Below are 71,238 nucleotides of genomic sequence, written 5' to 3' on the forward strand. Positions count from 1 at the left end.
CTTCTCTCCCATAGAAATGGATGTGCTGTCCCTGCTCCCATGTATCTTCCTGGCTTGGGCACCAGCCTCCCAGATCAACCCACTTACTAAGGGACTTTGCTCCTACAATTATTCCTCTCTGTTCTGCATCATCAGTTTTTCACTCTCTAGGGTGAAACTTCTTCCTATCAGCAAACAAATGTGCTGTAATACTTCCCATAAAAAAGAAGGAGGGAAAGAAGGAAGGAAGGAAGGAAGGAAGGAAGGAAGGAAGGAAGGAAGGAAGGAAAAAGAAAAGACAGAAAGCCCCCTAACAACTCCCTTTGCTCTACATTCCTTTTTAGCTGCCACCCAACTTCTTTGATCACATGTTTTCCTTCTTCATCTCCATTCATGATTACACCATGTCACCCTCTGCTCAAAACCCTTCAATGGCTGCCCATCATACATAAGAATCAGATCTAAAGTCATCTTTATCATGATCCTATTGGCCACTCCAAATTTATATTCTTCTGCTCTTCCTTCCACTTAGTAACCAGACTTACAGGACTTCTCATTATTCTTTGAATGCTGAGCTCTGCCTCAGGCCTTTATTATTTAAGATCGATGTAGGTAGATAGGGGTCGCTTGGCTTGTATATGTTTAAATTTTTTCATTCAAACAAATAAAACTTGGCTTGTTTCTTTACCATTGTATCCCTAATGCCTAAAGCAGTGCTTGGCATATAGAATTTGTTAAAGAAAAAAAAAAAAGAGAGAGACAACAGGCTCAAAATGGAGTCACTTGTGCTAAGCTCTATGTCAGCAAACCAAGGCTTTATATCTAATCTAATTGCATTTTCAGCCTCTCCCAGAAATGTGACCTTTAACCAGTCTGGTATTACTTGATCAGTACTAGTGAGGTAATCTTCCTGATGGACCCCCTGACCTTCCCCCAAAGGAAGGTGACCTGGCCTGAAATAATCCACTCTTTTTTTTTTTAAGGTTTTATTTATTTAGTTGAGACAGAGAGAGACAGCGAGCATAAGCACAGAGGAGGGTCAGAGGGAGAGGGAGAAGCAGAGTTCTCGCTGAGCATGGAGCCCACTGTGGGGCTCGATCCCGTCCTGGGATCAGGACCTAAGTCGAAGGCAGACGCGCAGCTGACTGAGCCACCTAGGTGCCCACTCTTTGTTAGAAATTTTCTTTTTCTCCCTCTATATGCCTACAAAAGACTTTCATTTTGTACAGCTCCATGGAGCCCTTTTTCACTCTTCAAATGGGATGCTGCCTGATTCATGAATTGCAAAATAAAGTCAATTAGAGTTTCAAATTTACTCAGTTGTATTTTGCTTTTTAAAAAATTCATAAATACATATTCATTCAACAGTCATTGCGTATTGAATCAGAAGAATAAAGGTACACTTTCACTCAGCTAATGAATCATCGAACTTTACATCAAAAACCAGGGATGTACTGTATGGTGACTAACATAATATAATAAAAAAACATTTAAAAATAAATTAATTAATTAAAAAAAAGAATAAAGGTACACTTTCAAAATAAATTTTAATCATTTACTGCCAATTGCTGAAAATCTAAATTCTAAGTTCCAAAGGAGGATTTTACGAAGAGTACCCCCTTCTGGTCCCCAAATCCAAGAATGTCCTAATTGTGGGGATGTCAAAAACGATAGTGGCTAATTTGGTGATAGCTATGCCTTTAATTAATCTCCTTATGACAAATTTTTAAAAATATAGCTTTATTTCTTCTTTCCTCTTTCTCACCAAACCATGATAATTGACTGTGATCTCCTATATTAGAAATGCATAGCAAAGTTGGGAAGGAAATACAAAACTCTAGGTAAGTGAAAATTTATGGATCCAATCACTTGCAACTTTTGCCAGGCTACAGTTTGGAGATCACTGATACAGAATATAAAATCCCTAAAAGAAAATGTATCTTTTAGGAAATTTCCAATACTACACAATTTATTAGATTAAGAGAGAAAGAGATTCTAATTGAAATTGGATTATATGTAACTGGGTGTAATTAATTTCATTAACCTATTCAGCCAATCTGATCAACTATTTACTGTGCTAGGAATACAATGGTGAGCAAAGACCAGCCTTCGAGGACCTCATGCACTGTGATGATTAATTTTATGTGTCAACTTGACTGGCCACACGGTGTCCAGATTAAATATTATTTCTGGGTGTGTTCCTGAGGGTGTTTCTGGATGAGATTAGCATCTGAATCAGTAAACTCAGTAAAGGTTGCTCTCCCCCATGTGAGTGAGTATCATCCAATCTGTTGCAGGCCCGAATAGGACAAAAGGCAGAGAACAGAGGAATTTGTCCTTGTTTGCCTGTGTTAAATCTGCCTGCTGGAGTTGGGACGTCTCATCTTCACATCTTCTCTAGCCTTTGGATTGGATTTTAACCATTGCCTCCCATGATTCTCAGGCCTTTGGACTCAATGAATTACACTACCAACTTTCCTGAGTCTCCAGTTTGCAGATAGCAGATTGTGGGATTTCTCAGCCTTCATAATTGCATGAGCCAATTTATCATAATATCTCTATCTCTGTTTCTGTCTGTGTCTCTACCTTGACCTCCACCTATATCTATTCAGGCAAAGGTCGGAGATATTGCAGGTTCGGTTCCAGTAAAACAAACATTGCAATAAAGCGAGTCAAATGAATTTTTTGGTTTCTCAGTGCATATGAAAGTCACATTTACACTACATTGCAATCTATTATGTGCAATACCATAGTGTCTAAAAAAAACAACGTACATACCTAAATTATAAAATACTTTATTGCTAAAAAAATGCTAACCATTATCTGAGCTTTCAGCAAGCCATAATCTTTTTTGTTGGTGGAGGGTCTTACCTTGATGTTGATGGTTGTTGAGTGATCAGGGTCGTGGTTGCTGAAGGCCTGGGCGGCTGTGGCAATTTCTTAAAATAAAACAACCATGAAGTTTGCCACATTGATTGACTCATCTTTTCACAAAGGATTTCTCTGTAGCATTTGATGCTCTCTAGCTATGAAAGTCCTAGATGGCATCTTCTTCCAATATAAGGCTGTTTCACCTACAACGAAAATCTGTTCTTTAGTGTGGCTACCTTTATCTGTCTTAGCTAGATCTTCTGGGTAACTTGCTGTGGCTTGTACATCAGCACCTGCCGCTTCACCTTGCACTTTCCTGTTATCGAGATGGCTTTTTCCCTTAAACCTCATTAACCAACCTCTTCTAGCTATAAACTTTTCTTCTGCAGCTTCCTCACCTCTCTCAGCCTTCAAAGAATTGAGGAGAGTGAGGGCCTTGCTCTGGATTAGGCTTTGGTTTGTGGAAATGTTGTGACTGGTTTGATCTATCCAGACCACTAACACTAACAGCAATAAGGCTATTTTGCTTTCTCATCATTTCCGTGTTCACTGGAGTAGCACTTTTCATTTCAAGAACTCTTCTTTGAGTTCACAACTTGGCTAAGTGTTTGGCATAAGAGGCCTATCTTTCAGCCTATCTTGGCTTTTGGCATGTGTTCCTCACTTAAGCTTAACCATTTCTAGCTTTTGATTTAAAGTGAGAGATATGTTTGGAGAGCCTGGGTGGCTCAGTCAGATAGGCATCTGACTCTTGATTTCAGCTCACGTCATGATCTCAGGTCATGAGATTGAGCCCCATGTCAGGCTCCATGCCTAGCATGGAGCCTGCTCAAGATTCTCCCTCTCCCTCTGCCCCTGCCATCCGCTTGCTCTCTCTCTCTCTCTAAAAATTAAAAAAAAAATAAAGTGAGGGATGTGCAACTCTTGCTTTCCCTTGAACACTTAGAGACCATTGTAAGGTTCCTAACTGGCTTTATTTCAATTCTATCGTGTCTCAAGGAATAGGGAGGCCCAAGGAGAGGTAGAGAAAAGAGGGAATGGCTGGTCAGTATAGCAGTCAGAACACACACAACATTTAAGTTTGTCATTTTATATGGGGGCTGTTCATAACACCCCCCCAAAATTACAATAGTAATTAAAGATGATTGATCACAGATCACCATAACAAATAATAATAATGAAAAAATTGGAGTATTATGAGAATTACCAAAATGTGGCACAGAGACACCAAGTGAGCAAATGTTGTTGGAAAAAATGGCACCAGGATTCCCACAAATCTTCAATTTGTCAAAAATGCAGTATCTGTGGAGTGCAATAAAGCAAAGTACAATAAAACTAGGTATGCCTCTATCTCCATCCAACCAACCATCCATCCATTCATCCATCCATCCATCCACCCATCCATTGTTCCCTACTGGTTGTTTCCCTGAAGAACTCTGCATAATACAATGACCTTAGATACAGACACTTTCCATCCATCCATCCATCCATCCATTGTTCCCTACTGGTTGTTTCCCTGAAGAACTCTGCATAATACAATGACCTTAGATACAGACACTTTAGGTGTTTCTCTTTCCTCCTGAAGTCCACAGCTTAGTTACTTGGACTCCCCAACAAAGGATCACTGGACATTTGAGGAAAGCTCTAGCATGAAAGCCATAGACAATAAAAAGCATGAATGATGCAAGGAGCAGAAGAAAACTTCCAAAAAATTACAATTCATATATTCAAAAGGGTGCTTAGAGTGAGAATAGAGGACCCAGCTCTGAGTCCTGGTTTTAGCCCCATTAGGTCATATCAGTCATTGGTTTCAAAACCAAACTCTTCTCAGCAACCCAGACAAAGCTCTTCTCTCCTGTGTTCCCATTTGCAGCTATGGCCATAGCATCTTGCTATCATAACATCATGGTCTTAATCACCCAGGCCTGAGACCTTCATCTTTTCCCCTCCCTTTCCCTTTCTAGCCCTATATCCAATTGGTCACCATGTCCTGTTAGTTCCACCTCTGAAAATTGTCTCACAACTATCTTCTTATCCCATAGCTGTTGCCTTATTCCAGAAATCCTTATCTCTTTCCTGTCCCACTGCAATAGGGACTACCAATTAATCTCCCTGCCTGTGACTTTCCATCCCTTTATTCTGCCCCCAGAATTATAAAATATGGGGTTGATCGTTGTTTATCTCCTGCCCAAAAGCCTCTGATGATTCTCCATTGTATAAAGCTGGGGTCCCTATGGCTGGCTGAGGGAGCATCACAATTACCCCAGGAAATATATATTTGGCACAAAGGAAGTGCTCAATAATTTCTCAGGTAGACCTTCTCCTATGGTACCCTCTGGTGGCAACTTCATGCAATGGCCTATCTTCATTTCACCCACCAAATACTCTCTGAGTTTCTAATTCAGTGGATCTGCTTATTGCTTGAGGAAACTACTAGCTTATAAAATAAAGTCTGAATTCTTGTATAGAAGCTTCAATCCATCTTTCCAGCTTTTCCTCATAACCTCCTCTTTTCCTCACCATCCCTTTTTATGTCCCATTCACTCTTCCCCTTCAGTCACACTGGACCACATTGATGTCTTTACTGATGGTTTCCCTCTGCCTGGAATTTCCCTCCCCTCCACCTCTGCAGGATAAAACTTTCACATTGTTTTAGGCTCATTCAAATATCTGTTCATCTGGAAATCTGTCTGAATTAACCTGACCTCTCTTTTCTCTGTGTTCCCACAGCAATCCATATTTCCTCAGGGAAGCCTTCCCAAATTACATGCTCTCATAGTTCCTGGTGTTTTGTCTTTTATGACACTAATGTACTTAATGGTTATATACTTATTTGTGAGATTTTTTTTAAAGTGTCTTTTTCTCCTACTATCCTGTAAGTGCCTTGAAGGCAAGGGCCATATCTGTTAACCATATACAGTTGGTACTCAATTACTTGTTGACTGGGTGAATTAATGTTTCTGAAATGATCACATATTCTGCTTTATAGCATGTGTAGTTGTATATACATATGGCTTCCCCTGTTAGGTCACAGGCTTTTTAAAGGGATAGATAATATCTCTTATGTCTTTGTACCTCCCTGCATCCATGTAGCTCTGTGCCTTGGATACAGTGGGAGCTTAGATACAACTGCCCCACTAGAACCCCGAGGAACAAAAAATCCGTGAGAGCCAGAACTTTATCTTTCTCCTTGATATATATCCAGTGGCTAGAACAGTAATTCCAAAGTGAAGACACACACACACACGTCTTATATATAGACGCATATATTCCCAGTCTGGTTGGAGAGAGAGAAAGAAGTGAACAATTATAAAACAGTGAGACAAGGATCATGCTAGAGTTATGCAAAGGATGCTCTGTGAGCTCCACTCTGTGGGCAGGCCAGGGTAAGCATCTGGAGAAAGTGATTTCTGAGCTAAGTCTGGAAGGATGAATAAAAGTTAAAGAGGATGATATGCCAAGCAAAGGAAACAGTTTGCACAAAGGCATACAGGTGAGAGTGTGTGACTTAAATTCAATGAGACTGAAGTTCATGGTGACCAAACATTGAGAGGTACAAAGAGAAATGTAGAACATGAAGAGTTTGAGCTCCATGCTCGATAAATGGTCTTGAAAGTGTTGGGCAGTTTTAAGCAGAAGAGTGATTGGATCTGGCAGCAGTGGTAGGATGGAATGGAGTTGGGCAGATCTGGAGGCAGGGAGAGTTAGAAGGCTATTAATGAAAGCAGGGAATAAAGAGGGACTAAAAGAAAGCAAGAGTGGTAGGGGTGCCTAGGTGGCTCAGTTGTCAAGTGTCCCACTCTTGATTTCAGCTCAAGCCACGATCTCAGGGTCGTGAGATCAAGCCTCATGTCAGGCTCCATGCTAAGTTCAGAGTCTACTTGTCCCTCTCCCTCCCCCTGCTTGCTTGTGCTCTCGCTCTAATAAATAAATAAATAATAAAATCTTTAAAAAAAATTCTTTCTCTCCTCCTCCCTCTCTAAAAAAAAATGCAAGAGAGGTAAAAATGGAAAGACACTGGATTCAAGATATATTTATAAAATGTATAAAATTAATGAACAATTGTATGTCTAGAAAACTACTTTTAGAAATAATTGCGTGGATGCTCAAAGATAAATGACATGAAGATGTTTATTACAGCTTGTTTTTGCAATAGGTAAAATTTGGAAACACTATGTGTCCATCAGTGCGGGATTTATTAATTAAATAAGATATAACTAATCAAAACATGCAAACTTAAAAAAAATGATGTATAAAAAATGAAATATTAACTAGAAACAAATTGTAGATACTATGTATATCATATTTTTGTTTAAGTGTATCACATATATGTGTGTTGTGTGTTGGCATATGCATTGAAAGAAATTCTAGAAGGATTTATATAAAGGCTGTCAACCATGTTTGTCTTTGGGGAATAGGATCAGGGGCAATAGGCTTTCCCCTCCCAATTTATAAACTTCTGTTTTAATTATTTTTTAATGGACAACTAATTTTTTTAATGCAATATGTGATTCTGCACAGAAAAAAACAATTTTTTTCTCTTTCTATAAAGGACATTTGTGGGACAATTGGTGAAATTTGAATAAGGTTTCTAGATTAGATAATAGTACCATATCAATGTTAGTTTCTTGATTTTGATAATGGTACTGTGCTTATGGAAGAGAATGTCCTTGTTTATGGGAAATATACACTGAAATATTTAGGAGTAGTGAGGCATTATGCCTGCAAATTATCCTCAAATGGAACACAAAAAAATAATGATAGAGAGAGAATAACAAAGTAAATGTGGTCAATGCTAACATTTGGAGAATCTGGACTAAAGTAAGCAGAAATTCTATGTACTTTTCTGTAAGTCTGAAATTACAAAAATGCTTTTTAAAAAAGGTATAGAACAGGGGCGCCTGGGTGGCTTGGTTGTTAAGCTTCTGCCTGCGGCTCAGGGCGTGATCCCGGTGTTATGGGATCGAGCCCCACATCAGNCTCTGGGATCAAGCCCCACATCAGGCTCCTCCACTAGGAGCCTACTTCTTCCTCTCCCACTCCCCCGCTTGTGTTCCATCTCTCGCTGGCTGTCTCTCTGTCAAATAAATAAATAAAATCTTTTTTAAAAAAAGGTATAAAACAGAATATAAAGTATGCTACTATTTGTGTGTGTGTGTGAAAATGGAATATATACATATATGTAAATATATAAATGATCTACGGGAAGATATACANTTATGGGATCGAGCCCCACATCAGGCTCCTCCACTAGGAGCCTACTTCTTCCTCTCCCACTCCCCCTGCTTGTGTTCCCTCTCTCGCTGGCTGTCTCTCTCTCTGTCAAATAAATAAATAAAATCTTTTTTAAAAAAAGGTATAAAACAGAATATAAAGTATGCTACTATTTGTGTGTGTGTGTGAAAATGGAATATATACATATATGTAAATATATAAATGATCTACGGGAAGATATACAAGAACCAACACTATTAATACCTTTGGAAATGAGGATTTAGTGGCTAGGAACAGGGGTAAAGGAAGACTAATATTTCGTTGTATATCCTTTGATAGCTTTTGAATTTTCACTAAGTAAATAATTTGACTACCAAAAATAAATATAATTTACAGTAATAAAAAACATTTTGTAAAATGGAGAATTTCAAACATACTCAAAAGTAGAGAGGAGGGGTGCCTGGGTGGCTCAGTCGTTAAGGGTTTACCTTTGGCTCAGGGCATGATCCGAGTCCTGGGCTCCAGCCCCTCATCAGGCTTCTCTGCTGGGAGCCTGCTTCTTCCTCTCCCACTCCCCCTGCTTGTGTTCCCTCTCTNGTGATCCGAGTCCTGGGCTCCAGTCCCTCATCAGGCTTCTCTGCTGGGAGCCTGCTTCTTCCTCTCCCACTCCCCCTGCTTGTGTTCCCTCTCTCGCTGTCCCTCTCTATCAAATAAATAAATAAGATCTTTTAAAAAAATGAAAACCTCCCTTAAAAAAAAAAGAAATGTGTGTATACATGAATTAATATACATACATATTACCTAGGGCTGTCCACTGAGCAGACCTAGAAGCACTGACATTACCGTAGGACTAGTCACACCTTGTGCTCAGCTTTTGGTTTCAAAATACCATTCTGCAAAAAAAGCAACCAACGATCCCCAGAGAAATGTCTGATTTTAGAGCTGGGGGCAAGAAAAATACAAAATAAGTCTGGAGCGTCTTGTGATACCAGAAAGAAAAGAAGTTTCAAAGGGTTGGGGGAGTCAACCTGAAAGAGTTCCCCAATAGCCAAATGGAATAACTTGAGCAATAAAATAGTATAGTATTAGGGTAAAATCCAAAGTATAAAATAAATACAGGTGTGTCTATATTGATATAGTTAAATGACAGAAAATACAACTGAATGGTGGAGTAGAAACAAATCTTTACAGAAGAATTCCAAATAATGTACATAGATATTCTCCCTTACAGCAGGTGGGGCTTTAAACACTTCTTCTCCACTTTGAGGGTGTGCTGCACTTGTAATCTTGCTTCCAAGGAATATAGAAAGGGAATAATATTTGAACTTTAAAGGCAGAAATCTGGCAAACGTTACCTTAACAAGTCATCAAGATTAACATCACCGTTTTGTCATGTTGGTATCATGAACCCCCTAATGTAATGTGATGAGAAGGGCACTTGCATCTATGTGGTATTCTTTTTTTTTTTTTTAAGATTTTATTTATTTTAGAGAGAGAGAGCATGCGCACACGCAAGTGGGTGTAGGAGCAGAGGGAGAGGGACAAGCAGACTCTGTACTAAGCATGGAGCCTGATGCAGGGCTTGATCTCATGACCCTGAGATCATGACCTGAGCCAAAATCAAAAACTGGATGCTTAACTGACTAAGCCACGCAGGAGACACTATGTGGTATTCTTTTTAAAACTGTGTCATCACAATGTTGTGCAATCATCACCTCTAGTTCCAGAATTTTTCACCATCTCAAACAAATTCTGTACTCATTAAGCAATAACTCCCCAATTCTCTCCTTCTCCCAGTCCATGCTAACCTTTAATCTACTTTCTCCATGAATTCGACTATTCTAGATATTTCATATAAGTAGAATCATACAATATTTGTCCTTTTTTAAAAAAAGATTTTATTTGGGGTCACCTGAGCGGCTCAATCGGTTAAGCGTCTGCCTTTAGCTCAGGTCATGATCCCAGGATCCTGGGATCGAGCCTCAGGTTGGGCTCCCTGCTCAGGATGGAGTCTGCTTCTCCCTCTCCCCCTGCCCTTTACCCTACTCGTGCGCGCACACACTCTCTCTCTCGAATAAATATCTCTCTCACTCTCTTTCTCGAATAAATTTATTTGAGAGAGTGAGAGAGAGTGCTAGAGAGTGTAAGAGAGAGGGAAGGAGCAGGGGGAGGAGCAGAGGGAGAGGGAGAGGCAGACGCCATGCTGAGCAGGGAGCTCAACCTGGGGCTCGATCCCAGGACCCTGGGATCATGACCTGAGCTGAAGGCAGATGCTTAACTGACTGAGTCACCCAGGCACCCCAATATTTGTCCTTTTATGTCTGGTTCATTTCACTTAGCACGTTTCCAAGTTTTCTTCATGTTGTGGCATGTATCAGAACTTCATTCCTTTTTATGGCTGAATAATATCCCATTATATGGGCATAGCATATTATTTATCCATTCATCTGTCAATGGACACTTATGTTGTTTCTACCTTTTGGCTGTTGTGAATAATGCTGCATTAATATTGTGAACATTGATGTACAACTGTCTGTTTGAGTCCCTGTTTTTGATACTTCAGGGCATATACCTAGGAGTGGAATTGCTGGGTCATAAGGTAAGGCAGTTCTATGTTTAACTTTTTGAGGAATCACCAGACCGTTTTCCAGCAAAGGCATCATTGTATATGCTCACCAGTAACATACCTGGGTTTCAATTTCTCCACATCCTCCCCAACTCTTCTTTTCCTTTAAAAAAAATTGTAGCCATCCTATTAGAAGTGAAATGGTATCTCATTGCGGTTTTGATTTTCATTTCCACGATGAGTAATGATATTGAGCATTTTTTCATGTGTCTATTGGCCATCTGTATCTTTTCTTTGTAGAAATGTCTATTTAAATAATTTGCTCTGGTTTCTTTTAAAGACTTAATTAATTAATTAATTAATTTAGAGTGCAAGCAAGCGGGGAAGGGGGTGAGGGGAGGGGCAGAAGAAGAGGGAAAGAGAATCCCAAGCAGATTTTACACTGAGCCCTGAGCCCGATGTGGGGCTCGATCTCACGACCCTGAGGTCATGACCTGAGCTGAAATCGAGTTGGATGCTTAACCAACTGAGCCACCCAGGTACCCCTGCTCTGTTTTTAAGAGTTGCCTTTTAGTCATTGAGTTGTAGAAGTTCTGTATATATTCTGGATATTAAACCTTTATCAAATATATCATTTGCAAATATTTTCTCCCATTCTGTGGATTGCCTTTTTGCTCTCTTGATAGTGGTCTTTGATACACAGAAGTTTTTAATTTTAATAAAGTACTATTTATCCATTTTTTCTTTTGTTGCTTGTGTTTTTGTCATATTTAGAAAGCATCACGAAATCCAAGGCCATGAAGATTTGTCCTTATATTTTCTTCTAAGAGTTTCATAGTTTTTGCTATAACATTTTGATCTTTGATCCATTTTTAGTTAATTTTTGTATATAGCACAAGGTAAGGGTACAACTTTATTCTTTTTCATGTGGATATCCAGTTTTCCCAGCACTCTTTACTGAAAAGATTATTCTTTCCCCCACTGAATGGTCTCAGCACCCTTGTTGAAAATCAGTTGACCATTGATGTGAGGGTTTATTTCTGGATTCTGAATTCTATTCCATGGTCCATATGTTTACCCTTATGCCAGCAAGGGTAAGTTTTGAAATTGGGAAATGTGAGTTCTCCAACTTTCTTCTTTTTCAATATTGTTTTAGTTATTCTGGATCCTTTGAAATTCTATATGAATTTTAAGATGGGCTTTTCAATTTCTGCAAAAAATACCATTGGCATTTTGATAGGGATTGTATTGAATCTGTGTATTGCTTTGGGTAGAATTATCAATAATGTTAAGTAGTTTCCATGTACAAGTCTTGCACCTCCTCGGTTGCATTTATTCCTAAGTATTTTATTATTTTTGATCCTATCATAAATGGAATTGTTTTCTTACAGACAACTAATTTTTTGACAAAGGCAATTTAGTTGAGAAAAGATAATCTTTTCAATGAATTGTGCTGGAACAATTGGATGTCCACATGCAGAAAACAAAAACAAAACAACACATACATACATATGAAAGAACTTTAATCCATACCTCATACCATATAGAAAAATTAACTCAAAATGAATCATATTCCTAAATATAAATTCAAAACTATATAGTTTAGATTTCTTGAATTTCTAGAAGGAAACATGGGAAACTGTGACCTTGGGTTAGGCAAAGATATTTTAGATATGACACCAAAAAATGCTCCATAAAAGAACAAATTGATAAACTGGACTTTATCAAAAATAAAACTTACTTTTCAAAAACCACTATTAAGAGAGACTGAAAAGACAAGCCACAACGCGGGCATATACTTGAAGGAGTTTCTTCAGAATATATGAAGAAGTCTCAAAATCAATTATAAGAAAATAAACAACCCAATTAAAAATGGGCAAAAGATTTGGACACTTCACCAAAAATATATATACAGATGGCAAATAAGCACATGAAAAGATGTTCCCCTTCGTTAGTCATGAGGAAAACACAAATTAAACCACAACAAGGTACTACTATGCACCTGTTAGAATCATTAAAATTAAAAAGACTGAACATATTAAGTGCTAGCAATAAAATGGAGAACCTGAAATTCTCACACGTTGCTGGTGGGAATGTAAAATGGTACAACCTCTTTGGAGAAATTTGGCAGTTTCTTCAAAAGTTAAACATACACTTACCACACCTACTATATGATCTATCCATTCAACTTCTAGGAAATTACCCAAGACAAAAAGAGGCATAGGTACAAAGATTTGTGCATGAATGTTTATAGCAGCTTTATTTGTAATAGCTCCCAACTGGAAACAACTCAAATGTCCATCAACAGATAAATGGATAAACAAATTGTGGTATATACATACTACTCAGTATAAAGTGAAATGTGAAACGAAGTAAAGTGAAATAATAGCAACAAAAATGGAAGAACTATTGAGGAGTGCCTGGGTGGCTCAGTTAAGCATCTGCCTTCCCTTCAGGTCATGATCCCAGGGTCCTGGAATCAGGCTCCTGTTCCACACTCTGCTCAGTGGGGAATCTGCTTCTCCCTCTCCCCTTGCCCCACCCCCTGCTGTCTCTCTCTCTCTCACTCTCGCTCTTGCTCTCTCATATAAATAAATAAAATCTTTAAAAAGAAAAAAGGAACTATCAATACATGCAACAACATGGATGGGTCCCAAAATCGTTAAGCTGAGTGAAAGAAAGTAGACAAAAAAGAGTACATATGATTCTATGTAGATAAAACTCCAGATGATGCAAACTGTGGTGATAGAAAGTACCTGGGTTACCTGAGGAGTGAAGTGTTGAGAGGGTTGAGAAGAATGGTTTACAAAGAAGCATGAGGAAACTCTGGGGGATGATGGATATGTTCGCTATCTCTATCGTAGTAATGGTTTCAAGGGTATTTATGTGTCAATACTTATCAAATTGTGAGTTTTAAATATATACAGTCGATTGTATGCCAATTCTATCTCAATAAACTTGTTTAAAAAGTCACCAATCTGATGTACAGTTAAAGTCATTTATTTCAATCCCGTTTCCCTCCAATTTTCTAGGAATTGGTTTTAAATTATATTTTTGAATATGTACATAAAACAATTATATTTCCAAAAGATGAAATCATATAACAAGTTAAATTCAGAAATTCTAATTTCAGAAACACTAGACAATAAAACAAATTACGAAATAAGGCTACTTAAAGAGGTAGGCAAGGAACATCAATAGAAGTGACAATATGGAATTTTGTGTTAACTTAATTCTAATTAAATTCTAACTAAAAGTGAGGCTAAATATCTTTGGCTCAAATTTCTATTAAGTCATTGTCTTTTTAAAAAATGTTCTTTATATATTAAAGCTATCGGTACTTTGTGATTTAAGTGGAAGATATTATTTCCCAATTTGTCACTCAGTTTTTTACTTTATCTATGGCGGGGTGTGTGTGTGTGTACGTGTGCATGTGCGTGTGTGTGTTGGAGTCTGGCCAGGCAAAAGGTCTTCTTTTATTTTTAAAAAAATTTTAAAAAAGATTGTATTTGTTTGTCAGATGGAGAGAGAGAGAGAGAAAGCACAAGCAGGGGAGCAGCAGGCAGAGGGTGAAGCAGGCTCTCCACCGAGCAAGGAGCCTGATGCGGAACTCGATCCCAGGACCCTGAGATCATGACCTGAACTGAAGGCAGATGCTTAACCAATTGAGCCACCCAGACGTCCCAAAAGGTCTTCTTTTAGTCAAATTAATCATTCTTTTCTATTATTGCTTCTAGATTTTTGAATCATAGGAATGTTTTCCCACTTTTTTTTAAAGATTTTATTTATTTATTTATTTTTATTTATTTATTTATTTATCAGAGAGACAGACAGCACAAGCAAGGGGAGCGGCAGGCAGAAGGAGAAGCAGGCTCCCTGCTGACCAAGGAGCCTGACCTGGGGCTCGATCCCAGGACCCTGGGATCATGACCTGAGCTGAAGAAGACACTTAACTGACTGAGCCACCCAGGCATCCCTACAGAGGTTTTATAATATATTTTAATTCTGGGTGCAGCTAGCTATTTACCCCACAGGATGCTAAACATTTTCAGGGTTTTCCTGGATACTCTTGTTTGTTTAGTCATTTTTCATGTGAACTTTATGATCAATTTGTTTAATTCCAGAAGACAACCTATTGGTGGTTTTTTTTTAATTGGGATCATGTTACATTTATAAATTAACTTAGAACTGACATCATTAGGATATTGACTCTTCCTATCTAAAAACAAGACTTACCAGAATGGCTAAAATTAACAAGTCAGGAAACAACAGATGTTGATGAGGATGCAGAGAAAGGGAAACCCTCCTTCATTGTTGGTGGGAATGCAAGCTGGTTCAGCCACTCTGGAAAGCAGTATGAAGGTTCCTCAAAAAGTTAAAAATAGAGCTACCCTACGACCCAGCAATTGCACTACTGGGTATCTACCCCAAAGATACAAATGGAGCAATCTGAAGGGGCACCTTTACCCCAATGTTTATAGCAGCGATGTCCACAATAGCCAAACTATGGAAAGAGCCCAGATGTCCATCGACAGATGAATGGATAAAGATGATGTGTTACACACACATACACACACACACACACACACACACACACACACACAAATGGAATACTACACAACCATCAAAAAGGAAATCTTGCCATTTGCAATGACATGGATGGAACTAGAGGGTATTAGGCTAAGTGAAATAAGTCAATCAGAGAAAGACAATTATCATATGATCTCACTGATATGTGGAATTTAAGAAACAAAATGGAGAATCATAGGGGAAGAGAGGAAAAAATAAAACAAGATGAAATCAGAAAGGGAGACAAACCATAGGAGACTCTTAATCACAGGAAACAAACTGAGGGTTGCTAGAGCAGGTGGAGGGATGGGGTAACAGGGTGACGGACATTAAGGAGGGCATGTGATGTAATGAGCACTGGGTATTATATAAGACTGATGAATCACAGGCCTGTACCTCTGAAACCAATAATATATATGTTAATTAATTGAATTTAAATAAAAAATGTTAAAAAAATAAAAACAAGACTTACTTTTCCATTTGTTTATGTTGATTTTTGCTCTTTTAGTAATATTTTAAAGTCTTCTTCATATACATTTACATATTTCTGTTAAATTATTGCCTAAGCATTTTATCTGCTTTGTTGCTATTTTATTTTTAGGTTTTTTAAAAAAAGATTTATTTCTTTACTTCAGAAAGAGAGAGAGTGCGATCAGGTTTAGGGGCAGAGGGGGAGAGAGAGAGAGAAGCAGACTCCCCGCCTAGTGCAGAGCCCAATGGGACTCAATCCCAGGAACCCGAGATCATGACCCTGAGATCACGACCTGAGCTAAAATCAAGAGACAGATGCCCAACCAACGGAGCCATCCAGGCACCCCATGCTTTGATGCTATTTTAAAGAGCCTTCTTTCCTATTCCATCTTCTGATTCTTATTTGAATACGGAAAAGTTACTGTATTTCCTTTGTTAATTTTATAACATGTTACTTTACTAAATTTTCATATTATTTACATTTTCCTATTGATTCTCTTCCATTTTTCAGATATACATGACATAATCTGCTATAAAAAGATGTTTTTATCTTATCCTTTTAAATTAACATTCTGATACTTCATTTAGTGATAGTGGCATTCTTGTCTTATTCCTAAGTAACAAGAATGCCTCAAGTGTTTCCTCATTAAAAAACATGCCAGCTTTGGGGTACCTGGGTGGCTCAGTCCATTGGGCAGCTGGCTCTTGATTTCGGCTCAGGTCATGATCCTGGGGTTGTAGGATGGAGCCCCTCACCAAGCCCCATGCCCAGCCCCTCGCTCAGAGCAGAGTCTCCTTGTCCCTCTCCTAACCCCTGATCACCTGGGGCCCACACTGACTGAAGCATGCTTTCTCTCAAATAAATAAATAAATAAAACTTAAAAAGCAAAAAAACCAAAAACATGCTGGCTTTTGTGCACGTATGCGTGCACACACGCACACACACTTTTAAATCATGTTAAGGAAACATCCACTGATTTCTACTTCCATGAGATTGTAAGTCAGAAATGGATGTGAATTATGACAAATGTTTTACTGGGAACCGTGGAGATGATCGTGATATTTCTTCCTAGAAATACTACTATAAATAACATAAATGGATTTCCTAATATTGAACCATTATTTCATTCCTGTAATGAACATCACTTGGTCATAATGTATACTTTTTAAAAATGTGTTGTTGGATTCTATTTGTTAATATCTTATTTAAAGATCTTTGCATCCATATTCTCAAGTGAGACTGTTTTGTTGCTTTATGTGTGTATGCAATCTTCTTCATTTTTTGTTATCAATGTTAAGTTCATTTCACAAAAAAATTTTATTTATTTTTTTAAAGTTTTTATATGAGAGAGAGAGAACGAGCGGTGGGAAGGGACAGAGGGAGAGAGAGAAGCAGACTCTCCGCTCAGCAGGGAGCCTGATCATAAAAAAATGTTAAAACTTTCCTTTTTCTGTGACCCAGAGTATTTGAGTAGAATTAAGATTATATTTTGAAAAGCCATTTATGTGATGGTTTGAGTTGTGAGCTGAACTAATCACTTATTTTCTGGAACACCATTTTTACTTGAAAGAACAACTAACAAACTATAGTTATTCTGACTTGGGTATTTGGTAGACATTTTCTCAAAAATAAACAAAATGAGTTTGTCACTTCAAGGAAAAAGCAACAGTATTTGTTGCCAATGATAAAATTTAAGCTTTCAGACAAAAATTTGAATTTTGAAAAATTTGTATCTGCAACTGTGAGCCTGACAACTTCCCAATTTTCAAAGATTTTTCCAATAAAATGGGTAGTAATATTAACAAAAATGATTTTTCAAAATTATATAATAAAATGTGTCACTATTTAATATCATATAACGAAATATGTGAATGTGTATAACTCAGTGAACCAATATTTTCCAAACGACTGGTTTGGTTTAAACATAAGATGTTACGCGTTCATTAACATGGTGTTAGATCCCACATCACAACTAGCTTTTCACAAACTCCCACTTGAATTTTGGTGGAGTGTCAAAGAAAAATTTTCACAATTAGCTGAATAGGCTATTAAAATACTACTGCCTTTTCTAACTACATTTTTGGGTGAGTCTAGATCTTCAAAACAACATACTGCAACAGAGTATAGAAGCAGATGTGCAAACCCAGCTGCTTTCTATAAAAGTCAGACAGTAAAAGATCGGGAAACTGTAAAACAATGATGCTACTCTTCTCACTAGTTTTTATTTTGGAAAATATAACTATTTTTCATAGGTTATATTACTACTTAATGGGCTTATTGTTGTTTTCAAATGAATTAATAAATATTTAAAAAATTTCTTAGTTTGAATTGCTAATACCATTAATATTGATAGATACAATCCACATAAACAAAATATTTTTGGGAAGAGGGTCTTCAGTAATTTTTTCAACGTGAAGGAGTTCTGAGGCCAAAAAGTTTGCAAACCACGGCTTACTGGATTCCTCAGGGAAAGCTCATGTTCACATTTTTTTTTTTTTGTCAGCAGCCTTTATGCCTGAACACAATGTAAGAAGAAACAAAGTTCTTAGATCATATTCTCATTGTGAAAATCTTGAAAATGCTGCCTTACTGTTTCTAGCATAAAATGCGGCTGTAGGTAAGTCTGATGCCAATATACTTTTCTTTCCCTTATAAGTGACTAGTACTTTTTTGTCTGGATGTTCAAAGCGGTCTTTCTTTGTCTTTGAGACCAATCATTTTATTAGAAAATGTTCTGGTCTTGGGCGCCTGGGTGGCTCAGTCGGTTAAGCGTCTTTCTTCGGATCAGGTCATGATCCCAGGGTCCTGGGATGCAGCCCCAAGTCCTGCTCCGTGCTCAGCGGGGAGTCTGCTTCTCCCTTTGCCCCTCTCCCCTGCTCATGATGTCTCTTTCTTAAATAAATAAATAAAACCTTTTTAAAAAATGTTTTGGTTTTGACCATTCTGGGTCATTTTTCTCTTATATACGGTATGCCTTTTCGATATGTAGACTTAAGTCTTATTTTATTTCAGGAAAATTTGTTCCAAATTTTGTTTTAAATATTTGTTCTAATACATTGCTCTCTGGGTTTCCTTGGAGGAATAAACGTGTTTGAGTGTGTGCGTGCGTGTGTGTGTGTGTGTAAAATCTCTTCTGCTTGTTTTCTGTATCTATCACTTTCTCTTAAAACCTTCTCTCTCTTTTTTTTTTAGACCAGAAGACTATTTTATTTCTTTTCTTTTTCTTTTTTTTTTATTATTATATTATGTTAGTCACCATACAGTACATCCCCGGATTCCAATGCAAAGTTCGNCTATTTTATTTCTTTTCTTTTTCTTTTTTTTTATTATTATATTATGTTAGTCACCATACAGTACATCCCCGGATTCCAATGCAAAGTTCGATGCTTCATTAGTTGCGTATAACACCCAGTGTACCATGCAATACGTGCCCTCCTTACTACCCATCACCATCTCTTTTTTTTTTAAAGAAAAAACTATTCTTTCAGCCATTAATTGTGCTTTTTTTTCTCATTCTTTTATTTCTGAAAAAAGTTATAACTTTTTTCCCCGGGATTTGTTAGTTCTTATTTAATATGTTCTCTACCCACATCATTTTTAGCTTTTCTAATTCTGATTTATGCTATTCTTTCAAAACATTCATTATTTTATTTCACTAAACAATGTTTGGTTGAAATTTTCANTTCCTCATTCTTTTATTTCTGAAAAAAGTTATAACTTTTTCCCCCGGGATTTGTTAGTTCTTATTTAATATGTTCTCTACCCACATCATTTTTAGCTTTTCTATTTCTGATTTATGCTATTCTTTCAAAACATTCATTATTTTATTTCACTAAACAATGTTTGGTTGAAATTTTCATCTGCTCTGTGACCACTTTTTCCTAGCGTGTTATTACCTATAGGAGCATTATTAAGTTTCCTCTTACCTTGTTTCCGCAGTAATTTGTACGGGATTAGGCCATATTCCTCATTTGTTCCCATTCTTAAACGACGTAAATTTTCCTCAACTACCAAGAAGTGGCACCCTTGCCTCTTGCCAGCTACCACGAGCCCAACTTTCCCGCCCAGTACGTGGCCGTGGGCTCTGCCCACACCTCACGCACGCCGCAGGCCCCGCCCACTCAGCCCACTGCCTCGAGCCCCGCCCACGCCTTTCACGAGGCGAGAGCGGAGCGAGCCGTCGCGGGCCATTCCCAGCCTCTTGCCTTTGCCTGGTGCCTGCCTTGCTGTGTATTTTCCCGCCATTTCCAGCTCTTCGTGAGGAGAACTGGATGATTTCGGTGAGATCCCAGGGCTTCTGAGATCATGGCGGCCAAGCGGGTAGGGACTATAGCTAGAAAAGGATTACTGCTCATGAGACTGCTAAATCGCCGTCAGTTCTAGAAATCCGGCAAGTCTTGCTCTCACAAGCCCTTAACTGCCCTTCTTATAAGGGGTTCCTATGGACAACTCATTTGATTAACGTTGTTGCTGCCCTTATACAAAGCAGGGTATATATAGTGGGATCTTTTCAGTAGTTCCTCAGACTCACCTCCTGGCAGAAGTTAGCGTATTGTGAGCAATAAATCGAAATCTAAAGCTCATGGCTGTGTATAATGCCTTTGCATTGAACTGATTATTCAGCAAGTTTTTATCGTGAATCTTGTCTTTTGTGGCAAAAATGTTAAAGTGTGGTGCACACTAGCCACCATTCTTTTAGCGAAACTCTCCACAAGCTACTTAAAAACTTTTTTAAAGAAAAGACTTACGTGGAGAAAACAATGTCACCTTCTGTTTGGGTTATTTTCCTAATGTAATTTTAAAGGAAATCAAACTAATAGATATTATATTCTTAAATAACATATTCATGGAATGAAACGTGAATTCATTATAGGTATGAACTAATTACAGCTCCATATGTTTCAGCTCACTTATTTTTTTAATATGTCAAATTTTTCATTTAAAATTTTATGTTTTTCAAATGTTTTTATGTCAATTTCTTCATTTAAAAATCTTACAAAGTCACACTTATATAATTATATATTTCACCAATTATATGGATGGAATTAGTTTTGGCATAAAATATAGGATGTATGGTTGCCATGTCTAACACAAAGTCTTACTTGATGTGGTAGCAAGAGCTTGACACAGGGAGTAAGAAGACTCAAGTTCTAATCCCAGAGCTGACATTAACTAAAGATGGAACTTTGGACAAGTCACTGAATTTCAGTGAACATCAGGTATATCTTCTGAAAAATGATGGGATTGGATAAAATGTTAAATGATTTTTGAAGCCCCTTCCAGAACTATGATTCGGAGTGTCTGTAGAGTAGAAGGGAAAGTGTACAAGCTGAGACAACATTATTTTTCACAAACCATGTTTCCCTAAAAATACGTCCCAAGTGGCTAATATGAGATCTATTATTTGGTCCATTCTTTCCTCCTTGCTCCATCTCACTGTATCACAGGGAGCTATTAGGAAAGAAATGAATGGTTCTTTTTTTTTTAAGATTGTTTTTTCTGATTACAAATCAGTACACGAATTAATCCAGAAAACTTGGAAAACAAAAAATATGTAAAGGTCACATACACACACACACACACACACAAATACCCATCATCTCAGCATTCAAAAAAAAATCTCATTGTCCCATTACTTTTCTAAATATATATGTATTTTTTCTTTTTAAAAAAATGGTATAACATAGTTTACGGTCTGCTTTTTTTCACTTCAGATGTATGTGTACTTCCTTAAAACCAACTGGAATACCCACAAAAATAGTCCCTACATCCCCAAAAGATAACAGAAGCTAAGCAAACATTGTCACATAGATTTTGGAACAGCTATAATTATATTATGCTCCAGGTTATTTTTCCTCTTTCTCTTTGTTCCAGAATGGATTGGTTTCACTGCAATCAGTGTTTCCGAAAAGATGGGGACCGTTTCTTTGTCACCAGCTGTGGCCATATTTTCTGTAAAAAGTGTGTGACTCTGGGTGAGTGCCTTAACTGTTTCCAGATTCAGGCAAAAATGTTTTTAACCTAGAGATGATGATTAGCCATTTCTCTATGTGACTTAGGATAAAAATCACATATTACGCCAAAGTTAGTATGGATACAGTAGGAAACTATTGATTGTGGAAATTTGAGGCACCCATTGATAAAGAATGATTTAGCAAATGGAATATCTAATACTTGACAAGAAGGTACTTGTCGGTGTTTTGAGGTCTGTGACAGGGAAAGCCCCAAGGTTATCAGACTAATTAGACAATAGAGAAAAAATAAGTGTAATGAATAGGAATTGGGGAAAGTTTGGTTGATAACAAGAGTCATTTCTAATGGGAAGTGGTCTAGCCTGTGAAATCAGTTTGATTAGAAATGATGATGATGATGAAGATGATAATGGTAGTGGTGGTGGTAGTGATACATTTGGAATTTAAAAAGCATTTTCCAGGGAGCCTGGGTGTCTCAGTCGGTTAAGCGTTTGCCTTCAGCTCAGGTCATGATCCTGGAGTCCCAGGATTGAGTGTTCCCTCGAGCTCCCTGCTTGGCAGGGAGTCTGCTTCTCCCTCTGTCCCTCACCCCACTCGTGTTCTCTCTCTCTCCCTCTCTCTCAAATAAATAAATAAATAAAACCTTAAAAAAATAAAATAAAAAGTGTTTTCCGGGGGCACCTGGATGGCTCAGTAGGTTGAGCGTTCAACTCTTGTTTTCGGCTCAGGTCATGATCTCAGGGTCCTGGGATCGAGCCTCAAATTGGACTTCGTGCTCAGCGGGGAGTCTGCTTTTCTCCCTCTCCTCCTTCCTCTGCCCCATTCCTGCTCGTGCTCTCTCTCTCCAAAATAAACAAATAAATCTTTAATAAAAAATAAAATAAAAAGTATTTTCCACATGTATGAATTTTATGTATCCTTATCACAATCCCAGGAAGTAATTATTAGTAGATCCATATTACAAATGAGGAACTGGTTCAGATAGGATAAGTGATTTGACCAATTTCTTGCAGCTATTAAGTCTTAGAAATGAGACTTAAATTTAAGGGTTTTTTTTTTTATGCCAAAATGCATACAAGGTGTAGAAATAGCCCAGAAGAGGGACTTAGGATAGGGTGCTTTGATCAGGGAAAGATTTCATAGAAGAGCTGTTGCTTCAGTAGAGTTTTGAATAATAAACGGGAGTTGCCAAGTGGATAAAGCAAGGAAGATCATTCTAGTTTAAGAGAACAGTATGTATAAAGGCATACCACATTATAAACCCATAGTGCGGGGGGCTACACATTGTTGGGATTGGTAGAGCATAGAAATAAAGTAAGAAATGGTTAAGAGATGAGGCTAGAGAGGTAGGCAATGGACAGATGATGGAAGGTTCTGTATACAAGACTGAAGAGCCTGAACTTTATCCTGCAGGCGACAGAGAGCTGGGGAAGTTTCTTTGTTTTGCGTTTTATACTTGCTAGCTCACTCTGCAATAATATGGAGGGAAGAATGGGGAAAGCCTTTAGTCCTCAAGGAAAGAAGACGGAGGTTACTAGACTCTGGAGAAGCTTTTTTTCTTTATATGGATCTCGTGACCCTTTTAACTTATCTGCTGAAGTAACAAAACTGTTTACTATGGTAACAGCAGCTCACCTTGGAGAGGGTTGTCTCGGTGAAGCATATGTCATGTGATGTTTTCTCTTGATGTGGCATTTATCTTAATCAATAACCAGCACTACTACTAAAACTTTAACTCAAGGGAAAGGTTAGGAATTTTAATTTTTGCATCTTTCAGATTGGGTTAATAAGAGAATGAGATCAGAAGAGCTTCAGAACAAGTTCCAGGATTATTGGCAAAGTGACAACAGGGCAGGAATAATTGGGGAGTTTCTTGCAGTATTTACAGTGTGCCTACTGTCAGGTAGATGGGGGGAGAAAAGAGCAAGCTACAGTTGAAACCATTGGTACTCTCATGTTCTTCCTAGCACTCTCATAAGTGTACTCTAGTACTCTTGCTGCAGGGTTAGAACTGCCCCCTCATCTGCAGAAGAAAACTGGGAATTCATAAAGAGGAGATGGGTAGGGACGCTTGGGTGGCTCAGTCATTTAAGTGTCTGACTTTGGCTCGGGTTATGATCTCAGGGTCTTGATCAAGTCCCTTGTCAGGCCCCCAGGTCAGTGGAGAGTCTGCTGGAGATTCTGTGTCCCTCTCTCTCTCTCTCCCTCTGCCCCTCCCCCCAAATCGTGCGTGTGCACTCTCTCTCTCTCAAAATAAATAATAAATCTTTTTTTAAAAAAGAGGAGATGGGTAAAACTACAGTGTGAAAGCCGTACTTGTCATCAACATACAAGTTTGGAAATATTGATTTTGAGGACAGAGCTCAAGATGATGTCCTTTTATAGCACAAAAATATTCTAAATTCAGTAAGAACCTGTTTCTTGCTAGCCTACTTGACTGTTACCATGTACTTTAGGAAGATCTTACCTCTTGCCCAGAAGAACCAAACATTTTTTTCCCCTTTCCCCCCTAGAAAAATGTGCTGTTTGTGGAACTGCTTGCAAGCATCTGGCTCTTTCTGATAATGTAAGTTTTTCTCCCTCTGCCACAAACCATCTTATCCCATTCCTGGTCTGTAGTAAGTATACAAGGAGTACAGTTAATGAGTGACCAAGCACTGAAAAAAAAAAAAAAGAAAGAAAGAAACAAAACTCAAAGATAGCAATGGGAAAAAAGGGGGGGTTAAACAACAGGTTGAAGAATTATTTGTGGCTGCTTCTATCAAAGCATGAGGTAAGGAGGGTTAGAACATAAAATCGACATCTCCTAGGACAGTGGTGAGCTTCCTCATACTTAACATAGTGAAATAATAGATGCTTTAGAAACATCCTTTGCCATCCTTTGCCATATTTGCCAGTATCTTATTTCATTCCATTGTGGATATGCTCAATGTTTGTCTTACTCTCTTCATAGCTGAAACCTCAGGAGAAGATATACTTCAAAAGCCCTGTGGAAACAGCTTTGCAGTATTTTAGTCACATTTCTCAGGTATGAGAAACAAAAGTGAAGAAAATCAGATTCACCAGGCAAATTCTATTTGCATCTAATTTTTTTAAATCAAAGATTCTCTTTGATTTATTTGTACATAATATTTTTCTATTTGTACACAATGGAGAGAATTGACTGTTCATTTGCTTTCTTCCCTAATGATACAAATCTCAACAGTTAGCTTTTTTACTGACCCCAAACCTGTGATAGACTGTAAAAACCACTATGTAGCTGATATCATGCCTTACACTTCCTGCTTCTATTAAGCAATTTTTAAGAATAAAGAAGGCTCTAGGGATACCTGGGTGGCTCAGTTGGTTAAGTGTCTGACTTTTGATAATGGCTCAGGTCATGATCTCAGGATTGTAAGATCAAGCTTCATAGCCAACTCCACACTGGGCATGGAGCCTGTTTAAGATTCTCTCTCTCCCTCTCCTCAGCCTCTCCCCACCCAGAAAAAGAATAAAGAAAGGTCTAGGAGCTTTATCATCTTTCTGGCAGACTAATGAATCTTCTAAAAATTGCTTTAGATATATAGGCCTGACCCTGTAGTCAGTAGATTTAGTGGGCTAGCTCTCAAACTTTTGCTTAAAGACCTATGTTCAAGAAGGGATTTCTTGTTCCCCATTCTCACTTTTCAGTAACCTTTTTTGGTAATGCATATATATTTAATTCTTTTAGTGTTTATAATTGGTTGCCTGAATTTTAGAAAATATTTTTCTTTCCTGATGCATCATATATTTGCATACTGTTGACTTTGTCAAGAGCAATAGGAATGTGGTAGGAAGTGGAGAAGACAGAATAACCATTTGAGAGTTCCCAAATTGTAAAAACTTTGGTTTTCCCCTTCCATTCTCCAGTTCTCCACTGAGATTATTTTATAGCCTAATAGGATTTCTATCTTGGCGTGTTTCTTGAGATTTTATCACTTTTTTTCTTCTGCACTTTTTTTTTTTTTTAAAGATTTTATTTATTTATTTGACAGAGATAGAGACAGCCAGTGAGAGAGGGCACAAGCAGGGGGAGTGGGAGAGGAAGAAGCAGGCTCATAGCAGAGGAGCCTGATGTTGGGGCTCGATCCTATAACGCCGGGATCACGCCCTGAGCCGAAGGCAGACGCTTAACCGCTGTGCCACCCAGGCGCCCCTCTTCTGTACTCTTACTTCTCATTCTTACGAGAGTAGTCCTTTCCATAACATGAAGATGATCCTTTGTCATATTCTGGCTGAAGATAGTAGATTTAATTTTTTGTTGGTGTCTCACCCCTCAGTCCTAACTCTGGAAATAGAGGAAGGGGAATTAAAGCTTTCATTGCATACTGTTTTTAGTTGCTTGGGTGAGCCATCATATTTGAGATACTATTTAACATTATGGGGAGATAAAATCTAGCTGAGACTCAAGGAGAAATGTAAACAAGGTCACATGAGCAAGAGAAAGAGCAGACTTTCGGTTAATAACTAAACTCAGGATTAGCTAATGATCAGTAGAGAAATTATATGTAGTCTGAATTCTAACCTGCCTAATCAAGGGACCAATTACACATGGTCAAATAATCAAGATAAAATAAATGGAAAGGGTCAGTTAATCATCACTTTAGTGAAGGGCCAGTTTGGTGAAGTCAGCAATGTCTGAAAATGTGTTTTCCTAGTCTGTGAAGTTGAAAAACTGATCCAAATAATATCTAGATTGCCTCATTCAGGCCTCTGCTCAAGTTGTTCTTTCTCAGTCAGACCTTTATGGACTCTCATATATCAAATGGTAGCCCCAGCACTATTTACCCTGCTTTATTTTTCATCATAGCGCTTATCTCTAACATTATATACTTATTTATTGTTTGAATCCTGCACTGGTAGGCTCAGTAAATTCAGAGATTTGGTAGCTTTTGTTTGTTGTTATATACCCAGCTCTTTGGATAGTTCTTAATACGTAGTAGACACTCAAAAAATTGTTAAATGAATGAATGGCATATTGATCTAAATATCCACTTGTGTTTTAATCATCCCAGATCTTTGTTAATGACCTGCCAAGGGCATTTTTCTGCTGTACTACTCCATGGCAAATAGTTAAAACTTCCTGTTTTGAAATCTTTACTCACCTCTAGGTAAAACTATTTAAGTATCTTTGGGGATTGGAGAGCCTCATAGACCTGTGAGCTTTCTTCTAACCCTAGGTCTTAGACTGCACCCTTATCCATAAGTAGCCATCTTTCTTTTTTTTTTTTTTAAGATTTTATTTATTTATTTGACAGAGAGAGAGCCAGCAAGAGAGGGAACACAAGCAGGAGGAGTGGGAGAGGAGGAAGCAAGCTCCCATCAGAGGAGCCCGGTGCGGGGCTCGATCCCAGGACTCTGGGTTCACACCCTGAGCCCAAGGCAGACGCTTAATGACTGAGCCACCCAGGCGCCCCCATAACTAGCCATCTTTCAAATGCATGCCAGTAATTGTTCCTTCTTTGGTAAAGCCTTCCCCGGTTCCTGTAGGCAGATTTTTGCACTGTCCTTTGTAATCCTGTAACACCTTGCTCTTACTTCTGCAAAAGTGTTTTAAATTATTTGTTCTTATGTCTATTTCTCTCACTTAACTGAAACTTTTGAAAGGTAGGTATCAATTTTGTATTGCCCAATGGCTAATGAGGTACCTGGCAAAAATTAAGTGAATAAGAAATGTTTGTTAAATGAATGAATGCACATTAAGGCTGGGAGGGAGGTGGAAATGGTTCAAGGTAAGGTCAGAGAGAGAGGCTTGAACCTATATATAGGTACTTGTAGCCCGTGGTAAGGAATTTAGATTTTCTTCTAAGTGACAGTGGACACCATTGAAGGGTTTTAAGCCCATAAATGGCATTATCTGATATATAATATTAAAAGGGAATCTGGCTGCTGAGTGGAGAATGAACCATAGAGAAGTGAAGAGTAGAAGCAGGAGACCACATAAGAGGCTATGGGAGAAATCTAGGTAGGACTTCTTGAGCTAAAATGGTCGCAATAGAAATGGAGAGGGGTAATCAAATCGGAGATGTTTTCTAGGAGGAACTGGTAGAACTGTTGTTGATTTGGATGTGGAAGAGGAGAGAAAGAGAGAAATTGAGGAAGACATCTGGGTTTTTGTCTTGAGCAAAACAAGACAAATATATGGGATGATTATACTCTACCAAGGCTGAGAAGACCATTTGAGGGAAAATACGATTTTGGACATACTAGGTTACAGATGCTTGTTAGAGCTCCAGGAGGATATCACAAAGGTGGAGAAATTTACTATTCTGAAGCTCAGGACATAGGTCAAGGATAGAGATATAAATATGGAACTCATTAGGATATAGATAGTTTTTAAAGCCTTGGGACTGGATGAGATCACCCAGAGAAGGAGCCCCTTCAATATTTAGTGATTAGGTAGAAGAGGAAGAGAAAAAAGAGCAGCAAGGAGAGTGTGGTATCACAGAAACTAAGAAAGGGAAGTGTTTCAAGAAGGAAGAAATAGGGGCGCCTGGGTGGCACAGCGGTTAAGCGTCTGCCTTCGGCTCAGGGCGTGATCCCGGCGTTATGGGATCGAGCCCCACATCAGGCTCCTCCGCTATGAGCCTGCTTCTTCCTCTCCCACTCCCCCTGCTTGTGTTCCCTCTCTCACTGGCTGTCTCTATCTCTGTCGAATAAATAAATAAAATCTTTAAAAAAAAAAAAAAAAAAGAAGGAAGAAATAACCAGATGGGTCAAATGCTGTTGAGGCATGAAGATGAGGGCAAAGGAGGGAGGACTGGATTTGGCAACATGAGGATTATTGGTGACACTCACAAAAGCATGTTGTGTAGACTCTTGAGAAAGAGAAACATATTGGAGTGCATTGGTGGATATGTGTCTACATTCTGTCCACTTCTTCACCTCCCAAACCTCTTTTCAACCCTCGGCAGATTATCTCAGTGAAATTGCTCTTGCTAAGGATATTAATAGCTTCCTTGTTATCAAATCCAATGGATACTTTTTTGTTGTTGTTACTGAACTTGATTTCTCAGCAGCAATCTAGGCCCACTCTCTCCCCTTAAAATATTCTTTCTTTGGCTACTGTAACCAACTTCTTTCTCCCTTTTGTGTTTATCTTCCTCTGTCCATCTCTTGAATAGTTCTATTTCTCCGGTTCTATACCAGACACGCACACTCTCCATGGATAATCTCATCCACTCTCATGCTCCAGTTATCATCAACGTGGGGATCACTTCCCATTCTATTATGTCCAGTAAAGATCTCAGCTTAAATGTTACCTCAGAGGAGCCTTCTCTGACTGCTATATTTAAAATGGGTACCCCCCCCCTTTATTCTCTGTCCTAGAAACCTTTTTTTTTTTTTTAAGATTTATTTCTCTTTTTTAGGGAGAGAGAGTGAGAGTGGAGGAAGGGGCAGAGGAAGAGGGAGAGAGAGAAGCAGACTCCCACCTGAGCAGTGAGCCTGATGCAGGGCTTGATCCTAAGACCTGAGATCATGACCTGAGCCGAAATCAAGAGCCACCCAGGTGCCCCTGTCCTAGAAACCTTTTTGTTTTCTTAGTAACACTTGGATAATTTGCAATTTTTGAGGTGTTTGTTGTATGCTCCATAGACTGTAAGCTCCACAGAGGCAGAGACTAGCTTTGTTTTGTTCATCGCTGTATCCTATGCAAAGATCACAGTTTGGCTACATAGGAAGCACTCAATAAATCTTTGCTGAACGAATGAGTGCTCCCTGCCCCCCCCAACTTCAGGCATATATCCATTTGCCGACTTGATATCTTCACTAATTCTATATGTCTCAAACTGAACTCAGTATTCTAAATACCCCTCTACCCAGCCTACCTTTCACATACACACAGAACAGGCTACTCTTCCTATTTCTATCATGGTCAATGTCTACCATCCACATAATGACCAAACCAAAAATCTGTGAGTCATTCTTAATTCCTTCCTTCTTTTCTTTGCATTTCCAATCCATTATTAAATCATATTACTTTTGTCTCTAAAATACTTGAATCTTTCAAGGTGCCTGGGTGGCTCAGGTTGATTTTGGCTCAGATCATGATCTCAGGGTCGTGAGATCTAGCCCCATGTCGAGCGCCACACTCAGCACAGGGTCTGCTTGACATTCTCTCTCTCTCTCCCCCTCTCTCTCTGCCCCTCCCCCATTTGTGCACATGCACGCTCACTCTCTCTCAAATAAATAAAATCTTAAAAAAAAAAAAAACCTTGACTCTTTCTACCTTATCTCCAACCTTCTAATTCAATTCATCATTGTTTCTCTCCTCGATTATTGTAGTACCTTCCTAACAGATCTTTTGACCTCCAGTCTTAGCCTACCAGTTCTCCATACTGAAGTCAGGAAACCATTTTTTAAAAAGATTTTATTCATTTGAGAGGGAGAGAATGAGAGGGAAAGAGAACATGAGAGGGGGGAGGATCAGAGGGAGAAGTGGACTCCCCACTGAGCTGGGAGACTGATACAGGTCTTGATCCTGGGTCTCCAGGATCATGACCTGAGCCAAAGGCAGCTGCTTAATTGACTGAGCCACCCAGGCACCCAACATGAAATCATTCTAGATATAGGTATGATCAGGGGGTGCCTGGTGGCACAGTCAGTTAATTGACCGACTCTTGGTTTCTGCTTGGGTGATCTTAGGGTGGTGAGATCGAGCCCTGCATTGGGCTCCATGCTCAGCACAGAGTCTGCTCAAGTCTCCCTTTCCCTTTGCTCCAACTGCTCATGATCTCTCTCTCTCTCTCTCTCTCAAATAAATAAATGAAATATTTAAAAAGAATATAGGCATGATCAGTTCATTTCACTACTTAAAACCATTCAATACAACTGTTGCTCTGAGAATAAAGCCCAACCTTTAACATGGCCCAGACAGCCAGACCTGATTTGGTCCCTGCTGATCTTTTAGTCTCACCTCTTATCCTCTCCCTCCACCCCCAGCTGTAATATAGACATACCGAATTTATTTTAATTGTTGATATAAATTATTTTCTCTGTTGCTTCTGGGCCTTTGTACATGCTGTTCCATCTGTCTAGAACATTCTTGTCCCAGACATATACAGGGATAAGTACACACAGTACTTACAATGCAATACCATACTGCCATATTGTATTATAATTTTCTGTTTGCTTATCTGCGTCATCCCATGAGAATAGGGGCAGTATTAATTAATCTTATTCATCTTTTCTGTAAGCTCCTGACATAGTACCTGGAACATAGTAGGATTCAGTAAGTACTTTTTGAAAGAATGAATAGAATAATCTTTCCTATTGACGTTTTCCCTTACTGTAGTATATGAAATATGGTAAAGTGGTCATACTGAGAAAATTACTGAAGTAAAAATATTGAAGCTAAATCTGCCTGCTAGCTTGTAACTTTCTTTGAATCATTCACACTCCCACACATGTAATGTGAAATAATAATAATACTCATCTTAGTTCTTGTAAAGATCCAATGAAATAATGCTGTGAAAGCATTCTGAAGGCTGTAAATTACTATATTAGTTTAAAGAATGATGTGGAAAACTCATAGTGGATTATGGAAGGTCACAAACCTATGGGAAAATAATTAAAGATCATATAAGTAAAAAGAAGTTTGTATTTTTAAGTTGTTTTCAAAGGGAAGTATAAAATACTTGTCTAGCTTTTTTTTTTTTAAGACTTTATTTGAGAGAGAGAGAGGGAGACAACAGAGAGAGAGGGAGAGGGAGAAGCAGACTCCCTGCTGATCAGAGAGCCCTATATGGGACTCGATCCCAGGACCCGGGGATCGTGACCTGAGCTGAAGGCAGACGCTTAACTGACTGAGCCACCCAGGTGCCCCCTGCCTAGCTTTTAAATAACAACTTTATAGACATACACTTTACATACCACATTCACCCCTTTGAAGTATGCATTTCAGTCTTTTTAGTATATTCACATAATTATGCAATCATTGCTACCTAATTTTAGAACATTTTTATTACCCCCAGAAGAAACCCTATATCCATTAGCAGGCACTTTCCAAATCTCTACCCTCCCTATCCCTAGGCAATCACTAATTTCCTTTCTATCTCTATAGGTTTGCCTATTCTGGACATTTCATAAATAGGGAATTTTACAATGTGTACCTGTTGCGACTGCCTTCACTAAACAGGGTGCTTCTCAGGTTCATCCACCTTGTAGCACGTATTAAGACTTCGTTAGTACTTCAGTCCTTTCCATGACCAAATAATATTACATTATATAGATGTGTATACATTTCACATATTCATTCATCAGTTGAGAGATATTTGGGTTGTTTCTACTTTTTGGCTATTATNCTACCCTCCCTATCCCTAGGCAATCACTAATTTCCTTTCTATCTCTATAGGTTTGCCTATTCTGGACATTTCATAAATAGGGAATNTCTCTACCCTCCCTAGCCCTAGGCAATCACTAATTTCCTTTCTATCTCTATAGGTTTGCCTATTCTGGACATTTCATAAATAGGGAATTTTACAATGTGTACCTGTTGCGACTGCCTTCACTAAACAGGGTGCTTCTCAGGTTCATCCACCTTGTAGCACGTATTAAGACTTCGTTAGTACTTCAGTCCTTTCCATGACCAAATAATATTACATTATATAGATGGGTATACATTTCACATATTCATTCATCAGTTGAGAGATATTTGGGTTGTTTCTACTTTTTGGCTATTATGAATAATTCTATTGATATTTGTGTACAAGTTTCTGTGTGGGCACGTATTTTCATTTCTCTTGGGTATATATGTATGAGTTGAACTACTGGGTCAAGGGGTAAATCTATGTTTAAGTTTTTGGGGAAATACCAGACTGTTTTCTCAAATGCCTGCAATATTTTACATTTTTACCTGCAGTTTATGAGGGTTTTGATTTCTCCATGTCCTCACCAACTCTTCTTTTTATCTGTCTTTTTTATTATAACCATCTTAATCGTGCAAAGTGGTATCTCGTTGTGGTTTTGATTTGGATTCCTCTGATGACAAATGATGTTGAGTATCTTTTCATGTGCTTACTGGCCATTTATATATCCTATTCTTTTTTTAAGATTCTATTTATTTATTTGACAGAGAAAGAGAGACAGCAAGAGAGGGAATACAAGCAGGGGTAGTGGGAGAGGGAGAGGGAGAAGCAGCCTCCCCGCCGAGCAGGGAGCCCGATGTGGGACTCGATCCCAGGACTCTGAGATCATGACCCGAGCCAAAGGCAGACGCTTAACGACTGAGCCACCCAGACACACCTATATAACTTCTTTAAAGTAATGTCTATTCAGTCCTTTGCCCATTTTTAAATTGGATTTTTTTTTAAAGATTATTTATTTATTTATTTGCCAGAGACAGAGACAGCCAGCGAGAGAGGGAACACAAGCAGGGGGAGTGGGAGAGGAAGAAGCAGGCTCATAGCGGAGGAGCCTGATGTGGGACTCAATCCCATAACGCCGGGATCACGCCTTGAGCCAAAGGCAGACGCTTAACTGCTGTGCCACCCAGGCGCCCCAAATTGGATTGTTTTTATGTTATTAGTTGTAAGAGTTCTTTATGTATTCTAGGTACAAGTCTCTTGCCAGATATATGATTTGCATACATTTTTAAAAAGATTTTATTTATTAGAGAGAGAGAGAGTGCATGAGTGGGGGGAGGGGCAGAGAGAGGAGCAGACTCCCCCACTGTGCAGGGAGCCCAACACGGGGCTCGATCCCAGGACCCCAAGATCATGACCTGAGCCAAAGACAGGCGATTAACCAACTGAGCCACCCAGGCACCCCAATTTGCATACATTTTCTCCCATTCTTTGGGCCCAACCATTTTAAAATTAAGAACAAGTAGCCCAAACGTTCATTAAATAAATATAAATAGGAAGAACAGACAAAAATAGGACATTAAATAGAGTAAGAAATAGGAGAGTGATAGAAATAGAGGGAAAGATAGAAATTCACACACACAAAAATTCAGAGAAAAAGACAGAAATGGATTTATAAAGACTTTCATAAATTTAGTGTTGGGATTGGTAAACTTTTTTTTTTAAAGATTTATTTATTTATTTTACAGAGAGAGAGCGCACGCACCAGTGGGGGAAGGGGCAGAGGGAGAGAATCCTCAAGCAGACTCCCAGCTGAGCACAGAGCCCATGGGGCTCGATCTCACAACCCATGAGATCTTGACCTGAGCCGAAACCAAGAGTCAAACGCTCAGCCAACCGAGCCACTCAGGCACCCCGATAAACTTTTTCTTAAAAGGCCAGTAAACGTTTCAGGCATTGCAGGCCATACAGTCTCTGTTGCAGCTTCTCAGCTCGGCTGCTCTAGCACAGAAGCAGCCACAGACTGTACGTAAACAAATGCGCCTGGTATTCCAGTAAGCTTTGTTTACAAAAACAGGCAGCTGGCCACGGTCAGTAGTTTGCTGACTTTGAGGTCATATGTTTTGCTAACATATACGTAAGTAACTACCACATATGCCATTTGAGTAAAATCAGGTCAAGGCCTGATCTCATCAGTAGACCAGACCAGTTCTTTACCCCTTACTTGAATTTAAAAATTGAACAACTGAGCTAATCAATGATGCCTTTGAAGAAAGGCTTATTTAGTCTAAAATTATTTTACCTGAAAAGTAGAAGGTAATCTGTCATATTAGGACTTCTGAATCAGTATATTTGAGTTTTTTAAAATCACTTCACTGGCCAGGAGGTTGCAATGTGACAGGTAATATTGTTTTGATCACAAATTATGAAACTCAAAACTTACCTTCCCACCTGGTGGGCTGTTATGGCTTTCCTATTCAGAGTGGGTACCTCTGATATCTTATTAACAGTCCTCTAATTGCTTTTGATAAGGAAGTGTTTTTAGGGATCTGTTTTGCTCAAATCTGTTCTCTCTGAGCCCCATAATAATCTATTTCAATTAGAAATCTGAACATGTAACTGCCTTTTCAAGACCCTTTGGTGGCTTTTCATCACCTGTGTTTCAGATTCTTCAGAGTGACACCTAGTTCTCTTAAAGGTCTGGTTTCTTCTAACCTCTCCAATCACATCCACAATGACCACCTCACGTCTTATATACCAACATCAGTTCTTATGTAGGCTATTTATTACCTAATCTCTAGGGTAGATTTAGTTCTTTGCAGTTCTTTTATGCACCATATAGTTTCATACCTCTGCCTGAAATGCTTGACTTCACACTCTGAAGTCCAAATAGTTAACTCTTGTTTTTAATTTAAAGATTTATTTATTTATTTATTTATTTGAGAGAGAGAGAGAGAGGGAGGGAGAGAGAGAATGAGTGGGATGAGGGGCAGAGGGAGAGAATCCTGAAGCAGATTCCCCACTGAACGTGGAGCCTGATGCAGGCGATCGTACCATGAGATCATGACCTGAGCTGAAATCAAAAGTCAGATGCTTAACCCAACTGAGCCACTCAGGCACCCCCTAAACAGTTAACTCTTAATCATTCTTTCTATACTTTACATATACTTCTTCTGTTCTACATATCACTTTGTGTTTTATTTATTGGTTCACATCTCTGAACGTCTTATACTATGGAGATGAACGACTAAAGGACAAGAGCCCATACTATCCATCTTAGTAATTCCAGTTTAATGTATCTGTCCCCCCACTTCACCAGTTATCAGCTCATGGCCGATCTTCCTTTATGTATACTTCCAGCCACCCCATCCAGACTATTTTGAAGCCAAAACCAGATATTACATGATTTTAATATGGTAATGTTTCAGAATGTGTCTCTTAAAAGATGGGGAGTCTTTTCTTAAATATAAGCATGTCATATTATAATAACAATCCCCTAATCTTCTCCAGTAAGTAGTCAGTATTCACAATTCTGCAGCTGTTTCATAATTATTTTAAAATTTTGTTTGAATTGGGTTTCAGTAAGGTCCGTGGTTCAGTTGGTTGTTAATGTCCCTTTAGTTTGTATTTAACTACAAGTTTCCTCTCGTTTCTTTATTACTTTTTAAAAAGATTTACAGTGCACTTGTTGTATAAATATTTACATTTATTTACATAAATAATATTATTTATTTACATTTATTTATTAATATTTATTTATTAATGTTATTTACATTTATTTACATTTATTATTTACATAAATAATAAATAGTTACATTTATTTATGTATTTTAGAGAAAAAGAGTGTGTGTGCACTTGTATAAATATTTACATTTATTTATGTATTTTAGAGAGAGAAAAAGAGTGTGTGTGCACTAGGGAAGGGGCAAAGGGAGAGGGAGAATCTCAAGCAGACTGCCCGCTAAGCATGGAGCCAGACATAGGGCTCCATCTGAGGACCTTGATCTCATGACCAGAGCTGAAATTAAGAGTTGGACGCTTAACCCACTAGGCACCCAGGTGTCCCTCTTTTTTTATTGTTATTGAAGAAAAATGGTCTTTTGTCCTATAGAGTTGTTCCCAGAGTGGATTTTGTTCATTGTACCCTTGTGGAGTCATTTAATAATGCTTGTCTGTGCTCTGTATTTCCTTAATCAGGTCATTTGGTTGGGGGTGGGTGGGAAGCAAGCCTAGTTTTTGGTGTTGTGCTCCACCAAGAGGTACGTAATAGTCTTCCATCTCTTGGTTTGTGTGATGGTAGCCAATGATGAACTTTACATGGATCCATTCATTCATTAGGAGCTGCAAAATGCTAATATTTAATTCTATCATTCCTATCTCATTTTTTTAGGTGGAATACTTCTATAAAGAGAAACTTATATTTTCTCAACTGTATGAGTACCTTGAGATATAATTTAAAATACTAAGACCTTTAGATACTATGAAATGAGGGAGTCAGTTTCATAAAAGATAGATAAGACCAAAAAAAGATAGATAAGACAAACCAATAGGTTGTGAGAGTCAAAGGTAGGTAATGAGTTTACCAATACCTTTAAAATAAATTAAGTTAGCATCAGGCATATTTCACTGCAAACTGCTCCCAAGAATGGGTTAAGATGTTTGGGATACTATCTCTTGGCTAAACATTACATTTATTTTTAACATCTACTGCTCCTCAACCCCTTGCCACTTTAAGTAACTCCTGTGATTCTGAGCGGCTTTTTCTGCAGCTGCACTGTTCAGATTTTTTTAAATGATCATGTTTTATTTTTATGAAAATGACCACTTTTTAAAAAAACCAAAGACTATAATGAAATGTTACGTAACTAGAATTAGTTGAGTTTGCTTTTGATTGGAAAGGAGAGAGCCTAGAGACTATATAAACTCGTAAGAACAATTCTGTAGTAAGGTGGCAAAAGCAACTTGCAAATTAGGTGCGAACAAAAGGTTTATGACAAAAGTACCAAGATCTAGGGAAGGACCTTAGACAAAAGGTTTATAGTCTGGTAGGGAGGAAGCAGATGAGACATAAATACTGCTGTGTATTCAAAAGTAGAGCCTGACAAAGCTTAAACACTTTCTAAATATTAACTTTTGCTCTGATTCAGTAATCCCCTGAAAGGCACATCAGTATATCAAACGGTAAAACAAAGCAAAAGATAAAATTATTTGCTCATGCCCAGAAATAAAATTCAGGAATAGGTAATCTCCTTCTGTGCTTCTTTGCCCTTTACTGTAGTGGCACAAACAGCCTGCAAGCGCCCCTGTGTGCGTACCTCAGGGAAAGTAATTTGGTTACCAGTGCTCTGTAATAGCTAGGAATGTGGAAGTTGAGCCCAGACAAATAGTAGACAAGTTAGGTCAGAACCAGCTCTAAGCTTGAAAAAGTTTTTGGTATCACTCTCCTTGCTCAAGATGAAAGATTATGTTTTCAAAGGGCTATTCTACCATGCCAGAATATTCTCATTAAGATATTAAAAAGTCATTGTCCTGGAAATGAGAAACTTGGCCTTCCCTAGTGCCAAATTCTCTAATTTTGGGGAGTCATGATTTAGGCCAGATGCTCCAGAAAAAAATGATCAGTATTAAAGGATGAATTGATGGATTTCCTTTTGTTGCCAAAAGTAAGGGGAAAGGAGTTATGGGGGTGTATGTCAAAGATCTATTTTTGGGGGTTCCTGGGTGGCTCAGTCGTTAAGCATCTGCCTTCGGCTCAGGGCGTGATCCCAGAGTCCTGGGATTGAGCCCCACATCGGCCTCCCTGCTCCACTGGGAGCCTGCTTCTTCCTCTCCCATTCCCCCTGCTTGTGTTCCCTCTTTCGCTGGCTCTCTCTGTCAAATAAATAAGTAAAATCTTAAAAAAAAAAAAAAAAGATCTATTTTTCCCTGGTAGGTGTGGAGTTTCCAGAAGAAACAAACAGATCTCCTCATCGCCTTTTATAAGCATAGAATTACAAAGTTAGAAGCAGCCATGCAGGAGGCACAACAGATGGTGACCAGCCAGGAAAAGTAAGTGACAAATTACAAGCAAACCCTGAACATTGCTGCATGTGTTTATGTTTGTCTTGGGTAAATTGGGTACAGAATTTTTGGTCCCCTCAATCCCCATTTTGTTTTTCTCTTTCTTCCCTGTAGGGGCCCTCCTCACTTTACAGCTTTCCTCTTGTACTTCCCCGTCAAAAATTGCTTCTTTGGAGAAATAAGGCATAGCTTTTCAGTGATAAAGATGAGGGATAGAATTCAAAATGTTACCTCTAGGAGGGCGTATTTTGGAAATCTTAAGCCAGAAGATGGAATCCTCGATGGAAGTTTTCAGACAGCAGCAGGCCAGGGGTGTGTGTGGAAAGGAAAAGGAACGCAATGTAAACTCCTCTGAAATCATACCTAGTGACTGCTTATTTTATCCACCTGATTCTCTTGGCCATCAAACTCCGCCTCTGTCTCCTGAATCCCTAGATCTCTGACAGAGATACCTTGTATAGTGGCAGGCATCTCTCTGTAAGCATTAACTAGATGTCAACAACAATAAAAATCAGGGTTTGTATCCCACTGACCTACTGGAGATGATTATTTCCATCTTTTGCCTAGAGAGCTGTCAGTCTTAAAGAAGGAAAATGGAGAACTGAAGAAATGTCTTGCCATTCTAAAGGTGAATGAAACAGGTTTTCCTTACTATTATTCTTTCTCCTACTTTTCCCATCTGTCTAGCTGACTAGATGTTGTATAGAACAGTGTTTCCTAACCTTTTCCACATCATGGCATAAATAACATAATATTTATACAACAAGTGCACTGTAATAAATGGTCGAGGCCACAGACAACCTAGGAAGACTGAAAGGATCAATATGTCGCACACTGGTAACCCATTCTGGAAAATCAGTAAGTCGTGACATACCATTTGGGGAACTCTCTTATCGAGGAGACATCTGTTGTAACTTAAAATTTCTCTTCAGGGATCCCAAGGCACCTCAGGACCCTTCCTCTTCTTCCAATCCAACTCTATTTCCTAGACGTTCCTTTCTTCCTAAGAATGTTCTTTGTAGTTATATGATTTTCCTATTGACCCTACTACTGTAACTATTCTAGCACATTTTATCCTGTCACTTTCCTTTCTCTCCCCCTTAGACTCTCCATATTTTCCCACATGAATCAGTCTTGGGGATCTCCAATATGTTTTTATGAAAAGGAACTAAGATTTTATTCCGTCAAAGCTAATGATTTCCTAGGGAAACATTGCTGCTATTTTTTTTCTCCTACTGGGAATCTTAGCAACCACAGCTAGAGGACATTGCAGCTTAGTTATCTAGCAAGTAACATTCATTGATTAGAACCCTAATCCTAGCTGCAGCTTCCTTCACTCCCATTTTTTTCACCTACAGGAATCTCCAAATTGGTACCAAGGAAGCAGGTCAGTTTTATCAGTCCCCATACTAGCCCTGTTTGAAAATTGCTGTTCTTTCTTGACTCTTAGCTGCAACACCTGTGTGGGCTCTAAGGTGGAGGAAATGGTTGGTGAATTTATCTTTCACTTCTCCAGTTACTCACTGAAAAGTGCTGAAGTGAAATCTTGAATGTAATGCTCACTCTTATGAAATCCTACTCATCCTTCAAAATTCAACTCACATGTCATTTCCTCTGTCAAGACCACATTAGGCAGAGTTTGATGTTCTATTATTCATTTATTCAACAAATATTAAGTGCCTGTTGTTTATCAGGTATCATGCTAGGTGCTGGATGTACGTCACCAGTTAGTCTGTACCATACCAACTATTAAATCTTTTTTACCTCAGCCCTGTATTGGTGGGTTAAGAGACATGGCTCCTACACTCACAGAAGTTAGTCTAATGTTCTTCCATGTTTCTCTACTTCTAATATACCCATCATAACACTTAAACATTGCTTTTATTTATTTTTGTCTTTCCCACTAGCCTGCGAGACTTTCAAAGTTAGGAACTATATTCTAGTTATCTTTGTAATCTCAGGATCTAGGATGTATAAACACTAAATAAATGCTTATTGGAGAGATGGATGAGAGGACGGTGGGAGAGAGGGAATGATGGATTTATGAGTGGATGAACAGATTGATAGATATATGTAAAATTGATACATATATAATAGATATATGCTTGGTAAGGCACTGAGGGAAAGAAGAAAGGAGGACTTCAAAATTTCTTCTATTATGGGCAGTAGAGAAGGTTTCACTCAGGGAGTTAGAGAGCCAAGGAAACTCATAGGGAGACTTTGCCTCCATATTTGGGGGTGATACCTGTAGTACATGATAGTAAGCAATTTGCACTCAGAGGGTAAGCTGTTATTTCTATGAACAATGATCTGACTGATCCTCTCAGGGGGCACTTAACTTCCGCTTAGAGCTTCCTCTTTTTTTCCCTGCAGGTTGGCCACACCTCGACCAGTGGGCATTACTTCTCCATCACAGTCAGGTAGAGAACATTTGTTTGCCCAAATATCTGTGTGGGATGAATAAATATCCTTTTCCCATATAGAAGATAGTTTCCTTTCAGAGACTATAATGCGATTTTCCTAATCTTGTGTATGATATGAGAGGAACATACAACCAGATGCCCATTTGTGACAGGTTGGCTAGGCAAGGCAGGCCACGACATGGATGGCAGCTCTTCACTCCTCACTTGATTCTCTTTCAGTCACTCCACGACCCAGTTCTCGGCATAGCAGCCAGGTGGTCAGGTGAGTAGGAAGCCTACACAGCCACGTGAAAACTGCTGGCAAAAGTTGGAAGATAAAAGAAATACCTAGATATGGTAGAGGTAGGGACTGAGGAGACTTTAGGTCTATGTCAAGTTTCACACCAGGTTTGTTTGTTTTCTTTTTGTCTCACCTTACGCAGTCGGTCCCCCTCAGTGGAATCTCTCTCTTACAGAATGTCTGGCTTTAGTAGCTTGGGACAAGTAAGTAATATTTACCTTCTCTTCCCAGATTGAGATTTCTAATGCTAAATGAAAGCAAAGATGTCAGGCAAGAATATTAAGCTTATATTGGTTTTGGCATAAATTATCCGATGCCATCCCTGGACTCTCTTTTCTTTTGGAAATGCAGGCCTGATATTAGAAACGAACACAGAGAGGGGCACCAGAGTTGCTCAGTCAGTTGGGTTGGTTTTGGCTGGGTCATGATCTCTTGATCTCATGATCTCGTGGGTCCTGGGATGGAACCCGTGCTGGGCTCCATACCCAGCAGGGAGTCTGCCTGAAGGATTCCCTCCCTCTGCCCCTCCCCCAACTCCCTCACTCTCACTCTCTAAAATAAATAAGTCTTTTTAAAAGAAAGAAGCTAACACAGAGAATAAATGGGATGAAAGTAGTGGAAATGTTCAATGACTGAACTAACAGTAATAATTCATTTTGGAAGGAATAAAGTGTGTATCCTTCTTGAACTAGCATGCCTTTTCTGGCACAACACAGGCTTTAATGTGTAGATATAGAGAAATTACAAAGAATATGGAAACCAGAGAATTGGGATATATTTATTAATTGATGTTTAATATTTGTCCATCAGGGAGCCAGAGGCCTGCAGGGAAGAAGCACTCCCAGGGACTCTTATATTGGTGAGAAGGGGAAAAAAGGGTCAGAAACCAACATATTTTGTGCAGATACCAGCAGATTTCTGGTTTTCTCTGCAAATATAATGCCATTATGCATTTTAGGTGCATAATATAATGCCATTTGTTTTTTTCCAGACACTGATTCCAGGTACCCAGAGATATATTACTACTTTTCAAATAATGATATTCTTGTTCTTAAACTGATAAGGAGAAACTTTTTTTGAGCAATAGAAAGTCACTGAAAACCTCTGGTCAAGAGATGGAAGATAATTTGAGTAAAATAGATTTGGATTTTTTAAGTTGCCACAAGATGGCAGTAGAAGTTAGGTCTAAAAGGAAGGTTAACTAGACACTGATTATGTTGGCCTGAAGGGTATCAGGTTTCTTCAACGTGTATTAATCTTAAAAATATTCCAGTGAAGAATACTCACTTAATTTCTTGTCTCTTTCCTCTTAGAACTATTTTTGTTATTACTATTTTCAAGGACATTAGCCAGTCCATAGAGAATACTTAATCAGAGGATTTCCCTTTCTTTCACAAGAGGCAATTGTGAAATTTGCACATTTTTTTCTAGATAAACCATTTTTGAAAATCATCAAATAGTTTCCCTCCAATTCTTTCATATTCACCCTTTGAAAAATGTAGAATTTCTGGAGAATTTGTCAGGTTAGTAGTAATATTCTCTCTTTCATTCCTGATTTTAGTTATTTGAAGCTTTCTACTTTTTTCTTGGACAGCCTGGCTGAAGACTAGCCAATCTAGTTGAACATTTCAAAGAAACTACTTTTGGTTTTGTTGATTTTCTGTTTTTCTCTTCTCTATTTCATTTATTTCTGCTCTAAGCTTTATTTCTTTCCTTCTGCTTGTTTTGGGTTTAGCTCTCTTTTAGTTTCTTAAGAAAAAAGGTTGGATTATTGATTGGAGATGTGCATTTTTAATGTAGACATTTTCAGTTATAAATTTCACTCTACGCACTGTTTTCATTGTGTCCTCTAAGGTTCAGTATTTTCTGGTTTTTTCATTCGTCTCAAAGTATTCTCTAATTTCTTTTGTGATTTTTTTCTTTGAACCATTGGTTATTTGGCACTATGTTGTTTAATATCAACATATTTTTAATTTTCCCAGATTTCCTCCTGTTATTGATTTTTAATTTCATTCCATTGTGGTAGGACAAAATACTTTGTATAATTTAGATACTTTAACATGTATGGCCTGGGGTGCCTGGGTGGCTCAGTCAGTTACGCATCTGCCTTTGGCTTAGGTCATGATCCCAGGGTCCTGGGATGGAGTCCCGTGTTGGGCTCCCTGCTCAGCGGGGAGTCTGCTTCTCCCTCTGCTCTGACTGCTGCCCTTGCTTTTAGTCTCCCCACAGAGCAGGGAGCCCGCTTCTCCCTCTGCCCCTTCCCCAATTCGTTCTCTCTCTCACTTGCTCTCCCTCAAATAAATAAAATCTTAAAAAAACGCACCTAACAACAAAGTCCTAGAACACATGAAGCAAAACTAACAGAACTGAAGAGAACTAGAGGGAAACTACTGGATGTCAATACCCCACTTTCAATAACAGAACAACTAGACAGAAGCTAACCAATGGAATAGAAGATTTGAACAACATTATATACCAACTAAATCTAACAGACTTCTTTAGAAGTTGAGCTTGTTGGGGGGTGCCTGGGTGGCACGGCGGTTAAGCGTCTGCCTTCGGCTCAGGGCGTGATCCCGGCATTATGGGATCGAGCCCCACATCAGGCTCTTCCACTATGAGCCTGCTTCTTCCTCTCCCACTCCCCCTGCTTGTGTTCCCTCTCTCGCTGGCTGTCTATCTCTGTTGCATAAATAAAAATAAAATCTTTATAAAAAAAAAAAAAGAAGTTGAGCTTGTTGGGTGTGTAGATTCATTTTTTTCCACCTAATTTGGGAAGTTGTCAGCCATTATTTCTTCAAATATTCTTTCTTCAAATATTCTTCTAGAAATCCCATAATGCATATGTTGATATACTTGATGGTGTTCCACCAAGGTCTCCGAGGCTCTGTCCATTTTTCTTCACTATTTTTTCTTTCTCTTCCTCACATTGGATAATCTCAATGGACTTCAAATTGCTGATTGTTTTCCTTGTTTGTGCTGATGAGCTGCTCTAGTGGGAGTTTTCATTTTTGTTATACTTTTCAATTCCAAAATTTATATTTGGTTCTTTTAAATATATTTTTTCCTTATTAGTATTTTCTATTTGTTGAGATACTATACTTACACTTTCCTTTAGTGCTTTAGACACGGCTCCCAAAGATATTTGAGCATATTTTTTAAATAGCTGATTTAGGGCACCTGGGTGGCTCAATTGGTTAACGTCTTGCATTCAGCTCAGGTCATGATCTCAGGGTCCTGGGATCGAGCATTGCGTGGGGCTCCTTGCTCACAGGGAGGCTGCTTCTCCTTCTCTTCCCTGCTCATGCTCTCTCTCGCTCTCTCTCTCTCAAATAAATAAATAAAATCTTTTAAATAAAATAAAATATCTGATTTAAAGTCTGTCTAGACAAAGTCTAGGCTGGGCTTAGTCCAATGTCTGGGCTTCCTCAAGGACAGTTTCTGTTGATGCTTTATTTTTTTATATGGGTCATACTTTCTTGTTTCTTTGCATACTTCATTTTTTGTTGGAAACTGGACATTTAAAATAACATAACATGGCAATTCTAGGAATCAGATTCTTCTCCCTCCCCGGGCTTTTTTTTTGTTCTTGCTGTTTATTGTTGTTTAGTGACTTTTTAAAAATAATTCTATAAAATCTGTATTGTCATGTGGAGCCACCAAAGTCTCTATTCAGTTAGTTTAGTGGGCAGCTAATGATTGGACAGAGATTCCCTTAAACACTTGGAACCAGTAAGTTTCTCAGTCTTTGCTGAGGGATTCCGTGTGTGTTGGGGCTCACTTTCAGCACTTAACCAGGCAATTGACAACTGTGCCTTAGCCTTCAACCTGCTTGTATGACCTCAAGGTAAGAGATTGGGGCCTTTTCAGGTCTTTTCTGAGCATGCATACAGTCCCGCATATGCATATGGTCTAGATCCCAAGAATGTGTTGTTTTCGGAGTCCCCAACAACAACTCATTCCCCATCTCTTCCATCTATGTTTTCCGGTTAGCCTATTATTTGCCCCAATTGATATTCACATCCTCAGGCAGCCCAAAAAAGCGCTTCTAATTGTTTACAACAAACACTCCTGGGGAAAAGTCTTTTCACAGGTGGTGAACTCTAAGCTCCAAGTCCTGATGAGTTTGCGCTCCAGGTCAGGTCAAATAAAGTCAGCCTTGTAAGTGGAGTCTTCCAGTTGCCACTGGACAGGTCAAATGATCATTTTCTGGGAATGAGGCTTTGAAAAAGTTCCAACCCCATTCCATCCCCACGATGACTGCCAGAATGTTGGTTTTCAAGGCTCCCGCGGAGCTGGAGGAGAAATGGGAATAGGGCGAGTTAAAATGCCACAAAGTCCATTGTTCGTAACCTCATTTGGCTATTTTTCTGGAATAAACATTCCCCAGACTGCTACAAACCCTTTGTTAATTTACGGAGTGCTGAAAAAGTTGATTCTGACAATTTTTGCCAGTTTTCTCTTTCCTTTCATGGAGAGGACTTTTGGAGGTCCTTATGCCACCATTTTTGCTGTCACTCCTAACCAATTTAATGACCCTTTGTCTATAGCCATTCTTTCTGGTAATGCCCATCTTAGAGGGGAAACCAATGCACAGATATATTAGAGCACTTCAGGGCGGTAATGAATCCTGGTCCACAAATTAATGAAAGAGATGGGGGGCCTGGGTGTCTCAGTCGGCTAAGTGTCTGCCTTCAGCTCAGGTCATGATCCCCTGGAGTCCTGGGATGGAGCCCCCACATGGGGCTCCCTGCTCAGCAGAGTCTGCTTCTCCCTCTCCATCTGCCTCTCCGGAGCTGTTTGTGCTTTCTCTCTCAAAATAAAATCTTTAAAAGAGAGAGAGAGAGAGGAAAGCGCCTTTAGGAGACACTGCTAGGTGATTTGTGAGCCTTTTCATTTGCTATTCGCCCCTAAGCCTAACATATATACTGAAAATCTTTGGTCCCCAGTTTCTTTGCCCTGGTCCCAAGTATACCCGAATGAATCTCTCCTCCAGTTCATGGGTTATCTCACAGGCTCATTTTTATGTTTTCCAGAAACCCCTTCACCAGCTTCTACTCACAGCCTATCTTACCGGTAAGTAATTATGCTCCCTTTCACTGGACATCTGTTCACACTGACACTCTGCCAGCAGCCCTGGGGTTACTTTTCTACTGGCTTATACCACTGAAGTTTATAAATCTACCTTGCAAACAAGAGAGCATTTAATAGTACTGTGTCTTATATATGTCCAAATCACTTTCAGTCGCAAGCAGTGTATTTATTTCCCATCTTTTCTAAATATATAGGCTCTCCTTTTACATGTGCTTTTTACCTTTACCTTCCTTTTCCCTGCTAATGCTTCTATTTCCCCTCCTTAGGCCTTCACCTGCCTCTTCTGGACAGGGGATTTTTTCTTTCAGACCATCCCTAAATGGTGGGGATTCAGGCCACACAAGAGTCCTCACCCCCAACAATTCAGGTATGTTAAATAACATTCCCAAAGGAATGGAGCTTCAACCATTGACATATATACTAAAAGGAAGATTTTCAAGACGAAAAGAAGTTAGGAAAAGAAAGGACTTTGTAGCCTACCTCTTAAATTGCTAAGTCTTTTCCCTTCTGAGTGGTGTTCTACAGATTAAAACCTACCTATTTACCCTGACCCATAAGTAACACTGCCAAAGAACTGCCCAAGGGAGTTATCTTTCACCATTTCAATTCTGTCCTTCAGGTCAGAGGGAAAGCAGAACCCCACTAGAGAGTCTTCCTGGTTTCCAGCTACCAGTTCAGCAGGTGAGCCCTGGCTAGTCTAACTTGCCTGCGTAAAAAAAACTCACACGGTTAGGCCTGCACATGAAATGCCTTTCTGGTCTCCTGTAAAGGTGGTAGAATATAACCAGTGGAGAATGACATGGGTTTCAAATGTGGTATCATATGTTCACAATTTTCCAGGATCATCTCAATTTCAACGATTCTGTCCTAACTATCAGATTAGCTTCCTAGTTTGGGGTTTAAAAATTAGGTCACATGGTAGTGAATGGCTTTAAACTGAGAGGACTTGGCCAGTGTGAACTAAGTGCGTAGACACAACTAACATTCCCAAAAGTTCCACAAAAAGGTATTTCAGTGGAATATATCTTCTGGGTAGAGGTCCTGCTTAGATAAGGAAAAACCATGTGCACTTCTCTAGAGATGGTTAGAATAATGCTTTATAAATGTATGGGGCTCTGATATGATGTAGGCAACAAGAGGAAAAGAGCATGGGAACGAGAAGAGAGGTTTGTTCGGAGCTCTACATGAAAAGTGCAGTCTTGCCTTTTCAGTTAACTTCTATGGCCCGGGTTTTGAGGATATTTAGGCCCTTTATCAATGCCAAGCTCCTGGTGACCCCAAGGACATTCTAAGGTAGGTAAATATTTTGCTCTCATATTCCAAATGCCCTTTATTTTCATTGGCAAAAAATTAGGGTCTAAGCCCTAAGAGGCAACCCTGGGGAAATAACATCCTCACAAGTGGAGGGATTAACTTACAGATGAGAAAGAATTAGGAGACATCTAAACCATCTACAAATATATGGCCCCTAGTTGGATCCTGATTGAAACAAACTAAAAAAACAAAAAAACATTTATGAGAAAGTTGAAAACTGAATACCCCTTGGATATTTGATATTAGGGAATTGTTAATTTTTTTTTGTAGGCATAATGCTATTCTGGTTATGTTTTTAAAAATAGTCTATCTTTGGGAGATAACTTACTAAAATATTTAAAGATAGGAAGTTAGATGATTGTCTGGGTTTTGCTTTAGTATAATCTAGTGGACATAGGACAGAGAGAGAGTAGAAATGAAACAACAATTCACCATGAGTTATTTGTTGAAGTTGGGTGACGGGTACTCGTCAGCTCGTATACTACTCCGCTTTTGTATTGTTTGAAAATTTAGATAATAAAGTTTTAAAGAAGTTATTAAAAGAAGTGCCACCTCCGCAGAGGCGTAAGAATACCGCCTTACTGGTACTCCTCTCTCAGCATAGTCTCCAGGTCTCCAGTATCCTCTCCAGGTCTTCCAAAATAGCTTTTTAAATATTCCGCCTTATTATTACCATAAGCCACTAGAGAGTTTCATAATTAGCAACAAAGCCTTTGTCGCACTAGGTGTATAAAATCTTAAGCTTGGGAAAGTTAGTTATCACACAGTGGAAAAAACTATGGGGAAGCAGCAGTGGTGATTTGCTGTCTTGATAAACTTCACATAATGGTTTGAGAGGGCCTTAATTACGCTTTTTGTTATAAATGCCCATATCTGCCTTCCTGCCCTCCGCCGCAGACTCTCTACGAACAGAGACAGATGGGATTAGCCAGGTCAAGAGAAGCATGGACTACTTCCAGATGAAGGTTCTTCAAGGTCTGATCTATACATACTGCATTAAGGAAGGCCTATAGCATCCAATACCCAATAAGAGCGATGGCCTTGGAAAATGTTTCCCTGCCTTGTTTCCTGGTTTCACTTTGTACCCTTACCTCTCTTGACCTTTACCATATACACCCTGTATTACCTCCTAGAAAAATGGTCGGGCGTTATATAAGGCTAGTACTTGAGGAAGATGCTTAGATCTCTCCCACATTCATGAAGCTCTCATTTCCTGCACATTAAAGGTTTTGAAAACAATTCTTGGCATCACTGAGGGTGAGAGGTAATATACTCATGAAGTATGGTTCGTTTCTATATTTCATTCTTTTAGCTTTGGTTATATTTTTCCATTGCCAGTGTTAATAAGCAACAACTCTGTTCCTTGTCCTCATTTATTATCCTTCTGTTTGCCTATTTCCTCTATGCCTGCTTAACTATGTTGATTTTTCTTTCTGTCGGAGAACAGTTGGAGACCCAGACTTTCAGCTTACTTAAGTATATGGATAAAATAAAGACGTCCTTTCATTGTTATTGCAACTCTATTGGTTTTATATTACAAGCTCTAGAATGGTAGAATGGGCAAAGACCACCACCACTGAGATGAAGCCTGTATTCTTCTTTGGGTACTAAATAGAAATGAGGAATTAAATGTGCTGGCCACTGGCAGGCAGGCCATAAGCAAAAATATGGAAAAAGTGTAAACACAGCAAACATCTGCCAGAAATAAATTAGGTCCTGGGAATGACCCTGAAGCTGAACTAGGATTCCCTATTCTTTCTGGAACCCTGAATTTATTTATTTATTTTTAAAGATTTTATTTATTTATTCGACAGAGATAGAGACAGCCAGCGAGAGAGGGAACACAAGCAGGGGGAGTGGGAGAGGAAGAAGCAGGCTCATAGCAGAGGAGCCTGATGTGGGGCTCGATCCCAGAACGCTGGGATCACGCCCTGAGCCGAAGGCAGTTGCTCAACCGCTGTGCCACCCAGGCGCCCCCTGAATTTATTTTTAAAGGCATTTCTAGACACTTCTTCTGGGCAAAAGCCTGTGCTGTAGCAGGTGCAGGAAACAGATCTGCCCAGTGATAGATACCGATGTACTGCCTTTTAAAGTTTTTGTTCTTTTAATTTTTTTTTAAGATGTATTTATTTCAGAGAGAGCGCGCATGTGCACATGCGAGTGGGGAAAGGGACAGAGGGAGAGGGTCCTCACACAGAGGCCCCACTGAGTGCAGAGCCAGGTCTCACGACCCATGAGATTATAACCTGAGCCAAAACCATGAGTCGGATGCTTAACCGACTGAGCCACCCAGGCGCCCCAAGTTTTTGTTTTCTTAATCTACCTCAATATATCCTGCCGCTTTAAAAAATGTATATATATATATATATATATATATATATACACATATACTAAATCAGAATGTTAATGGATTCGGCTCCATTAATGTCTAAACCATAGAAGTGGCAAAGTGGAGGAGAGAGAAACAATTTTATTTGTGGCCTTTTATTATTATTCTAGCAATATGGGGCTTCCACTCTTATTTCTAGATGGTTAACCCACTGTTATCTTTATATCTGACTCCATCTGATGAAAACCATTCTAAAACATCAATAATCAATTCAGTTAAAGACCAGAGTCCCTCTGTCCCCAAGACAGATCCTATAGAGGAGAAAGTCTCAATTACAGACACAAATTGAACCAACACCAAAAAAGATGAAAAATTAGTCTCTGTCAAGCTAGGCAGGAGGGAATTTCAGGTTTGTAAAACCAAACCTGGAACCTACCTGCACCCACCTTCCGAAAAGTAGAAACCATCCCTCTCCTCTATCCCTCTGTAACCTAACTCTACTTTTTAAAAGGACATTTCCCCTAATTCCCACATCCAATAAATATCCAGTCTAAATTATTCTCCACCCAATTATTAAACTTTTCACAAGCTCCATGGGGAAGATTTACCCTGAGACAAATAGTGAACAGAATGGGGATTTTGGAAAAAGATAAAAAAAGGACAAGGCAAAATGGTCCCAGTATCAGAAATGAAAACATTCTGCTACCTGTGCAACTCAGTAACAACGAAGGTAAAACATAGAGTCAAGTTGGTGTGCGTTAAGAAAGACTTGTGATGAGACTGGGACATACTAAGACTCTTAGCTGTATTATGCATGGACTTGTGCTCAGAAAGAAAAGGGGTGTGAGGCAGCCTTACATTCCAGGGGAAATGGTGGGACTGGGGGATGCACTGGAATCATCAATTGAATAAAAATTCTTTACTCCTCCTTTCCAATCCTCCGGTAGATACGGGGCCAAGGACTGGCCTCTCCATAGTACACTAAGGGAAAACAACAGCAGACATGAAGAGGGCAAATGCCTTTTCCCAGCCCACGGCTCAGACCAGATCCTTAGCACTCTCTTCATTGAGACGAGAGGGCTGATTTCTGCTCATCCAGTCCCCACCTCTCTTTGGGTCCTATGGTCATCCTCCCTGGTCCACCCTCACTACATCCCCGATCCCCCAACCTCAAGAACACAGTTTTTCAGTTCTTTGCCACAAGGTAATTTAAAAAAATGTGGTTTCTTTGTTTAAACAGTTACTAAGTTGGTTCATCTTTTAGTAACAGACCTTCCCTCCCCTAGTCCCCTCGACTCAGTCCTGTATGATCACATCGTCATCGTCCTCCTCATCCTCCTCCTCCTCCTCTTCATCCTCGTCATCTTCTGGCAGTTCTTCCTCCTCCTCTTCCTCCTCTTCATCTAGACAAACCACCACCTCAGCTGGCTCAGGTAATCGAGAGTCAAACCAATCCAGAACCTGCTGGGTGCTAAGCCTTGATGCCTGACTCAGTTGAGGGATATCACTTTCCCGTAGCTGTTGGTGGGCTGCCCAGTACCTCTCCAGGGGTCGTATATCCGGTGGGGGTGGGGGGTTCGGCAGAGATGGTGTCTCAGCCCATTCATTCAAGGAGCGGGTTGAAGGTGGGGGTGTGGGAATTGCTGGGTCCTGGAAACTAGGGGCACCAGGTACAGCGTTGTCCCGAAACCATTTTAGTTGCCCATGCTTCAAGGCATAGCGTGTGTCACCAAACCACTGAATGATCTCAGGCCGAGGTAAACCAGTGATCTGTTCTAATTTATGGTAATCCTCACGCCGTGCCCATTGGCACTGTAAAAAAAAAGATTTGAGGATAGCCAGCTGCTCTTTGGTTTTGCGCTTGGTCTTTCGCTGGCGTTGCATATCTGGGGAAAGGTAGTCTGCAGGGCCAACCCTACCTGGTACTGAGTTATGTCTTAGCCCCTGGGGCCAGGCTGGCTCCAAATGTGGGGGCAGTGCCTGTTCATTGGGGGACAGTGGCTGTGAAATACAGCCCAGTGACTGGAGGGGTCTAGAGGTGGCAGGAGCTCCATTAGCCAGTACCGGGAAAGTGGAAGAAGAGGCAGAGGAAGGAGGAGGAGTCGTATTAGATGATGACTCCTGCTTACAACTACTAGCAAGTAGTGAGATTGGTGGGGGCTTATCCCGAGCACGTGACTGGTGGACAGCTGTGGAGTGATTCCAGGAAGCAGAGCCTAGGCCACGTGACTGGTTGGGACCTCTGCCTGCCTGCTCCTTAGAGAAGCCACTGCTTTGAAGATCCTGCCAAAAATCTGATTGGTGGGGGAATGCCCCACTGCCAGGTGCCATCAGGGGTTCCTTTGCTTTCTGGTGACTCAGCAGCTCTGAGGACTCCTCGGGCTCTACCTTCAATCCTTTCATCTGGGTGGACTCACTAAGAGTCAGGGGCACTATCCCAAGACCCACTTGTTCTGGAGGTGGCATTGGAGAAGGAGGCACCTCCTCGGGGGGCCGCCCTGCATGATGAGTAAAAGAGAGGAGGGATTTGAAATGGAGCTGGTCCCGATGGTACACCACTCGGGCTCGAGTCTCTTCTATTTCTTCAGATGACCAGCTAATGCCACAGCGGAGGCGCTGGGCCATGAACCAAGTCTTGACTTTCTCCATCTGCAGCCCATAGCGTAAGCAGAGAAGGGCAATGTCTGCTAGACTGGGATAGGGGAAGTAGCTGAAGGTCTGTAGCAAGTGTTCATTGCCATCCAGCTCACTGGTCTGGGCTGCTTGGGTCCACACAAGCTGTAGCTCCTCGGAGATTGGAGGCAGGCAGATGAGCCCCGCCGGGGAGCTATTAAGACTGCTGGCCTCTTTATTAGGAGGCATGGTGCTCTCTGATCTGTGCCCTTCAGAGATAGCTGTAATAAGAAGAGAAACAGCTCAATCACTGGGGCTCCTCTTTCAGCCCATTGCTCAATTTCTGCCAAACAAAAGTGCTGGACTCCAATACAATCAACTGTCTGTGTACCGTGCTGGATTGCTTTTAAAGTGTTTTAACAATTTCTCATTTAATTTTCCTAACTTTATGAGCCTGTTATAATTCCTGTCATATGTATGGGAAAACCAAAGTCCATAGAAGTTAAATTACCCCAAGTCACATGACTAGTGAATACTGTCCCCAGGACAAAAATCTGTCTTTAGAGGTTAAGGAGGAAAACTCATCCTTCTATTGCCTTTATTTTTCTAATTCAGACTCACTTCATCCTCTAAATTCATGGAACAGGAGTCACAAAATGAAAACTGAACCACAAAAACATGAAGTGCAGTAATCTCAGAACTGATGCAAATGCTTAAACTCCTGACAATTTATGATTCTCTCTAGAATGTGGAGACAGGTGGGAAATACAAGAGAGGAGTACCGAGAAGGCAGGACAGCACTGTTCCTCTGCCCAGCCCCCGGCCCCCTTTCCTCTTCCCTTCTCAGTGGTGGAGTCCTTCAGGGAGGGGAATGATGGTGCCTTTAAGCCCTAAACCCAAACCTGCTAAGCTTTATTTTCTCTCTGTACGATAAGAGACAGGTCAGATATCTGGGATAAATGGGGCTTACTCCTTCTGGGGTTTGGGGTCCTGTGGGGGTAGAGAGAGGGAACTGTTTCCACCAAGTCATCCTCGGAACAAAGGTTAGCCCCTCCCCCCAGCCTTTGTCTCTTCCAACAGCTCAGTCTCTCTCTGGGGAGCCTGGAGAGCTCCCTCAGACTGTAACAGCCCCTACACACAGGGCCGAAGGCCTGCTGCTCTTATCTCTGTAGCCCAGCTTTTTTCTCAGGGCCAGGTGGGCACATGCACTACGAATTGCAGCCAGGTCCTGCAAGGTCCCCAGCAGCGCCACTGCTCCCAGGGCTGTGGGTGTGGGGGCTGCAGGGAGAGCCCCTGACTCTGCATCATTCCTGAAATCCCTGCTCAGGTTATTTCCTAGGAAGTTCTGTTGACCAAATTTTAACTCAGCTCCCTGCCTGGGCATTAGAAACTCTCACAGATCTGTCACCCTTTAGTCTTAGAAAAATCCCATCCGAGTTTACAAATATTTACCTCTGATGTGTTAAGGATGGGACAGGATTCCTATGTAAATGCTACATGATGAACTGAGAAGAATCTCAAGTCCAGGAAGTTATAGTACAGTGTGGTATCAAGGGATTTTATGACGATTAGAAAAATTCAGAAGCATTTTAATGAGTCACCATTTCCTTTTAACAAGCGGATCTAATGAACCGAAGGCCATGCAGATCCCAAAGGCTTGAAGAGAGCCTGAAGAGGGCAAATGGAGGCAGCATGGCACAGTGGGTAGAAATATGATCCCTGAGTAAGGCCAGCCTGCAGTTTGAATCCTAGTTCTGCCACTTACCAGCTACGTGATCTTGGGCAAGTTACTGAACTTAGGGGAGCTTTGGTTCCTCCATGTGTAAAAAATGCACAGTGCTAAGTGTCTGTAAAGTTGTATATTTTTACCAGGCACCTACTATGTGCTACGTGTCCTGTGTAGGCAACGCCTAAAGCAGCTGTTGGGGTGGAGGCCTGGATGAGGCAGATGTGAGATTAACTGCAGCTCCACCCCTTCCTAGAGTGCTGCCTGTCCTTGGACAAATTATTGAACCTCAGGAAGCCTTAGTTTCCCCTCAGAAAGAAAGGCGGTCAAAACAGCACTTTCCTCACAAGTTTTTGGCTAAATGAAAAAAATGCAGTTGATGTGATGTCCAGAACAAAGTAAAGGCTCAATAAATAGCAGCTTCTCTCATTACTTCAGCGTCACAGGGTGATTCTGATATAAGGGAATGCCGTTCTCCTCCTAGACGAGGGAAGTGAAGCAAAGGCTGCATTCTTCAAAATCATTGTTTTCAATCTCTTTTTGCAGGGTCCTAATTCTAATGAGCAGTGGAGGAAACCAGGGTATCCGTGATTTTATGCTCTTTACATTTTGGGAGTTGGATATGACTCCAGAATGGATTGTGCTGCTTTAAAAAATATGAAAATCACAGCTTTAGGAGAATTGAATCCATAATTTGAAGATAAATCCTTTTTGATTGCGAGATGAATTGCCAATGTGGTAGTAACTCTACCCGTACCCTCCAGGTTCATCCCAGACACAGCTGAGCAGCCTGTGAGCAACTGACAGGTGCTAAACCACCACTTAAGACATTGTGGCCCACCAGGAACACCAGGAAACCTAAGCTGGAGAATAGGTTATGATTGCAACGCTTGACATCTACTTAACCTTATTTGTGTCCTGTTTTTTAAGGACACAGTTATACTTTAGATAAAACTGTAGCATAAGGAATAAAGCAGTCCAGTGTAAGGATGAAGACTGCCAGACAGGAAGTAAGACAGGCACAGCTATAAGCCTTACAAGGAAGCATTTTTGCTTTCATTCATGTGGTTTACTATCGTCCAGATTCTCATGGTATCAATTTGATGTTTCAGTATAACAAGCAGTAATGCAAATACTGTATTTGGTGTACTGTATACATCCAGCTTTCCAATTACACACACACAAAATTGTGGAAGATTTCCTGATATAGGATGGTGGCTTAAATCAAGGCACAGCTGTATGGCTACCTGGTACCTCCCTGGAAGAATATGGCTTTGACGTAGGAAGAAACTACCACCAGACGTGGCTCATGAGAACCATAGCAAGGAGGGTAGACGCCCACAGTAATCAAAACCACAATGAAGACACTGGTGTCTTGTGTTCTTATGCCTCCATTTGGAAAGGGTAGAAGAAGGGAATCAAAACTGAAGAAACAAGGACTCCTATGGGCAGAGATGGTAGTGATGGTGGGATTACCTATTCTGAATAATTACTAAATTTGTATCCTTATTAAATATGCTGGATATGCCTTATCGCCACTTCAAGGAGCTAATAAGAAATGTAATGAGAAAAACATATATAGAGAGGATAACACCCTTCTTTCCCTTTGGGCTTTCCATACCCATAGACAGATGACAGAAAAGAATGGACTACCTTAAACTTCCAGTCTAGGTGTACATACAATCCTAGGAAAAAGAGGTATTCACAACTTTAGGCTTGAGCCTAGACTTATGGTTAAAGCAGGAGACAGTTCAAATGAGAAGCTAATGATCCTGCAAAATTACCCTGTATCTTTATTCAGAGAAGAACTGAAGTACTGATTGAAACGTGTTTTGGTGATACAGTTTTAAGGGCCTTAAAGAATCTTTAGTGGTATTCAACTTATGTGCTTCTCAACTTTTTGGGTCATGAACTTCTTTGAGAATCAGATAAAGGTATGGACCCTCAGAACGTTATGACTACCCCCCATAAACATCCAAACTTACACATTATATATAATCTCAAGAGGGTTCACTCACTGCCCAGAAGCCCAAGTTAAGAACCTCTGCCTTATGTCCCTCCAACTTAATAAAAAAGGAGTGATGATAATTGCTTAAAGAGGAACATACAGCTTGATGTGAACGAATGGAAGGAGTGGATGGAAGACTTGAGAATTTAAGTCTAGAAGGGACTGGGTATTGGTGATATCAGGTGGAGTGAGTGGAAGGGAGAGGTGTTCAATTGGGCCAGGAGCCTGGCTTAACTGATCCACTGGGTTATGTGACTGACACCCACAGTGTGCTGTGTCCTAGAGGCTGGTCGGCTAGTCTCTAGTGTGCCAAAATCATCTGCTTCCTTCAGCTGCCCTGTGTGCCTGGACCAGTTGTGTGTGAATCCCAACCTGTTTATGCCTGGTTTTTTTTTTATTTATTTATATAATAATGTAATTAAATATCACATAAGCTTATGAAAAATTAGTGACTAAAAATTGTTTCTATGAGAACAAAGTCAGATGTTAAGGAGTGTACAACTGTTGAGTGGGGAATAGTAGGCAACTGTAAAAAGATTGGAGGGGTAGGGGGCTTAAAAATCTCAAAAGTATTCTGCATTTGGATTGCTCCAAAGTGTTTAAATTTTCACTGCATTAAAAAAAAAAAAAACCCTGGAAATCATAGATGAGAGGCAGTGGCACATTAGAATTAATGGGAAACTTAAACCAGGGAACCCTCCTCCTCATTCTGATTTAATTAGTCTGGACTAGGGCCCAGGCATCAGTACTTTTTAAAGTTCTCAGGGTGCAGCCAGATTTGAAATTCGCTTGTGCAGTTTATACTAGAAAGACAACTGGGAACTCCAATCAGCAGACTTACACAAAGAAAACGCCTGGACACTACCCCAAAAGATTGGTGCAATGAACATACTTTTAATGACAATGCTTAAGATATGTATGCATCATTTAAAAAAATCCCAAGTTTAACTGGCTTTTTTTGTTTTTTCAATCATTGCCACCTACCTGTCCTAATCATATAATAGAAAAGGGCTTCAAATGTATGGTGAGAAGGAGGTTCATATGATAAAAGATCTGATCTGGGCCCACATTACCAAACAGGTCTCAGCTTGAGTCTTCTTTCAGTTTACAAGTCTCAGATTAGGACGCAAAACCAGGAACCTCTGAGGATTCGAGTTCTCACTTTCCTGGTTTGTTTTCTGAGTATGGCTGGGTAGGGGGTCAGAAGGGGCAGTTTCTCCCAAACCTTTCATTCCCAAAGACCACTGCTCCCCAGAAGTAAGGCCAGATTTCTGTAGTGTGTTGAGGTCGCCAGGAGGTAGTCGTGGGGGGAGGAGGAGAGGCCTGGGAAGGAAACGTTTCTCCTATCCTCCATTTCGCAGGCAGTCTACAAGGCTCCAAACTGGGTCAGAGAACAAAAAGTTGCTGCACTTGGGGCGATGAGCCCCAGGGAGCAGGCGAATCTCAATCCTCCCCTCGCGGAGGGCGTCCCAACCCAGCCTTCCCCTCCTCCCTACACACCCACTCACCCTCCCCCAGTTACAACAGGGAACCGAAAAGTCCAGAGGAGAAACGAGAGAGAACCCGGCGACTTCGAGCCTAGAATTCTCCTCCCCCCCAACGTGGGGATGGGGCTCCGGAGGTCGGAGATCTTACAGGGGCTGGGAGGGGAAGTCGAAGGGGCTGGGGATCACTCACCGCGGTCCGGCCCGGGCGGCGGCTCCCAGCCTCGCACCATGGGCCGGGGGGAAAGGGGGAGAAAGGGCAGGGGGCCTCCGGGGTGGGAGTGGGGTTCCCGCCCGGTGCGGCCTGCTCCAAGCCCACCCGCGCGGAGGGCCGGGACCGGGACTGCCCCCCCTGTCCCCCAGAGCGCGCCCGTCTAGCCCAACCCTGCTCGGGCGAGTTGGAGGCGGGGCGGATGGGTGGGGCGGGCTCCAGGGGCGGTGCCAAGGTGGCCCGAGTCCCGATTGGTGGAAGTAGGCAGGCGGGCCCCGGCGGAGCTCAGTGGGTCGGCCATTGGCTGCGTGAGTCTCGGCTGGAGTCGGTTATTGGCTGCGTGGGCCTCAGCCGGGGTGGCTATTGGCTGCCTAGGGCAGGGAAGATGTCCCCCAGGGACAGGGTGCTGTGAATGGTACCTCCCCCCCCCCCCCCCCCCCCCCCCCCCCTTCCCCCCCCCGGCCCCCGCCTCCAGCGCCCCGGCAGCCTCCACCTCCCTGCGGAGCCAGCCCCTCGCTCCCCGCCCCGACGTCGAAGCTCTGGGCGCCCATTGGCTGAGTTGCNAATTCACAGCAGTTTGTTGAATCGTCCAAGACCGCCTTGCAACTACTCGCCATTTGTTCCTCCTGAAGGAAGACTTTTTTCAGCATCCCCTTGCCGGCCATACACGCGAGTAGAACCGAGCCGAGCCGCGCCTGCCCAGCCGAGGGCCGTCAGCAGCGTCACTGTAAACGAAGTGCCTAGAGCAACCGGGAACTTGTTCTCCGGATGGATCAGATGTCTTGCCGTCTGAAGGACGAGGATCCCAGCAGCCCGGCGCCCTCGGAACACCGAACAGGTGTTCCCAAAGACTAAGTGCCGGAAGGGGCACCTGTTTGGGACCCACCAGACCCCTAGGCCCCCCTTTCTGTCCCAGTGAGGAGTACCTGCAACTCTGCCTCATATTTAGGGGACCTCGGTTTTGGCTATCAAGAAAGGGATGGGATTAAAATGGACTTTTCACCAAAGTAGTCACACTCTGAAGTTGTGGGCCAAAAGTTCATATATTTGGAATTTGGGCCAAAAATCTGTAAATTTAGGATTCTCGGTCTTTAGACTAAAACTTGGAACCAGAACTTTCTGAAGTGATTCTTTTTTCTCATATGCTGGTCTTTGAAAAAGTCTTTTTGCCTATTTAGGTCACTTAATAGCTTATATAGCTACAATAATTTATAAAACAATTTCAGACTTTGTATTCCACGGACATCATCCCTCCCATATACTCCCCCCAAAACCCAACCCCCATTACGGATTCTTTATTGCTCCAATTTAAGGTCTAGAGCACTTTCATGGTTGTCAGACATCAGAAATGTATTTCCACTTCAGCACTGAGCCCCATTTTATGTTATGCCTGTATTTGTACCTGCCCACCTCCCAGCCCCCATTGCATTCAATAAAAATTTCAACCTCCTAAGAGCCAGCCCTACAATCTGCAAACTAGCATCCAGCAAAAACATAATAGGCGTAAACAAGGAAAGATATATATACTTAGCTTTAGAGTTAGAAACTTCTGATCCTTTAGGGTTTAAGCCAGGGCTGGTAGTATACATAGACTTTGTCCTAAATCTTGACTATTACCATACCCCAATAGTTTGTATATAATAAAAAGAAAAGTGAAACACTTTAGGCGGCAGCAGCCCTCAGTTTTCAGTGGAGAAGTTGTTCTCCCATAATCCAAACAAATAACAAGACTGGGTTGACTGGGAAGAACTCATGCTTATCTGGCTGGAAAGCCAGGCAGACAGTCTGTGGGAACTTAGTGTCTGCCCCTCTATAGGCGGTTCAGTTAGGCACCCTGGACAACATTAATCACGGGCTTTTGAAAATATGAAAGGTGGACAACTCTGCCACCTTTCTTGTCTCATTAAGACACTCACTCCTGAGACTCAGGAGTAGGGAGCAGAGTTGAAGACAGGTTTAGGAGAGGGGAAGTCCAAGTAAAGAAGAAACTCATCTGCCCCTTTTCTGGAGCCTCCCTCTTTTTTTTTTTTTAATTAAGATTTTATTTATTTATTTATTTGAGAGAGAGGGCACAAGCAGGGGGAGGGGCAGAGGGAGAGGGAGAAGCAGGCAGGGAGCCTGATGTGGGGCTCCATCCCAGGACCCTGGGATCATGACCTGAGCCAAAGGCAAACGCTTAACTGACTGAGCCACCCAGGCTCCCCGTGAAGCCTCCCTCTTATGTGGATTTCACCGTAAAGCTTTAGGGGATGGAGTGGACTGGGATGAGGATTGGAAGAGAGGAAGAGATGCAGGCTGACAATATCAGACAAGGGAGGACCCCACCTTTAGCAAGACAACAACCCTTCCCAGCTCTTTCAGGGACTAGTGCTGAAGAATGGGGACTCATCATGTCATCTTCAATATAGAGATGTTCATTCCCCATCTTTGGTGAAAATTCTCTCTTTCTTTGCATGGCTTAGATATTAGCAGGATTAACCAAAGGCACATTTACCATATAGCTAAGGAAACTCAAGTTTTAGGGCCATCCCTTTCACAGACTTCTTCCAAAGTACTGGAGGAGCCCCAGGAATGTGTGAACGTGGTCATGGTTTTTTGTAAAACTTGAAAAAAAATATGCAAACTGCAATTTGCTAAGATTGATGTCTCTTTCCTTTCTGACTTCCCCTCCATTACACTTCTCCTTTTGTCAGGTGGCAGTGGAAAGGCCATGGGTATTTTGGGATTGGCTAAGGAAACTGAGTTGGGAATACATTTAGTTTGGGTTGAGTAGCTATATGACTGTGGTTTGCAGTTACTTCTGTAAATAGTTTAATAGCCAGTATAGTGTTAGGGGCTGAACTGTGTCGTCCACCCCCCCATCCCTCATTCATTTGATAAAGTCCTAATTCCAGATACCTTAGAATGTAACCGTATTTGGAAACAAGTTCTATAAAGAGGTAATTAAGTTAAAATGAGGTCTTCAGGGTGAGTCCTAATCTAACATTCCTGGGATCTTTATAATAGGAAATTTGGACACTGACATAAAGATAGGAAAGACCATGGGAAGCCATAGGGAGAAGATGGCTATCTATAAGCCAAGGAAAGGAACCTCAGAATTAAGTAAACTCTGCGGATCCGTCGATCTCAGACTTCTACACTCTACGACTGTAAGAGAATTTCTGGGATTTTTTTATTGTTATTATGATATGTTAGTCAACATACATCATTAGCTTTTGATGTAGTGTTCCATGATTCATTGTTTGCGTATAACGCCCAGTGCTCCATGCAATACATGTCCTCCTTAATACCCTTCACTGGGCTAGCCCTTCCCCCCTACCCCGCTGAGAATTTCAGGTTTAAGCCACCCAGTGGGTTGTATTTTGTATGGCAGCTCTAGCAGATTAATACATATACATTAATCCTAATGTCAACAATCCAGAGTATATTAGTCATTACAAATTTGAAATGCTCTGAAATTTTATACATATATCAAAGAAATCTGATAGTGTTTTTTTCAAGTTTGACAAAAATCCTAAAAAATTATGTGACATTATCACTTATAAAGTGTGATGGTGAAAATTTCCTAAATCACTAAGAATTTTTTAAAAAGCGATCATGTAGAAGGCTGAATTACTTTTCTACACTCCTTATAGAAAACATTACAACCATCATATGAAAAAGCTATCAAGGAGCATGCTCCCAAAAACAAAACTGTAAAAAAAAATACGCTTGTCAAGTAGATAATTTTTAAAATTTGTTATTTTTCTTGATTTTATGATATTGTGGTATTTGTCAGCTCCTTAAAAATTTTATCTTTTCGGGGAGCCTAGGTGGCGCAGTCATTAAGCGTCTGCCTTCGGCTCAGGGCGTGATCCCGGCTTGTGGGCTCAAGCCCTGCATCAGGCTCCTCCGCTGGGAGCCTGCTTCTTCCTCTCCCACTCCCCCTGCTTGTGTTCCCTATCTGGCTGGCTGTCTCTCTGTCAAATAAATAAATAAAATCTTTTTAAAAAAATGTATCTTTTCTCATTCTAAACTGTTTTCACTTTTGTGCCTAATGTATTTATTTTTCTTTTCAAAGGCTCCAAAAGTTGTGTTTCAGGCACCCCAAAGCTTGTATCTACCCCTGGGACAACCCAAATGGATATGGCAAGTTTCTGCATCACTTAGGGGAACCATGCTCCACCATTCTGTGCCGGGTGTCCTAAGAAATACAAAAGCTGAGGGCTGACCAATCAGAACTGCAACTGTTGAAGATTTGGGACAGCAGAAGCCGCGGCGGAGCATGTGGAAGAAGGATTTCAGACAGACCTAGCAGGGAGAAGCCTGGAAAGACATTAGGGCCACAGAGGGACCTTAGGCAATAAGCCACGGAGTAAAACCCTGGGAATTGCCTGCTTACCTCTCTTTGCTTACCAATCTTTGGGTGTCTGCTCCTCATGCTGGCTCCACCCTTCAGCATACCTACTTTCACAACTAAGTGTGGGAGCTCTGCCGTGACATCACAACTTGGCCATTATGATGTAATGAGGAAGCATCTGATTATTCTCAGGCTATGGCTTCCCTATTAGAAACATTGTCTCCCCTATTAGAAACATTGTCTCATTATTTTGTGGGTAACTGGATTCTCTCATCCTTCAGGTGATGTGGGAGTCAATATTATGTTAGAACTTGATCTTTTTCAAGGATGCCTCACTTTAATACCTATTGCTCTGCTCTGGATTAGACAGAGTCCTTTGCTTTTCTTCTTCATCACATTTGTTGTGCTTTGCTTTAGGGTTATTCTTGACAGAAAAAAGGGGCTTTGCTCTTTCCTTCAGTGCTTAAGGAGAATGTAACTTAGATGACCCCCTTAAGGAAGAAGAGCCCCACCCCAACCTGAGGGGCAACTCAGCACTTTTACCCAAGCCTTACCCTTTAACTGCACCAGGAATTGGAGCTGGGTGCCCCCAGGGGACTAAAGCTGGGCCCTGATAACTTCCCTACCACTACCCAATATGGTGGTGGGATTCAATTGGGGGGGGTCTTGGGGCGCCTGGGTGGCACAGCGGTTAAGCTCAGGGCATGATCCTGGCGTTATGGGATCGAGCCCCACATCAGACTCTTCCGCTATGAGCCTGCTTCTTCCTCTCCCACTCCCCCTGCTTGTGTTCCCTCTCTCGCTGGCTGTCTCTATCTCTGTCAAATAAATAAATAAAATCTTTAAAAAAAAATTGGGGGGTCTTATTCCAGGGCTGCCCAACTCCTCCATATCTTTTGCCCACCCAGCTTTTGCATAGCAATAGGACAACAGCAGACAGGGCTTTTAAGAAATGAGATGACCAAGACATGGGGGGTGGGAGAGAGAAATCTCACTTCTGGGTCTCTTGCCACCCTCCACCCTAAACAAACAATATTTCTCAGTATTTTATGATATACTTTCATATTTCGACTTTATTTCAGATATGAGGTCTTTTATCCAGAAAGGGCATTTGCACGAGGAAGCTGAAGTGAGGCACAGTACTAGTGGGTTTGGGGCCCAGTGAACAGGGCTGCACTGGGAAGAGGGTGAGGACGCTCTGGGAGAGCCTGATGAGAACAGTGGTTTGGGGGGATTCACAGAGCAAACTTTCAATTCCTCTCCAAGTTAGCTAGTCAATGGGTGGATTATTCAGTCTTTCTGCAACTTCACTGTTCCTTAGCAATATCACCCAGAGAAGTGCCAAGGCTGGGAAAACAGAGAAAACTACAAGTGCCTTTTGTTTCTTTTTATGCCTGGACAGGGAAGGGAATGGAAACTAGCAGCAGAAAATGAAACATTTGTGATATTATCGCTCGCCATGAAAAAGTACGGGTCTGACTGTAGAGGCCTGTTTTGTAGCTTGGGAGTGGGACATGGTCAGGAGGGCTGGGGTTAAGCCCCATCTCGAGCTGCACTAACAAATTCTCTGACCCTGCTGAAGTCTTGTGTCCTCATTTGTACTGGAGCATGGGATCTCTAAAGACAAGCTTTTCCAGGTCTCTGATTCTGTGGCCTGCAGATTGCAAGGATCCAGAGGAGCTCCAGAGAAACACAGGTGTTAGAAGCAAGGGAATGTGGGAGTTAGACTGGAAAAGTTCAGTAGTTAGGGCTTATTGTGCAGAGAAATGAGCTACATTCATAAAGAGAAATCAAAGTATGAGAGGAAGGCTGTCAGGTAAGTGTAGGAAGACATCTGAGGTCTAGAGAGAAATGGGCAAAAGTGTCCCGCTGTGTGGCTTCAAGGACCCGAGCCCCTGACCAAGGTAATATTTTCTCTTCTAGCACTGCCTAGTCCACAGCTGACCAGGTATACACGAAATTGCTCCTGTTCATATAGTCATTAGCCTTCAGGGGAAAGACCCATCCCAATGCCTAACACCTAACACATCTCTAAAGATTCCACCAAATTCCTAGTGTTTCCCATATCAGATTAGACGATCACCTTACCCCTCAGGCCTGGGGCAGCTCTATATGGGGAGAACTAGAAGTTTCGGGCGTTGGTCCTATAAAGCTGAGAATGGGGGGTGGGCAAGCCATAGTACTTCTTACAGAGAAAGCTCAGGGGAAAATGGATTATCCTTAGTTCCCGGTCTCCAACCAGTTTACATTTATCCACTCAGTAATACCTGAGCTCGCAGAGAGGGCCCAAGCACAGACCATTCAGCAGTTTTCCTAGTCAGGGATACCTTTTAGTGGAAACTTTAGGGATTGGTCAGTTCAAGACCAGTCAGGGGAGTGGAAAGGGGTGTCACACCAACAGGTGCAGAATGCTGGTTAGGGCCAGGAGAGAATCTCAATGTATGGAAAAGCTGGAGTTCAAATGGGTTCCCAAGTTCTCTAGCAGGCAGGCAGTGTGGTCCCTTGCTGATTTTGCAGCGCTGGGACACTGGTACAGGGGAGAGCAGCAAGCTCTGCATGGGAGCTTGGGACCCTCAGCACTTTGCCTGCTCTAAGCCAGTTCGGTAAACTGGGAGGGTGGGAAGGCAGAGCAGTTAGAAACTGTGGTCTTCTCCTAATAAAAGATTATATATGGCAAAGTTTTCAGTTTCGTTTTTAAAGGGAAAAAATACAGTAACATGGTTATATACAGCAGCTCTGGAGATCCTGAGTTCACAGCTATGCCATTTACCGGTGATATGCTTTCGAACAAATTACTGAGCTTTTCTGAGCTGTTTCCTCATCTCTAAAACAGGGATAATATTTCTCAACTGACAGGTTTGCTCTGAGGATTATAATGCATGCAAGACACCAGATCTGAGTGGATAAGTACATGTGAGCTATTACGATTGTTAACACAACATGACAATAGTGCATACACATCAAGCAAGAGATGAGTATACACTGAGCCTTGACCCAGGCCCCTTCTCCATCATTCTCCCTTGGGCTCTTCATTGATGACTAAAAAGCGCATTGCTTGGTGGCTTCCAGGAGGTTCTTTCTTCACTCTGCTGGAACTGCGACCTGAAGGTGACCCACAAGATGCATGAAATTCTTTGTTTTCCTCATCAGGTAGGGATGATGTTTAAACCGGAATTTCTTTGAGGAGCAACTCGGGGTTCCTCTCTTTCGGCCATCTTTCTTCAAAGGACTAAGGCTCTGGACAGGAGGGGCCTGGTAACACGCCCCATACTCTGTTCTGAATGCATGTATGGGCACATGTGCATGCACTCTCTGACTCAGTAATAAGGAAGAGGGGGATTCAGATATTTTTGAGAAACTAGTAACAGACAGAAAAGGGTGTGGGGAGCTTGTTACCTGGGAGCAGCTGTTCATGGGCATCAGGAACTGCTTCTTTTCCCTCTTCTCCCTTCTAGAAGACTGTCAAGAAGGAGCCTGAGGGAGGAAGGTGGATCAACCATGGTCTTGGAGAAAAGGAAGTAGGTTCTCCACCCCTTCTGGAGGGAGAAGGAATAGCAAATATCACCAAGGATGAAGATGGAGGCAAGCTGAAAAGAGAAAACGAAGGTAAATACCCTATATGCTAAAAGAAAAATGAAAGTGATGAGAGAGACGGACAGGGAGAGAAAAAAGCAAAGAGCTTAGGAATAGGGCAAGAGGAAAGGAAAAACTACCAGCAGAGGTTAAGCAGGAAGGCCTGATTGTGAAGGGGCAGAAGAGTGCAGCTATCCCATTTCACTTGCTCAGGGTTTGGAACAGACTGCCATCTTCTGGTGCCATTTAAGTACTAAGTGGCTTTGATTCTTGACTCGAAATGTTTTCCATTTCTTATATCCATAATCCTTTATCCTCAAGAGAGCCTCAACATTGTTTCCTTTCATCTCTGGGGCTCCCAAACATCACTTTCCCCAACAGAGATGCACCTGCCCAAAATTGTCTCAAAGTACCTAGACTGGAAGTGTGCGGGGCAAGAGCAAAAAGCACGGGGCAGAGGAGGAGCTGCAGTTTGAAAACGGCCCTGGAATACCATCAGGCTGCACGCTGGTTATAGGATGCTTCCTGGGCTCTGGAGTATCTGTGTCAAAAACTGGAGGACCCATCCTCAGCCCCAGCCACATGCTGGGAGTGTTGTGTTCTGAACTGTAGCACTCCAACTGTAGGTGGGAAAATGTGGCTTCTTTCACGCTGTCACTCATAGATCATAAAATGTCAAAGCAAGAAGAGACTATGACCCATCACCTAGTCAAAATCTAATTTCCCAAGAAGACTGGGCCCAGAGAGGTAAAGTAACTTTGTCCAAAGTAATACAGCTAGTCAGTGACTCCTTCCTTCTGAGGCAGAATCATTATGGTGATTCTTGTGATTCACTGTTCCTTGACAAACACAGTGCATAAAGTGCTTAGAGGTCATTAAAAGGCACCCCAGAAAGGTAAGGCTGGCATTTTTCTGGAAGCCCCTGAGTGTACCAACTCCTCAGGCACGGCACTATTTGGCTACAAGGACAGGCCTGGAGTTGGTTTTGCCTTCATTTTAATCCCCAGGGCTGCCTGGAGGAGGAGGAAGGAGCTCTGATTGTAGTCTGCCATCACTCCCCAGCCAGTCAGGGGAAAATGAAGTCCAGGATAGATAGTCGGGAATGACAAGGGAATCCTGTCATAATGTCAGGGACTGTGGAGCAATGGCCAAGTTCCTGGGACTTAAGCAAGGCAATTATGGCTGAGTATAAAGCTAGGATGGGCAGGACTTGGGGGACCTGAGGTGGCAACGGCGGTAAGAGCGAATGAGCTGGCAATCCAAATGACATCAGTAGGGTGGGCTCCTACTTTAAACAAAATACCTCCTCAATCTCAAAGAGGTACCCTAATCTTCAAAGGCCTAGGTCTGACGAACCCACTTACTTTCTCCCAGTACTAGCTCACGGTATAGGACATCACCATTAAACCCCAGGGTTTTGCTTTTTTTCTAATCCTTCCAGCGCCCTTTCTGGTTTCCTTTCTTCTATGCTTTGGGCTCCTATCACTCACATCCAACTAATGTTTTTCCACCCCTATCTCTCCAATCTTCGTTGATTCCGCCCACTCCCCACACCCCTTTGATTTTTCCCATCCTCCTCGCCCTCCCCCACTTGACTCTCTTGGACAGCTCCCAGCCAATCTCGGTTTCTCTCGTTCCTCCCCGCCAAATCTTCGGGCTCCCCCAGCCCCTGGGTGCCTTTGGTTTCCCCGCCGTCGGCCCAGGCGTCTCAGATAAAGTGGATCCAGCCCTGGGGCTCCGGGGCTCCGCCACTCCCGGGGTGCTCGGGCCCACGTAGAGCATAGTCACGACCGCCGTTGTTGTCCCAGAACTCGCGGCCAGTCACGCGGTAGCGCAAGGCGAAAAGCAGGGCGCCCCCAATGGGAGGCGCCGGAAGGCGGAAGGCGAAGCGGTCCGCGCGCGGCGGGGGCGGGGCCGGGCCGGCGTAGGAAGCGGGTGCCTCGCGTTGGCTCCGCCAGCCGTCGGCGCTCCAGCGCACGCTCACGCGCTTCTCGTAGGCCAGGTCCAGCACGCGCGCGCTCCCGGCCACGCCCAGCGGGCCCGCCTCGGCGCGTTCCAGGCAGATGCGCTGCGCCTGCAAGCGAGCGGCGAAGCCGGGCTCGCTGGCCGGCTCCAGGGCCGCGCGCGCCTCCTGGGGGAAGGGGGAGGAGAGGAGAGACGGGGGGCGGGGTCAGGGCGAGGCACTGGACCAATCCGAGGCCGACCCCGGCGTGGCGCAGTCGGAGTGGAGCCCGGCTGAGAAAGTGGCCCCAAAACGAACGAGCAAGGCCAAGTCTAGGGTTGGGGATGGAGATAGGTGTTGCTTGATAAATCCTCTCCCCCACGCCCACGGCGGCCGGGTTGGGGAGATCCCGGGAAAGGGGCGTGCCACTGCCGCCTGCCTACCTGGAGGCCGCGGGCGCGAGGCTGGCACGGCGCGAAGTGGCGGAGGGCGTCCCTCTGCAGCTGGACTTGCACGTGGCGCGGCACCCGGGGCAGCTCTCCGGGGCGGAAGCGGCGCACCGCGGCCAGCTCCAGCCCGAGTGCGTCGGCGAAACGCACTCTCTTGCGGGTGTCGGGACTGCGGCTGCGGGGCGCCCGGACCCCGCCGCCTCCGGCGGGCGCAGAAAGGGCCCGGCGACCCCGATTCGGAGCGTGAGCGCGGGATCGCGCCCCAAGGCGCGTCCCGCCCTCGGCTGACTCCACCTCCGGCTCCTCCTCGAGGCTGGGCCGCTGGCTGCGGTAGTAGGCACGCTCCGTTAGTGCGGCTATGAAGCTCAGGTTGCGGGGGATGTCGGTGCGGGGGGGGCGCTCTCGAGACATGGCACACCCGCCCGGGCGGAGCCCGCCCGCAGCGCCGCCGCGTTGCCCTGCTTTCCTCTCGCCCGACTGCCCGGCGTCGGCGCAGAAGCCGCCCCTCACCGTTGCGTACTCTCCTTGCTGTCACCTCCAGGATCCTCCAGCAGGAGCTCTCTGAGACTACATTTCTCCCCCGCTCTGACCATCAGCTCTCAGGGTTTTAGACCATCTTCTCCTGCCTCCTGCAAGCCGTCTGCTCTGAGCGTGCGCTCAGCGCCGCTTACTCCGGTCCCGCGGCCCTCTCGCCCCGGCCCCCGCCCACAGTCCTCTGACAGGTGGCTCCCCATCTGTCTTCGCCGCGTACCAGGGGGCGGGAATCCACCTTCCGGTCCTGAGTGAGACCACTCAGGCTTTTTTTTTTTTTTTTAACGGCTTCAACCTTTCTGGCAGGGCAAGAGTTAATGCTTAAGCGAGGGCCGGGTAACCGTTCCTTTACTTGTAGAGGATGGTTCAAAATGCCCAGCGTGTGACTTTCTCTTCGGCTCACCATTTTCTTTTCTTTTTCTTTTTTTTTTTTAAGAGTTTATTTATTCGACAGAGATAGAGACAGCCAGCGAGAGAGGGAACACAAGCAGGGGGAGTGGGAGAGGAAGAAGCAGGGTCATAGTGGAGGAGCCTGATGTGGGGCTCGATCCCATAACGCTGGGATCACGCCCTGAGCTGAAGGCAGACGCTTAACCGCTGTGCCACCCAGGCGCCCCTCGGCTCACCATTTTCTTTTCCAAACCCTAGGCTTCAGGTTTTGGAGATGGGGTTGCAGAGGGTGCACAGAAGGAAAGGTCATAAAAACTAGGTAGTGTCTCAAATAGAAGCTGAGATGTGGCCCTCAAAAGGGTGGGTCGTCCATTGGAAAAGAGTTCTAAGCTGAATTGTGGGAAGACAGCTCTGGTCTCACCAATGGTAGTATTTTGCTGTGTGACCTTGAGCATGGCATAACTTCTCTGGACCTCAGTTTTCTCATCTGTGAAAGGGTAGATTAGAGTTCTGATCTCCAACCCCACCGCAAGCCCTTTGAGGGCAGAGGTTGTGTCTGATTCACAGTTTCAGCACATAGTAGGCTCTCAAATTATTGAATGAATGAACACACAACTCTCTTGCAGTTGGGACTGTGGAGTTCTAGTTCCACTGGGAGCTTCCAACAGGGGCACAGAGCTGGCTTTTTTCTCCTTCATTTTGTTCTACATGGGTGGGGGAAAAAAGTGAAGTATTTTGTGTATTTTCCCCCTTAAATCCCCTACTGATTTTGTATAACACTTACAATATACTAGGTATGCTTGTAAGAGTCTTACAGATATTAACTCCTATAAATAGCCATCAAAAGAGTAGGGAGTACTAGTATGCCTATTTTAAAGTTGAGAAATTTGAGGAAGAGAGGGGCTAGGACTCTTGCCCAGGGTCACTTAGGCAATGATTGAGGAGCTGGGATTAGAACATCAGCAGTCCAGTGCTAGATAGAGCCCGCTCTCTTATCCACTTGGTTATGTAAGATTAAAACGTTTACTGGTAATAGTTAACATCTTCAGAGTATTGTAAGGAGGAATCTTAGAGTAGAAATGGAATCTCTAAATTTAAAACAGCACAACAGTTTAACTGTAAAATCACAAGTGACTAAGTTGGAAATAAGCAGTGAGACACATACTATTTTGTTACACAAGGCATTCTTGTTTGCATTTTAACTCAGTAGTAACCTTAGCAATGCTATTTAGCCAGGAATCATTTTTAAAGTGACATTGAGTTTTATTTTTTGATTTTATACATGTACATATAATCCATGGACATATTCTTTTCCTATTTTAGGGTGTAAAATAATGTCACCCTAATTTGTGCTATAGTCAAGCATTTTAAAACTGTCTTCCTCGCTCTTGTAAGACATATCATTGAGGTGCTCCCGGGTGCCTCAGTCGGTTAAGCATCTGCCTTTGGCTCAGGTCATGATCCCAGAGGCCTGGGATCCAGCCCCACATCAGACTCCCTGCTCAGCGAGGAGTCTGCTTCTCCCTCTGTCCCTTCCCTGCTCATGCTCTCTCTGTCTCTTTCAAATAAATAAAATCTTTAATATATATTAATTGAAATTATATATATGTGTGTATATATATATGTGTGTGTATATATATATAATATATATGTAATTGAAGGAGTAGACAAGGTTCTACATGGGCCTATATGGCCTGAGGTTTTCTGGTAAAAACACTTGTGCTTTGTCTATAGTTTGAGCTGTCATTCCTTGGCTCCGTGGCGTTGGTCTGAGAAGATCCTTGAGGTACACAGCTTTGGACCAGGTATAATTTGTTTTGGTCTAGCAGCTCTGTTCTGGCTGCTCAGACTGACATTGAACTTTTATTCCAAATCAATGTTTGTTTCTTTTCTTTTTTTTTTTTCCACTTCACTGTTCAGTCTTTGTTTCTTAAATAGCCACTACAGTTATCTTCAAACATCGGAGTGGGCCTACTCAATAACTGGCCAGGGGCGTTGAATGATTTGTTCAATCAACATTTACTGAGGGTCTATTAGCCCTGAAGGATATAACAGTCAATAAAATTCCGTTCCTGCTCTCAGAGGGTTTATAAATAAATGGGAGGGCAGACAGAAATATATTTGGATCCTGAGACCTAAAAGCGTTGTTATTTCAAGTAAGTGTCTTAGAAGAAATCAGGATTGCAAATGAAGGATTGCAGTACGTTATTCTCTAAAGAAGGCAGCCTTGCTGGTGGCAGCTGGAACGATCAGCCCAAGAGCAAAGAAGTAAGGAGGATGGTTGAAAGGATACAGTCATAAAGGTGTGGAATCTGCTCTGCGTTCTGAATGGAGGTGATAACTGAGTGCGGACTTGTCAATGTTGTGATAACAACATAGATTACCTGAAGCAGAGAGATGACTTTATAGCAATGCACTGAAGTTAAGACAAACTTTACAGTCAGACAAAATTGAGTACCAGTTTCTAAGTATATGGCTTTGGGTAAATAACCTCCAAGCCTCACCCTCTT

At 41.6% G+C, this 71,238-nt stretch overlaps 3 protein-coding genes across 7 annotated transcripts; 1 reads left to right on the forward strand and 2 right to left on the reverse strand.

Annotated features, from left to right (window-relative positions):
* Nucleotides 1-18,187: 18,187 nt before the first annotated feature.
* Nucleotides 18,188-48,158, forward strand: RNF212B (ring finger protein 212B). Its single transcript, XM_034648635.1, has 15 exons — nt 18,188-18,288; nt 21,546-21,646; nt 24,157-24,209; nt 24,597-24,671; nt 37,898-38,013; nt 38,593-38,653; nt 39,384-39,412; nt 40,399-40,445; nt 40,668-40,710; nt 40,871-40,931; nt 41,539-41,587; nt 45,762-45,801; nt 46,086-46,186; nt 46,439-46,500; nt 48,031-48,158. Exons 2-15 carry the CDS (start codon nt 21,547-21,549, stop codon nt 48,094-48,096), a joined length of 903 nt encoding a protein of 300 aa, XP_034504526.1. The 5' UTR covers nt 18,188-18,288; nt 21,546; the 3' UTR covers nt 48,097-48,158.
* A 1,427-nt stretch (nt 48,159-49,585) lies between these two features.
* On the reverse strand, nt 49,586-57,718 carry HOMEZ (homeobox and leucine zipper encoding). Its single transcript, XM_002926012.4, has 2 exons — nt 57,487-57,718; nt 49,586-52,356 (listed from the first exon to the last, which is right to left on the reverse strand). Exons 1-2 carry the CDS (start codon nt 57,524-57,526, stop codon nt 50,759-50,761), a joined length of 1,638 nt encoding a protein of 545 aa, XP_002926058.2. The 5' UTR covers nt 57,527-57,718; the 3' UTR covers nt 49,586-50,758.
* Nucleotides 57,719-62,898: 5,180 nt separating this feature from the next.
* PPP1R3E (protein phosphatase 1 regulatory subunit 3E) lies at nt 62,899-68,753 on the reverse strand. Of its 5 annotated transcripts, none has more exons than XR_004622213.1 (3): nt 67,802-68,749; nt 67,008-67,547; nt 62,899-65,379 (listed from the first exon to the last, which is right to left on the reverse strand). XR_004622213.1 is itself a non-coding variant. In XM_034648637.1 (3 exons), exons 1-2 carry the CDS (start codon nt 68,216-68,218, stop codon nt 67,125-67,127), a joined length of 840 nt encoding a protein of 279 aa, XP_034504528.1. In that variant the 5' UTR covers nt 68,219-68,753; the 3' UTR covers nt 62,899-65,379; nt 67,094-67,124. The 5 variants fall into 5 exon arrangements, 2 of the variants coding, with proteins under 2 accessions (XP_034504528.1, XP_034504527.1); XR_004622212.1 differs by having other exon boundaries at nt 62,899-65,430; XR_004622211.1 differs by having other exon boundaries at nt 62,899-64,945; nt 65,240-67,547.
* Nucleotides 68,754-71,238: the final 2,485 nt, after the last annotated feature.

This window comes from Ailuropoda melanoleuca, chromosome 20, assembly GCF_002007445.2.
Source record: "Ailuropoda melanoleuca isolate Jingjing chromosome 20, ASM200744v2, whole genome shotgun sequence".
NCBI classification, from domain to species: domain Eukaryota; kingdom Metazoa; phylum Chordata; class Mammalia; order Carnivora; family Ursidae; genus Ailuropoda; species Ailuropoda melanoleuca.

Excerpts from the sequence above, each read along its gene's own strand:
- RNF212B (XM_034648635.1), top strand. The coding sequence starts at position 21,547 with ATGGATTGGTTTCACTGCAATCAGTGTTTCCGAAAAGATGGGGACCGT. Across the intron at positions 40,932-41,538 it reads GCTTTAGTAGCTTGGGACAA|GGAGCCAGAGGCCTGCAGGG; the intron begins GTAAGTAATATT and ends TTTGTCCATCAG. Across the intron at positions 46,501-48,030 it reads TCCAGCTACCAGTTCAGCAG|ACTCTCTACGAACAGAGACA; the intron begins GTGAGCCCTGGC and ends CCTCCGCCGCAG.
- HOMEZ (XM_002926012.4), bottom strand. The coding sequence starts at position 57,526 with ATGGTGCGAGGCTGGGAGCCGCCGCCCGGGCCGGACCGCG. Across the intron at positions 52,357-57,486 it reads GCCGCCCGGGCCGGACCGCG|CTATCTCTGAAGGGCACAGA; the intron begins GTGAGTGATCCC and ends TTCTTATTACAG.
- PPP1R3E (XM_034648637.1), bottom strand. The coding sequence starts at position 68,218 with ATGTCTCGAGAGCGCCCCCCCCGCACCGACATCCCCCGCAACCTGAGC. Across the intron at positions 67,548-67,801 it reads CTCGCGCCCGCGGCCTCCAG|GAGGCGCGCGCGGCCCTGGA; the intron begins GTAGGCAGGCGG and ends CCCTTCCCCCAG.